At 44.6% G+C, this 60,948-nt stretch overlaps 1 protein-coding gene, 1 long non-coding RNA gene and 1 pseudogene across 2 annotated transcripts; 1 reads left to right on the forward strand and 2 right to left on the reverse strand.

The window, feature by feature from the left end:
* Positions 1-24,815: 24,815 nt before the first annotated feature.
* Positions 24,816-39,973, reverse strand: LOC140216209 (uncharacterized). The gene is made up of 2 exons (XR_011892899.1): positions 38,770-39,973; positions 24,816-25,938 (listed from the first exon to the last, which is right to left on the reverse strand). It is a non-coding gene; the product is annotated as an uncharacterized lncRNA (long non-coding RNA).
* Positions 39,974-40,144: 171 nt separating this feature from the next.
* On the forward strand, positions 40,145-54,340 carry LOC126540063 (uncharacterized). The gene has a single exon (XM_055075858.1). The coding sequence runs from the start codon at positions 40,469-40,471 to the stop codon at positions 41,660-41,662; it is 1,194 nt and encodes a 397-aa protein (XP_054931833.1). The 5' UTR covers positions 40,145-40,468; the 3' UTR covers positions 41,663-54,340.
* LOC126540193 (uncharacterized) lies at positions 46,428-51,560 on the reverse strand (annotated as a pseudogene).
* Positions 54,341-60,948: the final 6,608 nt, after the last annotated feature.

Raw genomic sequence — 60,948 nt, forward strand, 5'->3', positions numbered from 1 at the left:
CAAAATACAGGGGTGCACTTTGGCTGCAGAACCAAATTTGCCTCATAGCTCTTAATCTCTCCCAAAGTCGAAGAGCATACCCGAGGGTACTTGGAACGCAGCTTCAATGCCCTGTCTTAAACGCTCAAAGCGAAAAGGGCTTTCCAGCTAAGCTGTAACCTGTCAAGCCAACTTCTATCTAGAAGAATAGTCAGATTGCGCTCACCGTCACTAACAACAACAACCGGTAAAACGGCACACTGACCTTTATAGCGAGCAGTGACATGACACTGACCCATAACCTGCATTTCGTTTTCCCTGTGTAAGTTTTTAGCACCACTTTCGTTGGTTCACACTTGGCATGCGACAACTTGATGTAGTACACGCTTTCCGGCACTACCGTCACGGCCACACCCGTGTCAACCTACATTGGCAGGTCATGGCCTTCGACGTTCACAGACACAACATAACTTTTTTTGGAAGGCATAGCGTCACAACAGTACAACGTATGCTCGTCTTCTGATGACTCGGATACCAGGTGCGCGTTTAGGTCCTCCCGGCTTGCCTGGCACATCTTTTGAAGATGACCTACTTTCGAGCATCGTCTGCATTTGTAAGTCTTGTACCAACAGTTTTCTGACGCATGGTCTTTGCCACAGCGGCTACACTTCTGCTTTTTCCTTTTTCCTTGCGCTGAGTCTTTCGTCTTATTGTCACGCCTTTCGTCCGTTCTGACGGCGTTGACTGCCTCATTCCGACTTCTTCGTTGCAACAGTGTAGCCTGCTGTGTGGCTAGTTCCCTATCTAACGTACTCTTACAGGCGCCTGAAACGTTAGGCTTTCCGTGGTGAACAGAGCTCTTTGTGTTTCTTCATTGAGAATGCCTGCTACCAGCCTGTCTCGCAAGGCATTCTGCAGAAAGCCTCCAAGTTGCATTTTCGAGCTAGGTGTTTCAACTCGAGTATAAAATCTACACTTTCGTGCTCCAGTAGAACTCGGCGATTAAACGTGCACCTTTCAGGAATGATTGACGTTTCCGGACTGTAGTGGTTCTTGAGCAGAACCTTGACTTCTGAGAAAGTCTTTTCTCCAGGAAACGCTGGAACTGCCAGGTTCTTGAGGACTTCATCCCCTCTGCGCCTAGTACTGTTAACAAAACTGACAGCTTCTTTTCTTCTTTGATATCATTGGCACTGACGAAATGTTCAAATCGTTCCAAGTAGGAATCAAAGTTCTGGACCTTGGGGTCGTACTCATCGATTCTGCCAAGACGCGACATCGCTTCAGTTCCCAAAGGTAATGCAGTTATTATCACGTCGTTGCCTTGCTTGGTGCGTAAGATGGTTGTCCGCTGCTTGCCCCTGGCATCCAGCTACTTGCAGTCCAAAGTGGCTTCCGATGTGCGGCGTCCTATCTTGCCCAGACACGCTTGGCAGGCCAGTCCCGACGGATCCCACCCTCGTCGCTAATGTGATAACTACGACGAGCAACAACGAAGGTCCAGCAGAAAATAAGCTGTTTATTTCACAGAGGATCGTGTTCTTATAGCCTACTGCTAGCGTGCCACACGCAGCTTATCAGGAGCGCGGAATTACTATCACAACATCGGCTCGCTAGGCGCTCGCACTATCATAGAAACCAACTTGTACAGGCCAGGCCAGTAATACTGGAGTCGAAGGTAGGTGCAAGTCTTTAAAACGCCACCGTGTGTACATTGGGGATCAGAACGTTGAAGATTGCCCTCAGCCTCCCAACTCCGCCAGTGCGGAACTCATCCTCGAGCTAGAATTGCACAACACGCTCGAGGAGATCACCGAAACACAACGCATATCTCAGCTGGAAAGAGTCATAAAGACCGGCACGGGCTCATACATCCTCGACCGACTGGGCATCACGTATCACAACCAACATGAACACAAAGCTCAAATAATCCGAGAAACCATACACGTTGCAGCCATCAGCCGGAACGTCCACCCGGACTTCAACAAAACGTCGCAGATTAGCAAGAGCCAAAGCCATCCCCCGATCGTGCGGCAGGGAAACAGACGCGCGCTTCGTCGATGCTGAGGAACACCCCGAAGGCCGACGCTTCACTGTAACAGTAACAGACGCCAACTACAAAATCCACAACGCGTGTAGCGTCGAAGTCCAACATCCAGAGGAAGCCGAAGAGGTAGCCGTCGCCTTGGCCATCTCGAATCTGGACTGCAACACCGTCCTGAGCGACTCCCAGGCGGCGGTGAGAAACTTTGCCAAAGGACGCATTTCGCCCAAAGTTATCAGCATCCTCAAGAGAAGACGCATCCTCAAGGACCACCCGAGTCTAATCGTATGGTTCCCCGCCCACGTCAACGGGTGACCAGGCAACCCCGAACCTCAACGAGGTAGCCCACAGCAGAGCGCAAGAGCTGACGGACTACGCCCACCCGGCCTCTCGGGCAGACCCCCGTGCCGAACGAGACAGACTGACCAGATACGACGACTTCACAAACATGTACCAACAAGCTAAAAGAAGATTCCCACCACCATACACAGACATAAACAGGACACAAGCAGTGGCCCTACGCCAACTACAAACAAATACCTTCCTGAACCCGTTTCACCACAAACGGATATTCCCTGAAGTACACAACGAAGAAACATGTAAGATATGCAACCAGGACACAGCTACACTCAAGCACGTGCTATGGGGATGTAACGCCCAACGCAAAAACGAGTTAAACTCCGAAGCCCTATCGCTGAGGTGAGCCGCCGCTCCGCGCAGCCCGACCCCGGCGACCAACTCTGGGCCATCCAGCAGGCCCGCGAGGTGGCGCTGAGACAAGATAACGGCTGAACACCTGATACTTGCTTGTAAACAACTTCACCCTGCAGTTGAATGTAACGGGGAACTATTCAAAGCTTTGGGTTTTAAAGACAGTGAAAGTAAAATACACTTTCAACAGGTAGAAATAACTAAAGGGAGGATATCTGATTGGTGGATAATATCAACGCAAAAGTAAAGGAGTAAATACATATGTATGCATGCATATAGTACCATTCAGGGCTAGGTGGCGCGCGCCGCCGCCGCCCGATTCAAAGGGTTGAGCCTCATCCATCCATCCATCCATCCGTCGTGGGAGACCTGAGCCCGGGTCTCCAAACACCTACAGGTCAATTGAATGAAATTATTACCAACCAACCAATGTGGCATTACCTTTGTTTGAACCCTGAAGTTATTCAGCTAGCAAACAAGACAAATACCATTATAAACCACAAGAACTGACATATCACACATCCTTAGCCATATATGATTTATGTGAATCCTTATGTTTACCTACCGTATTATCTTACATAGCGGCTACATTCTGATGGCAGCAGAATGCAAAATGCTCTTGTTCACATTAAAGATTACCAGGTAGTAAAAGTTATTCTAGAATCCTCCACTACAGCATGCCTCATAATTAGATTGTTGTTCGACATGTAAAGCCACAGAACGCCATTCTAATTCTCCTTATTTACTGCTACTTTGAACCATAATATTGTGCACTACCTAACAAACAATACTTCGACAATGCAATATGATTGACTGGTGAAAATTAGAATGTCACACCATGACACATTTCTAGTAAACCTCTTCGCCCCTTTGATGTGTGTATTATGTCTAAAGCCATATAACAATTATTATTCATAGGATAATCTCACTCGAGATAAAAGGTTTTTCATCTGCAGGAAAAAGCACTAAACTCTAGGAGGCATCTCAGTTTCTAGTGTTTCGATAACTCCCTCTCAAAATTTAAAGTGCTGTCAACTTTATGTTTACTCTGGTATGGTTGCTTAGTCATTGTTGCGTTCTGCTAATGGCTATAACGTCACAGGTATGACTCAAGGACACAATTAATACCAATTTATACAACATGCAAAACAACAAAGACACCTGGTGAAAGACAAATCAACTGCTCGTAAAAATTATTGTGAAGGCTTTCACACTACTGCACACCTCACAACCCAAGGGTCTGCGTTCAAGAGTACCGTCAGTTACCAAGAGTAGCATGTTGCATTCATACATCCTGGATTATTCATACATCCTGGATACATCCTGGATTAGGGCGCCCCTTATAGCCTAAACAAAGCGACTTCGTTGGTCTTCTCTACCCTTCACTGAAGCTTTTTGTGTTTGTCAGTGAACTTCAAGACATTTTCACTGGCTGTTTTAGCAAGAGTGGGTTACATCGAGACAGCATTATGGGTTTGTTGGCAGTAATCAATAGGAGCAACATTGGTGGTGTTGGTTGTGATGAACATTGGAAGATATTAACCGCGAAGTTGGTCGGCTTTTACCTCGTCACACGAATCCATTTCTACGTCAAGGGTATTGTGATGAAAAACGAAGAAATGCACGGCAGCACCTGAAGTCGCTTATAGACAGCGGCAGTGTCATAAATTCATAAATGTATGCTGCCATTCTTGTTCCTATTCCAACACACTGTGTTAATTTTTGAATGAATGTGCAAATAAGCAGTTTTTGAACAATGTGAATAAATGACATGTGCTTTTGTTCCCACGTCTGATTACCGCAAGGTGGAACAAATGAAAAAAAAAAGATGTGTGCACCAGAGTGTTGTATTTCATCAATGCCACCCGTAAACCCAAGGTAGAGTGAGCTCCCAAAGCATTCTAGTAGCGTATTGGCAAAAGTAATAATGTATTCAAAACTATTCTATCTTGGCGCGTCTGCGACAAGTTGTCACATCTGGGCAGCGGTACGAGCAAATTAGCAGCGGGTAAAAGCTGGAAGAGAAAAAGTGATCATGCAATCGATGCCTACTCAGTATACATGGAAGTGAGCTGCAGTTTTTAATATTTGGACATGTAAATTTAAAGCGATGCTAATTTTTCGATGGAATAGTGTTTTACACGCCAGCCCGGCTAGTTGCCGTGCACGGAACTGCTGAAATAAAGGGGTGGTACAGTGTGCATGTATTCATTCAGCCATATTGGAAAAGAATGGGTGTAAGGAAATATGATAGAATGTGATAGGTGTACGGCAATGACCACCCATACATACGTGACGCCCCTCCGAGCATGCTCACAAGAAGGAAGCGGCGCCGGTGAATATAACAGCTCCATTTGCATATATATAGCACTGAAGTAATCAGCCAAGCTGTTTTAAATACACTTCAGGCACGTCCCCTTAACGAGCGCCTCCGTACGGATGCGCTTTTCTTACGAACAGCTAACAACTATAGCTAAAGTACAGTGAAATCGTTAAACCAACGCACCCCGTATTCGTTCCTAGCTTCGTACTTGTACACAGGATGGGTCAAAATATTTTCATTCTGTGCGGGTGTATGGATGCTTTTTATTTCCGTCCGAAGTACCGGAGAGCGAGTTTCTGTTAAGAAACCCCGTTCAGTACAATGCTGCGCCGCTGTAGGTTGCAGTGCGGCCGGCGGCACTTGGATGGATGGATGGATGGAAGGTAGGAGCGTCCCCTTTGAAACGGGGTGGTGGCAGTTGCCACCATGCTCAGCTTTTTTTTTTTTGTTTAACTGTGTTGTCTGTTATTAAAATTCGCCATTTTCTTTAAATACGTCTTCCTACACATTTAACCTTATGTCACTTCTCTGCTTTTGAGCCACCAATCCTCCAATCGCTTTTTGCTAATTTTCACTGCATATTTATTTACATGACTATTGTTATCTCTGAACCCTAGGGCCTCAGGAAGCGTGACTGTGCCCGCATCGACATCGGGACGGATACCATCACATTTTAGTGTGAGGTGTTCTATTGTTTCTACAGATTTACCGCCCGCAGTACATGTGTCTTCTTCTTCGTTAAATTTCTTTTTATAGCTGCGCGTTATAAGACATCCTGACCTGGCTTCAAAGAGTAGGGCACTGCTTCCTGAGTTATCATAAAACGCTTCCTTCCTGATCTGCTGTTTCCAGTATCGACATAGTTCGACACTATGCTTCTTTTCCATTGAATTTATCCAATTTTTACCTTCCGCGTTTTTAACCTGTCGCTTAATGCTCTTTTTCCGTCCTCGTGTGTGGCATACTTACTGGTTAGCTTCCTATATAGTTATTTTCCGCCATTTTGAGTCAACACTCTTTCTGTATAGGTATTTAAATACGTTAGCTGCCCACATGTTATCGTCCAATTTCCTCAGGCGTTTTTCGTATGTGATTTTACTCTAAGCTTCCCGTGCTTCGAACGATCACCAGCCCATATCCCCCTGTACTGCTTCGTTTGTGGTTTTCCCGTGGGCACCTAGTGCTAATCTTCCAACATCTCTCTGATTTACTTCTAGTCTCGACTGAACTTCTGCCCTTCAGCACAGGACCGCATTCCCGAAAGTAAGCCCCGGCACCATTACTCCCTTCCAAATACTTCTCAGTACCTCACACCTGTTGTACCCCCACAATGCCCTATGTTTCATTATCCCGACATCTCTTCACCCTTTTGCTATGAGAGACTGTTCGTGCTTTTCAGTGTACCTCTGCCCTTTTTTTATGCATACCCCGAGATATTTGTATTCGGCCACTTGGGGTATTTCGTGGCCTTGTATTGTAAGCTCCTGATCAGTTGTATCGTTGAAAAACATCCCACCGGACTTAGCTGCTCTAAAACTGAAACCTAGACTGTCTCCTTCATCTCCACAGTAATTAACCAGAGTTTGCAAATCTTCCTGGCTATCTGCTAACAGTACAATATCGTCCGCATACATTAAACTCGGTAGTCGTTGCTCAACAACCTGTCCGCCTAATCTGTACGACAGATTATACCCTAGATTGCTTCCTTGTAGACTTCTTTCCATACTTATCATATAAAGCATGAACAGCAGCGGTGATAGAGGACAACCTTGCCTTAATCCTTTGTGTACCTCGACACTTGTCGTACTCTTAATTCCTTCCCATGTTATTTCAACATTATTTTCTCGATATATTTCCTGTAGAATATCAATTACCTATTAAACTATTTCTATTTTCTAAATAATCTATTTTCCGCCTTAGCTATTTCTATGCACTGGGTAAGCACGAACAGGCTATCATCTAAGCGCCTGCCACTTCTGAACCCGTTCTGAAGTTCTCCGAGTATTCTATTACTTTCTACCCATGACTGCATTTTTAATTTCACCGCCTGCACTGCCAGGCTATATATAAGTGATGTTATCGTAATTGGTCGGAAGGATCTTATGTTCGTCTTATCGCCTTTCCCTTTATAAATCAAATTCATTTTACTCTGTTCCCAGCTGTGCGGAATTTGAATATTTGTTATGACTGCCTCCAATGCTTTTATCAGCGTTTCCTTGCTTCTTGGGCCAAGTTCATTTATTAACATGATTGGAATTTCGTCTATCCCTGCGGACGTGCATTTTGGAACATTTGCTTCCGCCTTTTTCAGTTAAGATTGGTCAGTTCTAAGATGTTTTCTATAGTGCTATCCTGTGTTGCTCCCTCATTTGGGGCGATTGCCCTATCATCTTTCCTAAATGACTCAGCTATAACTGAACCAATGTAGTTCACAGCGTCATCTCCCTCTAAACAATTTCCCTCAGCATCGTGAATCTGTTCCTGCTTTCTGTGATTCACTTTACCCAGCCAGCTTATATGGTTCCTGAATTTTCTTGACCCCCCTTTAGTTGCATCGCGAACTTCAGCCACCCAACGATCAGAGGACTTCTTTATTTTAGCCTGGAAGAGGACCTGCACTTGTTGTTTCTTTTGCCGATAAGTTTCCCGTTTTTGGCCTATTTCCTCTTCAGATAACTGCGCCCTCTTTGCTTCTCTGTGTTCCCGTGATGCTAACCTTCTTTATTCGAGGGCCCCCCTAATTTCCTTATTCCACCAACTTCGTGGCTTCCTATTTCCTCTCCAGCGGTTTACTCCTTTTACTTCTTTAATTTTATACTAATGAGCAGTTCTAACTGATTATAATCCCCCTTTTCCATGGGATGTTTCTCTATTGCTTCCTCTATGCCGGCCGCTATTTGCGCTATTTGTCATTTAATTTTGCGTACTATTTTTTACTTCCCTGCATTTCTCTTTTAAGCAGGGCTCCCAACTGTAGACTAATACGCTTATGATCACTTCCGAGGCTGTACTTCCCCTCTTCGTCTATTTCTATTATTGCGAGCTTGCTATACATCCCCTGCGACATTAAGCAGTAGTCAATGGTCGTTTGCCTGTTACTGGATTCCCACGTGATTTGTCCCTCACACTTAATTTCTCTATTTACTATAACTAGGTTGTGTCGCTCACAGAAGCCTAGCATCAACTTCCCGTTAAAATCTGTGTGTCCATCCAGATCCCTCGATGTGGCCATTCTTGTCACCCCGCAGACAGATATCGGCACCTTCTCCAAACTGCTTTATATCATCATTGAGACACTTCACTAGATCCTTGTTCTCTTGCCTGCATTTGTCCCCTGTCCCTAAATACGCGTAAACTACTCCTAGCCATCTCTTTTTACCGGCAATTGTACCTGATACTCAAACATGTTCTTTGCAAGTTGACTTTATTCTTTGCCAATTTGTTCCTTGATGCATCAGCATACCTACTCATCCTCCCTTCCTCTCCGTTGTTGTTCTGTTGCTCCCTTCCCAGACGTAGCCTTCAATAAACGGTGGGTCTTCTAGATCCCTGAGGTGTGTTTCGCATAGCGCTTATACACCTACTTCTTCGTCCTTTAACTGCTGTTCTATTTCTAACCACTTCGCTCTCTTTCTACCGCCTTGCATGTTTATGTACCAGATCCTGGTGTTAAATTTCTTTTTTGTAGTTTTCTTCCTCGACCTCCTAGTGGCCATTTTTTTGGCGTCAGCCTCTATTGTTGCACTTTCTACATTGTTTCTACCTACCCCTACGCCCTGAGCCGCAGCGGACCCCCTAAAAAGGCTACTGCCCGGCCTACCAGGCACCAGCCGATCTCGGCTCCTAGCCTTCCATTAAAGTGGATGCCATCTCGTGTAAAGCCTCCGCCAAAGCCTGCTCTATGCACTTCTCAGTTTATGTCTGCCACTTCAAAGCCTTTCTCCTGCCTTAGCTTTCTTATCTCTCGATTAACAGCCACAACGTTCTTGGAAATTTCTCCGTTCCGTCCTTGCACCTCCGGCACTGTGCATATCACGATCTGGACTTGCTGTGCTATCGCCCTTAAATCGTCAACTCCCTCCGCTAATCTTTCCACTACTTTTGCGGCTTCCCCATTCAGGGCATCATTTAGCCCCGCCGCTACCACTACCAAATTGCACTCTGCAACATTCTTAGAAAGCTCGCTTTTTGTTTCTCTCAGTACTGTGTCCATTGTCCTGCCTGGGAACGCCCCGACTGCTACCCGCTTATCACCCTTTGCACGCTCCATTATAGCTCTTTTGCACCTCCTCATATTTGAGTCACCACCAATAAGTCAAGAATGGTCGACGCCAGCGCTGCCGCATCGTTCCAAGCTGAAAGGCCCGCTCCCAGAGAGCCGCTTGCGCCACTAGAAGGCTTCTTCACTCTAGCCATGCTTCGCGCGCCTTCTCCTAGAGCACCGCAAGTCGACGACACGACGTGCCATCATGACGCAGAGCCAGTGAAGGCGGAGCTTAACCCCGATCACTCGGCGAACGAGTTGAGGAGAAAATGCATGACTATAGAGGAGGGCAACTTGTAATCGTCCGTAGCTCTCTTAATATGACACGCTTCACACAAATTGTGCTGCGAATGATTAACTTTAGCTGTACCCTACACGTCGACAAAATTTGTCCGGACCGTTTCAGGAGCCCTTTAACGCCTGATTCACCTCCGCCACGGGTCGGGCCGGCATTGCACTATCTTCGGGATCGGTCCACGTAAGGGAGCTTTTGCTCACCACAACGACACAAAAATTTCCTTGGACGGTAGAGACATACAGCTTCGCTGTAAAATAGCAAGTCACCTGGCTAAAATTACAATTGATACGGATCGACAAGAATCGCGGGCACCCCAAAGCAAGTAAACTCATGAAAAGTTGTACTGCACAGACTTTAGCAGAGAAAAACTGGCCGTCCGCCAGTGTCCGCGCCACGGACGCGCGTTCGCTAGCAGATGACAAACTTGACGACAGCAACGTCGAAGCAGCAAGCAGCAGCATAACCCATGCCTGAAATATGTCTACGTAGCGAAAAGGCGTCAATATAAATTTACTATAAGAGCGTACGCGCGCAATCGGTCTCAGCACCCGCAGCGAAATTACGTTGAATATGCCGCGAAGTGCGTTTCGGCCCGATGGTGGATGGATGGATGGATGGATGGATGGATGGATGGATGGATGGATGGATGGATGGATGGATGGATGGATGGATGGATGGATGGATGGATGGATGGATGGATGGATGTTATGAGCCTCCCCTTTGGAACGGGGCGGTGGGTTGCGCCACCAAGCTCTTGCTATTATCAGTGGGCACGGGATAGCGGCAACCATGCAGTCGCCGCTAAACCCTTTTTGCTTCTTCATGCAGTTCATCGTGCTCCTTGGAGTATGGCTGTATCCCTCGACCTGCGCATGTGCGGTTTCACCAGTGCTCATCTATAATGACTCACCGACACCGTTGCCAGTCCTGCTATCTCACGCAAGTCAAGATCTTTGGTGCCAGCAAGTAATCCAGGGCGCCATCTTCATACCTTTGCACACGGATTCACAGCCGCCAGGAGTGACATCTCCAAGGTCGATTCAAATAGGTCGCAAAGCTTCGGGCGAAAAGCGGTTCAGTACAGATTGTCACCGACATCAGCATGGGGGGTTATGGGAGCAACGATTGAAGCGCGACTAGGTTTGAAGGGAACAAACATTGGGAAAGAAAAACGCGTTTTTTAATTCAAACGAGACACAGTTCGATTCAATCAACGAAAATAAAATTCCTAATCAATTTTATATATTCGTGACGAGTTAAGAAAATACAAGTTTAATTTTATTATTATTAATAAATGCGTTTCTTTTCAGCGCCCATCGCTACAGGGGGCGTTGACGCCACTATCACTCGCAGTGCAATGCACGTCTTGAGATGGGCAGAAAGGCGCGCTCGTATCACCTGTTGAAATACGCCCCCCTCACAGTTTGTGCTTTCTTGCTTGTCGAAGTTTGTCTGAATTTGGTGACGCGGGTAGCTTCATTGCTTCTTAATCTGTTCAGTCAAAAGTAGTGAGTTACGACCGCCAGATAATTGTGTAGTTCTTTTCGTGCGACTGCGCTGGCCGACGGGCTTGGCATCCAACAATAGGATCAGCACTCTACACCTAAAGCTTTCGTCGGCCTCCAAAGAAAGTATGTTCTGTGCAGGAATGCGATTTTGACAACCGTACGGCTGGCCTTTTCCTGCATCGCTTTCCACGCTGAAAGCTCGAAACGGCCATCAAGTCGAATGGCGGGGCATTTGAATATATAGCTCCAAAGGAAGAACAACAAAACAAATTTCGCGCCTTCCAAAACAAAATGACGTCACTTCTGCTTTTAACGGACATGGCGTCAGATTATTTTTTCTTCCGCCGGAAGTGTTCCCACCACATACAGATGGCGCTAAGCCCCATGGACCGCCGATGGACCGCCATGTTTTGAACGTATGGGTTCCTTGGAAGCTTCGCTACCAGGTATATTTACCTTGACATCTCCCTTCTGGCTCTACTTAAGCAGCTGCCTTCGTCCGGCCACTTTCAGTGGGCACGGGATAGCGGCAATCATGCAGTCGCCGCTAAACCCTCTTTGCTTCTTCATGCAGTTCATCGTGCTCCTTGGAGTATGGCTGTATCCCTCGACCTGCGCATGTGCGGTTTCACCAGTGCTCATCTATAATGACTCCCGACACCGTTGCCAGTCCTGCTATCTGACGCAAGTCAAGATCTTTGGTGCCAGCAAGTAATCCAGGGCGCCATCTTCATACCTTTGCACACGGATTCACAGCCGCCAGGAGCGACATCTCCCTTCTGGCTCTACTTAAGCAGCTGCCTTCGTCCGGCCACTTTCAGTGGGCACGGGATAGCGGCAACCATGCAGTCGCCGCTAAACCCTTTTTGCTTCTTCATGCAGGTCTGTGAAGCTCCGTCTCTTTACTCTAAACGTACGAGTAACGTCTGTCTGCTGCTTTTCCCGTGCCCAAGTGTATTTTTTGCCTCACTGTGTGAATGTGCGTTTGTTGCAAGGCTACTCATCCTATCTGGTGACGTTGAACTTAATCCGGGACCCGCAACTGACGCGCAGTACAAAGAACTTCTTGCAGCCATTTCTGCCCTTTCAGCAAAAATAGATTCACGACACACAGAGGTAATGAGTGGTCTCGCCGAATTAAAGGAAAAGCAAGCTCAATTAACTAATCAAGTGTCCGATTTAACCACTAGATTAACGACAGTTGAATCGCTTGTTGAATCACTTGAGCTTAACCCATCGTCAGCTGACATACCTGCAGTTGTAGCTCACGCCGTTAAAACTGAAAATGCCTCCCTCCTGACACGTCTCGATGATCTAGAAGATCGCTCCCGCCGGGATAACTTAATATTTTATGGTATTTCTGACACTCCGTCAGAAACATGGGCGCAGTCCGAAAAATTGGTGTGTGAATTTTTATCTCATCCTCTTAAGTTTGAGGTCCCCGAGAATATGGTATGTAGAGCCCATCGACTTGGCTCGTATACTGCTAATAAGACTCGCCCGATTATAATGAAATTTTCTTGCTCAAAACTAAAGGATAAAATTCTGGCACTAAAACCTAATCTGAAATCCACCGGGGTATCTGTGGGCGAAGATTTCTGCCGAGCAACGCGCCAGTCTAGGAAAAAGCTGCTTGATTTTGCTAAGGCATCAGGACAGACATTCTCAATACGGCTAAATAAGTTATTTTTGAACAAGAAGTGCTACGTTTACTGTTCTACCACTGACAATGTAAGCGAAGTCAACATGCCACGTGCAGCACGCTCTTCTGTTCGGTCGCGTCAAGCTATCGAAGGAAATGGTTCGACATAGCTAGCACATGCGCAATCTAATAACACCATATCTGTTTTGTTTTGTTTTTTCACTAACGTGCGAAGTCTACTAAATAAACGTGCTGCGGTGTCCTCACTGATTGATTCATGCGCTGCTGACATAGTATGTCTCACTGAAACATGGCTCTCTGCTCGGATAAAAAATAGCGAAATTTTTGATTGTGAAAAACTGTATTCATGTTATCGCTGCGATCGTGGTGTGCGATCAGGTGGAGGTGTCTTGATTGCAGTTACTGAAACGCTCACTTCAAGCTCAGTTTCCAAAGAAACACCACTTGAACTTGTTTGCATGCGCGTTGTACTCGACAACAGAGATGTTATATTTTGCACATGCTATCGCCCTCCTACTGCTTCGACATCATTTTGCGATGACCTTCACGACGCATTGAACAAATTAGTTGTCAGATACCCTAACGCTCCCCTTTTTCTTCTTGGTGACTTCAACTTTCCCGATATCATTTGGCGTAACGACACGGCAACGTCCCAGTCTTCTCAGAGTACCCAGTTCATAAACACTTGTTTGGATTTCCACTTCACCCAGCTTGTACTGAAACCAACGCGCGTGTCTGCCTCTTCATCTAACATACTAATCTGATTCTCACTACGAACCCTGACACAGTTTCCCCAATTATTTACATAAAAGGCTTAAGTGATCACCTTGCACTCACTTTTCATATCAACACACGGGCTCCTGTTAAGAAAACTACGAAGGTGATCCGCGATTACAGCAAAGCCGACTTGGCTTCCATTCCCGCTGAAGTGGAAAATTTCGCAGCTTCTTACATCGCTAATTGCGATCAGCGCTGTGTTGAAGAAAACTGGTGCATTTCCAAAAATAAATTGTTGTCATTAATCGAACGTTTCGTACCGCAAAGAACAGTCGCTTGCAAGCCACGGTCCCCTTGGTTCAACCCCTTTTTGAAGCGACTACGTAACAAAAAAAGCGGTTGTTTCGTCGCGCAAAAGCTTCATGCAGTGACGTTGCTTGGTCCGCTTACTACCTCACTGAAAGTGACTACAACACAGCCGCCGCTAGTGCGAAACAGCATTTTTATTCTGTTACCCTTCCGTCCATCTTGCAAACTAATCCTCGTAAATTCTGGACCATAGTTAACGGTACTCCAAGCAAAATAATCCAATTAACATACCCAAATGATCAACCTGTTGCTCCTGAAGAATGCTGTAATGTATTTAATGATGTGTTCTCTTCACATGTTACCACAATGCCACGTGGATTACCGCTTGTATCCAATTCTGGTTTTTCGCCCATGGATCCAATCTCTATTGACTGGGTTGGTGTTAGCTGCCTAATTAACAATCAAAAAACGTCCTCCTCTGCCGGCCCAGACTGCCTGAACTCAAAAATTTTGAAGTGTACTAATGTATTTTCTGCTGTTATTTTGTCGCACATTTTCACTCAGTCATTACAGAAGTCTGTTCTTCCACACGACTGGTGCGTGGGAAAGGTGATTCCAGTTCATAAATCAGGTAACACACACTTACCCAGCAATTACAGGCCTATCTCACTAACAAGCATTTCATGTAAAATTCTTGAGCATATAATATATTCACATTTGGCTGAGTTTTTAGAATCAAACTCCTTTTTCAACCCCTGTCAACATGGTTTCCGTAAGTTCTTTTCCTGTGAAACACAGCTCTTAACATTTACTAACGATCTCCTTGCAATTTCTGATCTAGGTACCGACATTGACTGCGTATTTCTTGATTTTGCCAAAGCCTCTGACTCTGTGACCCATGATTTACTTCTGCTTAAGCTGTCTCAACTTAACTTGGACGCTAATGTACTCGAATGGATAAAAAACTTTCTAACAGGACGCAGTTTGTAAACACTAATAACTGTAATTCTCGGTTTTCTAACGTACCAGCAGGTGTTCCTCAAGGGACAGTCCTGGGTCCACTTCTCTTTCTAATCAATATTAACGATCTTCCGAACTGCGTTCTTTCCTCTTCCATAAAGCTTTTCGCGGATGACTGTGTTCTTTACCGTAAAATTACTAATCCTTCAGATTCCCAAGAGCTGCAGGACGACCTTAACCGCGTAATTGAGTGGTGTTCTAATTGGTGCATGCAACTAAATTCAAATAAATGCAAGGCCATGCGTATATCTCGTAACACTGCCACACACACCTACTTTATTAATGGTGCACCTGTGACGTCAGTTAGCTCTTACAAGTATCTCGGCCTTCACATATCAAATAACCTTTCTTGGCACTCGCATATTGACTATGTTACTAAAAACGCTAATAGCATGCTTGGTTACTTACGCCGTAATTTTAGCTCTGCCCCTTCTTCCCTGAAGCTAACTCTTTATAAAACTTTAGTTCGCTCCAAATTGGAGTATGCTTCAGCCATTTGGGATCCGACTCAGTCTTCATTAGTTTCTACTCTTGAAAGTATTCAAAACCGCAGTGCAGGCTTTGTATTATCTAATTATTCTCGCTATGCAAGTATTTCTTCAATGAAACGAACTCTTAACTTACCTGATCTTTCGTCACGCCGCAAATCTTCCCGTCTCTCCCTTTTTCACAAAGTTTTTCACTTGAACCCCCTTTTAAAAGAGACCCTTCTTGCCCCTCCGTCTTATATTTCTGCCCGCACTGACCACAGCCTTAAAATCGGGGTGCCATTGTGCCGTACTAACCGGTACAGTGACTCATTCATCCCCAGGACAAGCACGGACTGGAATCGCCTTCCCGCCTCAATCGCACTCATCACTGACCCTACTAACTTCAAGACCGCCGTTCAGAATGCCTTTTGTTAGTATTTTTTGTTAATACTTTTTTGTTTGTATTTTTTACTGCATTACTTCTTGTTTTGACTCCACTCCTTTCTGTAACGCCTTCGGGCCTTGAAAGTACGTGAAATGAATAAATAAATAAATAAATACTGGCTAATGTCCTACCTAGGTTAAACAATGAAAAAAGAAAAAAAAACACTATGAACTTCCACGCCCAAATTTTCTGATCCCCTATTGCGAACTGTGCTTTGGTACGTCTCCGTCTTTTGTCGTTTCCCTACTTCCTCCAATCGCCTCTTACTAATGTCTATTGAGGACATGTTTGCTTTACCACTGCTCCCGCTGAACCCAAGGGCTGCAAGGACGCCAGTGGTGCCGAAATCGACCGCTGGGTAGACGTCTTCACATTCTAATAAAGCATGCTCCACAGTTTCCCTAGCTTTACCACAGCAAGCACATGCTTCTTCTTCCTTCTTATATCTCCCTTTATAGGTGCGTGTTCTAAGGCATCCCGATCTCGCTTCGAAAAGTAGTAAGCTTCCCTTTGAGTTATCATGAATCGTTTCTGTCCTGATTTCGTTTTTTCCTCTTAAGTAGTTACTCATGGCAGGTTTCTTTTCCATGGCCGCCACCCATGAGATTATTTCAGCCTCGCTGACTTTCCGCTTGACCTTCTTTGTTGCTGTGTTGCCCAACCTGCAGGCCGCATACTTGCTGGCAAGCTTCCTAGTTCTTTTCCTCCACTGTGAATCAATGTTTTTCCTGTACAGATACCTGAACACTCTCCCAGCCCATTTACTTTCTTCCATATTCCTCAGCCGTTCTTCATACTCAATTTTACTGCGAGCTTCCCTCACTTCCAAACTAGTCCAGCCCATATCACCCTGCACAGCTTCATTTGTAGTCTTCCCGTGAGCGCCCAATGCGAGGCGACCCACTAACCTTTGGTTCCCGTCGAGTCCTGATTGTACCCCTGATTTAAAGGAAACAACCGCATTTCCAAAAGTAAGTACTGGAACCATTACACCTTTCCACATACCTCGGAGGACCTCGTACATATTGTATCCCCATAGCGCTCTGTGCTTCACTATGGCTGCATTTCTCTTCCCCTTCACTGTTATTGTTTTTTCCTGTTTCCATATATCTATTGCCTTCGTTTATCCATATACCGGGATGTTTATATTCTGTGGCCCGAGGTATTTCCTGGCCCTGTCTCTCCACTGTCTGTTCCCTGTTTTCATTGAACACTATACCCCCTGATTTTCTAACACTAAATTTCAAACCTAAATTGTTGCCTTCCTGCCCACAGATATTAGCCAGACGTTGCAAATCACTTTGCTTGTTAGCTAGCAACACAATGTCGTCCGCATAAAATAAAGCTGGGAGCTGCTGCTGTAGTACTGTACCCGCCTGTTTATATGAGAGATTAAACCCGATATTACTTCCTTGTAGCGCCCTTTCCATCCTTACCATGTACATCATAAACAGCAGCGGGTTTTAAGGGCACCCCTGCCTCAGTCCCTTGTTGATATGAACTTTCTCCTCGCTCCTCATCCCTTCCCATTCAACGCAAACGGTATTTTATAGGTAAATCTCTCTCAAAAGCTGTAGACAATCGTCCCCTAAGCCTTCCCCTTCCAGAATATCCCACAAAAGGTTGCGGTCTACGTTGTCATAGGCTCCTGTTGTGTCTGAAAAGGCCACATGTGTCACGACTCAGCGTCGATGCGTTAGCTCCTCCTGAGTAGTGGCATAAGGGGGTGGAGTCTGGTGCCTGGCTTTCGCCAATTACCGTCGTGAACGAGACAAAGGCCTGATGAAGTCAAGCAAAGCAGTAATTTAATGTGATTGCTCAGCAACAAAAGAAACTGGCGTTATTAAGTATAGTGGGCATGCATATGTTAGTCGGAAACAGTAAAGTGACAATTCCAAAGAACAGGTGTAAACAAGTTAAACAATTACTATGTGCAATCGCAACGTGAACAATGAACATCAGTTCCAACTAGATTCCTAAACAGTAATCGAGAAGGCAAATATTTAGAGTCCACAGTCCACAGAATCAAAAGCGACATACAGACAACCGGGCGCGCCGGCAGTCCGTCCCAACCGATGCGGCCCGTAAGTGACCCTCGAAGTCGGCGCCTCGACGTCGGCGGCTGGCTTCCACGGCGGCTGGCGGTGTTCGGTGTCGGGGCGTGATGTCGGCAGCTTATTCGCCCGGGAGTTGCTCGGCGTTCGTTTATCGTCCCCGGAGCAGACTGGTGAAGTGTAGGATCGGCGCGTTTTTATAAACCTCTCGAGGCGCCAGCGTTCACCTCGTGTCGTCTAGACATGGATCACACACGCGCACACTGGTCCTCGCCGTAATTCGGGCTCCATTGGCGGTCACCTTCACCGGCAGTCAATTTAATCACACACAAAACAATAGCTGCGGACGAAGACGGCTTCACGTAGGCCGGGCTTGCTTCCACCGTGGTTTAGACTCTGCTTGCGGTCACCTTCACTGGCAAGCAATTTAATAACACAAAAAACAACAGCCACGGATGCACCCAGCCTCACGTAGCCCGGGTGTGTAGCCACCAAGGTTTCAACCCTACCAGCGGTCACCTTCTCCGATGAACAAATTAATCACACACATTACAGCAGTCACGAACACGCGTAGCTCAACGTGCTCTGGATGCACCCAAGATCACGTTCTCCACCGTTTGCGAAACTGTGCTGCACGTAGGCTCGCGGCCCATTCTTTAAGAAGCGATGTTTAATAGGCGTGTATACATAGGATGCGGGGGCGGAGAATTGAAGAAATAACGCGACTTTTGTGACAACATGTAACGGTCTGCTTTCTACTTTTGATATTTCAATACACTGAGTAAGAACAAATAAGTTATCATCTAAACGCCTACCTAATCTGACGCCATTCTGAAGCTCTCCCAAAAATCCATTATTCTCTGCCCATGCTTGAAGCTTTAATTTGATTGCCTGCATTGCAATCTGAATTCTATCTTTCTCCCCCTTACCTTTATAAATTAAATCCATTCTACTTTGTCGCCAACTGTCTAGTATTCGTCTACCTTTTAAATTTTTTTCCACTGCTTTCACCAGAGCTTGCTTACTTTTTGGTCCTAGTTCATTAATCAGCCTAACGGAAACCTCGTCTAGGCCCGTGGCTGTGCGCTTAGGAATTTTCTCTTCCGCTTTCTTCCAGTTGAAATTTGTCAGCACCAGCTTCTTTCCCACTTGGGTCTCTTTCGTGCTCTTTTTTTCTTCAAGTACAACCTCGTCGTTGGCTTGGAAAAGATTCGGCTGTTATTTTTAGGACGTAATTTATTGCCGCTTCTCCTTCCAGTCTGTTCTCATCTTCATCTAGGATATGTTGTTGTATTGTTGTTGACTTCCTGCCTAATAGTTCTATGTGGTCACAAATTTTCTAGGTGCGGCCTTCTTTTTCTCACGTATTTCTGACAACCAACGTTCACTTTCACCTTTTAATTTTGCTTGCACCAGTATTTGAACCATAGAGTATTTCTCCCGGTACATTTAGAATTTACTGCCGACTTCATTCTGCGGCAACTGCGCCTTCTTTGTCTGCTTTTGCTCTCGGGATGCTTTCTGTCATTCGGCGATCGATTCTGGTATCTCCCTGTTCCACCAGCTTCTCGGTTTCTTTCTTCCTTTCCAATGAACATGTTCTTTCTCTTTCCGTATTTCTGTCGTTATTACACTTAGAAACTCACCATATTCCCACTCTTTACTTGGCCATTTGCCAAGTTCTTCCTCGACTCTAGCGAGTATATTTGCTATTCGTTCAGCGTTCAAATTTGGACTGGCCATTCTGCGCTCCTAGCTCTCTTTCGCAACTACATATCCCATTTTCAAAATGATGCGTTTATGGTCACTCCCTATGCTGCTATGCCCTTCCTCATCAATGACCATTTCTCTCAACTTATCATGAATGCCTTCTATCATCAGACAGTAATCAATGGTCGATTGCCGGTTTCCCACTTCCTAAGTGATCTGCCCTTCACACTCAAGACCTGTGTTCACGATAACGAGGCTATGTTGCTCACAAAGGTTTAGCATTGACTTCCCGTTGTTGTCAGTATAGCCATCGACATCCTGTATGTGGGCATTCATGTCACCTAATAGGACAATTTCAGCACCATTCCCGAAACCCTTAATATCAGCGCTTATGCATTCCACCAACTCTTTATTCTTCTCTGTGCAATTATTTCCGGTCCACAAATACGTAACGCCAAGCCAAGTTTTTTTCCCACTGATTGTACCTGACAACCAAAGATGCTCTTGACATTTTGAATTTACCCTTTTCCATTAGGCTCCCTGATGGATGAGCATTCCGACTCCCCTTCCCTTTCTTTCCGTCTTAGTTCTGTTACACCCTTCCCAAACATAATTCTCAATGACTGGCGGCTCTTCTGAGTCTCTAAGGTGCGTTTCTGTAACCGCATACACCCCTATTTGTTCACTATGTAACTGCTCCTCAATCTCTGCCCGCTTTTCCTTTCTTCTGCCGCCCTGCATGTTTATGTAGCCTAATTCATGGCGAGTTCTCTTTCTTGCTTTCCTCCTTTTTCTGTTATCAACGGCTATGCTCTTCTGAGGTTCCCGATCCAGTTCGCTCGCAGTTCGTTCGAACTGGTTGCGATGCAGTTCGCTCGCAGCGCCCTCGCACAATTTTTCCACACGAGGCGCCTCAGTGGGAGAGAGTCGTTCGGCGTGTGCCACTATTGTACATTCTAGTCTAGTGGTTTCTTGCCTTGTGGTTTCGGACCTGAACATCGCCCCCGAGGGCTCCCTGATTGCTGCGCATGCGTGAGCTGAGAGAAGGTGAGAAAGGAGAACAACTCTTTTTCGCAGGATGTGACGTCACATTGTTGCTTGTTTTTACTTTTTTGAAAGAGCTACTCTCGAACGTAGATTAGCCATTGCCGTCGTGTCGGCTGCAAGACGTTCTGCGCGCGCTTGGCGCGCTTTTGTGCGTGTCGAAAGCGTATAACGTGCGCGATATTCGCGCGAGCGCAGTTTGACTTGAGCAATCGTGGGCTTGGACTCCGTGACATTTGCTTTCGTCATATGCGAGTTAGGGGCTTGCCTACAGGTAAACCGCCGCTGTACTTAGGTGAATACCTTGTTTTTCGTGGTCCTGAAATAAATAGCGCGTCGCTGCGATGGCGACTTCAATCGAGTGCGGTAATTGCTGCGCATTACGGGCGATTTAATTGCACAATACGTGCTGCATTATCGGTGCAGATAGAGAAAACTTATCCTGTGAGCCTTACTTCCGTCAGTCAGTCGGTTAGATGTTTCGCTCTTATCCAGTGCACGTTTCTTGATATCCACTAACGATCTGCTTCAAATATCGACGAAGTGTCTATTGATCGTGCAGATATTTTCTTTTTTTTTTATTCACACAACTGGCGATGGGCAGCAGCGTACGGCCGTGAGTTTTCCTTTCGAGCAAACCTTTTCAAATTGAAGTTTTCGCTCATGTTCGCGAGATATCAAATTTAATTAAGTGTTGCACCCGCTGCTGTATTTTTCGATTCCATGTGATCTAGATTTAAGCTGCCTCAGGTTGTATTAACGCGCGCAGAGGCTTTTAGAAAAATAGTTGTCACCTGAGAAATCAATGCAGTGTGCCAGTTCTTTTGGAATAGTGCTATTTCTGAAATTGATTATATTTCCCCTAGTCATGCTGAACTACTTACTGGTCAGATGCTTGAACTTCCGAAGAAGTATTTGCAACGTTTCCCTTCCAACTCGGCATTGTAACCGACGCTTCTCGGAAGTATGAGTGGTATTTGCCGCTGCAACACTGCCATGAGTTCAAGTTCAAATTGTGCCCACCGACTGTCTATCCGTGTGGCACTAGAAAGTAAAGAACTCATTTCTCAATTGTCGCAACATTTCTTTTTCATTCCATCTTCAAGAAATTTGTTTACTTCTTTTCCTGGTCATTGTGGACTTGCACACATTGAAGTTTTGGATAGTTTGGCAAAAGCATTGCATAGTGGGCCTGTAGGTTTTTTTTTTTTGTATTTAGCGCATTGCCCTTCTGACTGGACAAATTAAGTAACTGCATTACAAATATTTCACTTCCTTGGAATGTCTGTTCCATGTGCCTCATAACAGTACACGGTTGAATTTGGCACATGCACCTTCATATATTACCAAGTGTAGGTTTGTATTGCAATGGAAATAAGAACATGAGTGCTTCTTCAATTGTCTTCATCACATTGCTGATGCCTTCAATGTGTGAAAATGGCTTGTAACAATATTGCTGTTTCATGTGAGGATATGGAATAGAATAACTTTCTTCTTTTATGCTGAAGGTATTCACCCCTTTTCCCTGTTGGGCTTCAAATCTTGTAGAAAATGGTGTGAGCAGCCTGGGGTGTGCCTGAAGAGCAATGCTAGTTTGTGCATGATCATATTGTTGCTGCTGGGAAGATGACATCTTAGGCACATTTTTTTCATACAATTAACACAAATGTTTCCATCTTTCCCCTTGTGGCTCAATCGTAGTATACCTGTTCGTTTTTCAGTTACTTTGTTGTTTATTTTTCTTACATATCAGTATTGTGTACTATCAAGTTAGTGGGAATATAAAGCTATTTGATGTATTCATGGGGAATCCTAGCCGATCCCTCGTCATGGGTATGTGCCATATGTCGCAGGCAACAGTCATTCTAGTCTCTCTTCTTGTGGTAAAAGTATCCCAAACCTATTTTGTATGCTTGCAGATGAGTTGAGATTTACACATCAATGCCAGCTCACAAAGCATCTAATACGGCTATCAGCCAGCCACCTCCGCAGATGGAGAATTCTGCAGTTTCCAATCATACTGCTTCTGTTGTCCTTGGCAGAGATGTTGATTGTACACAGAGGGAATATATTGTAGGACAACAAAAATAACTTGTCATGACAAGGCCCATATATGGTAGAAATTATAGTAGACCATGGCCAGCATTAGCGCAAGCCCTGCGGTATCTAAAAAATGAGTAAAGTGCTGGTTTTCATATGCTATAGCTGCTGTGTGCATTAAACTCAAAACTCCCTTCTTGGCAACATCACCCAGGAATGCCCACTCCAAACACTCTGTCACATGCACTTTGACAGCATCTGCTTTGATCTACCTAATTGCATATCAGTAAAGATGGGTTTAGTTCACTAAAGACTGACAATGCTGCATTCGAATGGAACCAAACTGTTCTCGAAAAGTTCTTGAAACCAGTCAAGCAGGTTTTTGAGAACCATTAATCTGGCAAAATGACAAAATGAAAGTTATTTGAAATAAGTGATGCAATGCTGATGAGGTATGGGCATGCATTTCAAGGTGCTTGGCCTTCATTATCTCTAATAATAGTGAACCTGCCAAATTGGCAAAGATATTGAATGAATTCTTCACTAGGCCCAACTATTTTGTTGCTGCCCTATATTGTCTCTATAGGAAGAGTGCACAACAAAAATCTTGTGGCTTCCTGTTATCATAACACCCTATAACTTCCTTAGATGTAGGGCCATTTGATATTCACCAATAAATACTTACACTGGATTTAGATGATGCCTTTAAAGATGTGTCCCTCATGCTTACATGTAAAGGAGCACTGACATTAAACTTTTGGACTGAATTTTTTTATATTAATCTGGTTCCAAATGGCAGCTTTTATGACCACACCATGCCACTGAAAGCTGCATGTGCTTTGAGCGATTCTTAAGGTGTGCTAAGACTTGCTTCACTAAATAAATTTTATGACTCTTCTCAAACATCTAAATTAAAATTAATTTAATTCTAGTGTTCTATAAGTCACAACCACGATACGATTACGAGGCATGCCATAGTTGCGGACTCCGGCTTAACTTTAATCGCCTGAGGTTTTTAACATGCACCCACTCCACAGTGTGCACCAAGACAGAAAGACCAATGTTGTGCTGCATAGTGGTCCTAACATGCTCAGTTTTCAATGACCTAATAATGGCATGGCTTACTCATGAACAACTGCAGCATGCATCATTTGTTTGTGACCTACCATGCAATGTTGTCACCAGATTGTGGGGCCACACTGCCTTTGGCACATGTTTAAATGTTTGCGTTAAGGATATATTTGTTGTGCATAGAAGGAAGTTGAAGTTTTGTAGTGTAGTTAACTGAATGACAGCTACACACGCATAAGAAAAAAATTGTGCCAGGACTACTTAAAGTCTGCAGTGTTTGAGTTTGACCAATTCTTGCGATTTTACACATTTTGGATGACTGCAGGTCATTCATTAGTTATACCAGCTTTCGTACTTTTTAGACATGCTGTTTGCCCCAGTTTTATACAGTGATCATAGATAGCCACACGACACCATGTTGGTAGAAGAATTCAGAATTTTAGTAAAATGGGGTTGCTCCATGTTGAGGTGCACCAGCATGTCATAGTATATGGAAGCCAGAAGCAGCAGCATTTTAAGGTATTGTGCCGCACCATGTAAAGTCAAATTATTGTGCCCCCCTCCACTCTCGCTGGCAAAACCTGCTGGTGAAGCTTTGTGAGGGGGCTTTCGAGGTACGCTGCACTCTTCCCAAAACAGCGTCAGAGGCGGCCATCTATTTTGCCTACAGGACGAAAAGTCCCTGGCCAGGAGTGCATCAAACATACGGAAATAGCTGTCAATTGTGCTGCTGAACTTCTAGAGATTTATAGTTTTGACCTCAGGTTGCAGAACACAGCAATGCTATAGCAAGCAGTGTGGTGAAAGCTGTTTCAGGGCTCTACCACGGCATAGCCAGCACTGCTTGCACATACTATACACAAGCATGAGGTTTTAGCAGCAATACTTAACAGTAAATTGTATTTGTACAACTTCAGTCTGTCTTTAACACTGCCAGGCTTTAAAATACATGAGAAGAGGTCACTGTCTTTCATTTGATGTGTTTATACAAAATAAGTGTGTGCATGGAAGGTGTTAAGGCTCCTTTGTCAAGCCAAAATGCTTCCTGGCATGATAAAGTGAAGCCTTGTGCATTTCAGTCTGCAGTTGCTCACTGCACTTTCAAAAGCGCAATCAGCACAGAGAGCACAGGAAAACACACAAGCAATAGTTCAGCAATTTATTTGAAAGAAATGCAACTTTATTTTACAGAAAGACCACATTCCAAAAAAGCAACCACATGCTATGCAGACAATACAGCCAACTTATGTTAATTGTACAGATGTTAACATGCCCTGCCTTTATATGTGGAAATGTTTCAAGTCTCAAAGTGTGCCCCTACTTTGTACCTTGTCCTTGGAACAATGGATGATTCAAACAAATGCTAAATTTAGCACCATTGCCACACTGATCAAAGAAAACCACGTATTAAAATGGCAACTTCTTGGAGAACAGAAAAGGGTGTATAGTAAGCTTCCAATAATCTGACTCCGGTTAATTTAATTTTTTCAGTTAATTCGATCCTGGCCGACGCCCATGCATTTCTATGGGATTAAACATTCATTATTTTGATCCTAAAACTGGCATTCGCCGGATAATGCGAACTTGACCAGACCCCAATAATGACCCCTTTTAGTGGCAGTGTATGTCTCAGTAGAGCTTAGGGGACAGTGAATGCGTTAAACAAATGCCATCTCCTCTCTGAAATGCCTATTTTTGACCCACCCGAGAAAGATTTTCAAGCAGTAACGGTAGCTGACAATGTCCGATTGTGGTACTTATCTGATTCTAACGAACACTTTTTGTTTTCGAAGGACATTGAGACAAAAATTGCCTAGCTGTGCAATCGATTACGAAACTAAAACCGTGGTTGTAGCATTCATATGCTTTACCGCATATCATGGCTGTAATACGGCGAAGCTGGCTTTAGAAAATCAGCTGCCATTCTAAAAAATCAGGTACGCATAGGTTTCTACTTTGGTTTGGAGTCAAGTCATTTCTACTTTAGTTTTATACTGTGGACAATTAGAAATAAGATGCACGTTTGTTTCAGAGGCGTGTTACTCAAGCACATATTGCCAAATGAATCAACGGTGCTTCAGCAGGTTTTTGCATCTTAATTCGACCCGTCAGTCTCGTGAGGGTAGAATTAATTGAAGTTGACTGTATAAATTGCATGATGAAGCACCAAGAAAGTTACCTTGCTCAGGTAGTGAAAAAGCATGGAAAAAGTGCTTCACACAACATCCACCGATGTTCTGTTGTAGATGCAAAAGCTGCCTCCCTTATCTGGAACAGAATAAATTCCTTTCGAAGGCAAAATCATAAACAGAAAGAGAAGTCATCAAGGCATTCCACATCTATCTTATTCAGTCTTTACAGTATTGCTACATCACCATTTGCTTAGCCTCCTATGCCAAAAAAGGTTGTCAAAAATAAAATGACCTGATTCCCGTGTTTTTCACCATCCAAGCAGTGTTTACTGTCAATTATTACTGCTTTCTGTAACCTCACCTGTAAATACTGTATGTTAACCTGTATGTTTACACTGAGCTATATGATAAGCTTAGTGAAAGTTAAAGCTATGCTTCCCCTCTCTTGGGATCCAGTCCATAACCCTTAATGACCATCGGTTATCTTCCCTCCTCATTACATGCCCTACCCATGCCCATTTTTCTTGATTTCAAGTAAGATATCATTAACTCGCGTTTGTTCCCTCACCCAATCTGCTCTCATCTTATCCCCTAAATGTTACACCCATCATTCTTCTTTCCATAGCTCGATGTGTCGTCCTCAGTTTAAGTAGAACCCTTTTTGTAAGCCTCCAGGTTTCTGCCCTGTAGGTGAGTACTGGTAAGACACACCAGTTATACACTTTTCTCTTGACGGATAATGGCAACCTGGTGTTCATGATCTGAGAATGCCTGCCAAACGCACCCCAGCCCATTCTTATTCTTCTGATTATTTCGGTCTCATGATCTGGATCCGCGGTCACTGCCTGCCCTAAGTAGATGTATTCCCTTACCACTACCTATCGTAAACAGCTGTTCTCTTCCGAGACTGTTAAAAATTACTTTAGTTTTCTGCAGATTAATTTTCAGACCTACCATTCTGCTTTGCCTCTCCGGGTCAGTGAGCATGCATTGCAATTGGTCCCCTGAGTTACTAAGCAAGGCAATATCATCAGCGAATCGCAAATTACTAAGGTATTCTCCATTAACTCTTATCCCCAATTCTTCCCAATCCAGGTCTCTGAATACCTCCTGTAAATATGCTGTGAATAGCATCGGAGAGTTCGTATCTTCCTGCCTGACCCCCTTCTTTATTGGGATTTTGTTGCTTTCTTTATGAAGGACTACGGTGGCTGTACAGCCGCTGTAGATATCTTTCAGTATTTGTACATATGGCTCTTCTACACCCCGATTCCATAATGCCTGCATGACTGCTGAGGTTTTGACTGAATCAAACACTTTCTTGTAATCAATAAAAGCTATGTATAAGGGTTGGTATTAAAATTAGATCTTTCGTCTCCTGCGATAGCTTACTGGTATCCTGTCTAACGAAGTTACAACCAACTTCTATTGCACACTCCTTAATAATGCCCATAAGATTTTCGTTCATTGCTTCAACACTAAGGTTCTCTTCAAGAGTTAAAGCCGCATACCTCTTCTGTAGCTTGATCCGAAATTCCTCTATTTTCCCTCTTACTGCTAACTCATTGATCGGCTTCTAATGTACAGTGCTCACGGAATGAAACGCGTCAATTTAGGGCTAAGTAATGTGCACACTTTCGTTTCAACCGATTGCAGTTCGTGTCACATCGACGTAATTCTGGCGCATACACTTACATCGGAGTCCTGGTCACCTTTGGTGATCAAATTCCTAGCGACATGACATGCTGCTCTCGCGTACTTTGCACATATGTAGGGTTCTACTAAATGCTCCGTGTCCCATTTCATTCCGTGAGCACTGTACCAGTTTTTTCTATTCCCTCCTCAAGTCTAGGCTAATTCGAGATCTTACCATCCTATGGTCACTGCAGCGCACCTTGCCGAGCACGTACACATCTTGTATGATGCCAGGGTTAGCACAGGGTATGAGGTCTATTTCATTTCTAGTCTCGCCATTAGGGCTCCTCCACGTCCGCTTTCAGTCATGCCACTTGCAGAAGAAGGTATTCATTGTCCGCAAATTATTCAGTTCTGCAAACTACTAATAACTCTCCCCTACTATTCCTAGAACCTTTGCCATATTCCCCCACTGACTTTTCTCCAACCTGCTTCTTGCCTACCCTGGCATTGAAGTCGTCCCTCAGTATAGTGTATTTTGTTTTGACTTTACCTATCACCAATTCCACATCTTCATAGAAGCTTTCGACTTCCTGGTTATCATGACTAGATGTAGGGGCGTAGACCTGTACAACCTTCATTTTGTACCTCTTATTAAGTTTCACAACAAGATCTGCCACCCTGTCGTTAATGCTATAGAATTCCTGTATGTTACCAGCTATATTCTTATTAATCAGGAATCCGACTCCTAGTTCTCGTCTCTCCGTCAAGCCCCGGTAGCACAGGACATGCCTGCTTTTTAGCACTGTATATGCTTCATTTGTCCTCCTAACCTCAGTGAGCTCTATTATATACCATTTAATGCCCACTAATTCCTCCAATAGCACTGTTAGACTCTCCTCACTAGAAAACGTTCTAGCGTTACACATTGCCAAGTTCAGATTCCAATGGCGGCCTGTCTGGATCCAGAGATTCTTAGCACCCTCTGCTGCGTCACAGGTCTGACCGCCGCAATGGTCAGTTGCTTTGTAGCTGCTGGGGACTGAGGGCTGGGGTTTGATTGTTCTATTCATATAGAAGGTTGTGGCCAAGTACTGCACCAAGGTGGCCAATCCTGCTCTGGTGAGGGAGTGCATTACTGGTTCTGGTCCCCAGGGTCAGGCCACCAGGCCTGTTTATACAGCTGTATCAACATGTGGATTTTTTTTTTTATCCAGTGGAAAATTGCGTGGCACCGGGATTTGAACCACAGTCCTTTTGCAGGTGAGGCAGATGCTCTACCTCTACGCTATCGCTGCATCAGGGCGCAAGTAGTAAGTAATTATACAGAAACCGTTTTATTTAGTGTAATTGGAGGATTGGAGTAGATTAGTTTGACCACTCGAGGAGTGGGAATGGTTCAACTGTCAGAACTCCGACGAATTAAAAGGACTGGAATCACATAAATCACAACTCTGAAGGAATGAAGTGGCAATAGAATGGAGCGCCCCCACTCTGCAATTCTGCACCATGCCGATATATCCTGTTCTTGGGCAACGCCAGCGCAGCTCTAGAACCACAAAGACGATCGCACTACCAGGGCGAAACACATCGAAGGCCCGTCAGCTGCTGCATGAGCACATGCTGCCAACGAGCAATCCTGCACAACATATATATATATATATATATATATATATCTATATACACACACGCAGTGCACAGACTGGTACCCTAGGTAGGGGCTAGGACTCGGAAAAACTATAGTGTTCTCCACAAATGTGACGAGTACCAGGCCACCGAACTCTTTGCCCTGTGCACATTGCTGTCTATCTTCATGAGCCTAGATCCTGATGCAACCACTGGTGCCACGCTGCTATTTTCAAAGGCCACCACTAGGTGAAGCGCCAGGGACCGCCCAGGCCAGGGGACATCGGCTTGGTCCGATACACAAATGACAGTAAACTTCAAATTGACAGGACTACAAATTGGATTAGTAAATTGTTAACTAACCGGTAGCAATTTGTAACTACTAATTAACTTTCTTCTCCGCGATCGCTAGTAAGATCTGGTGTGCCACAAAGCTCTGTATTGGGACCAATATTATTCCACCACGAACATGGCTCCACACAATAGTTTTGTTTGAAAACATATGTGAGTGCATATGCTTTTATCGGACAGTGAGAATAATTAAGAGTCAGTAAGCAATGTCAAATACATGCAATCTGGCTTACAAAACAAAAGAAACTGGTCACTATTTAGTAGTAGTTTTCCTTTGAGTGAAACAACTTCACCCTTGAAAAGTTCCTCTTCTACAAAGGTTTATATAGTGAAATATAGAAATGTTTGGATGTATTTGAGTTATCACCTGGCCCAAGGAACTTATAGTGGCAGCCTGTCTCGATCTCGCAATTCCTGGCACTCCCCAATATACAGCATGCCTGACTGCTGCAGCGGTCAAGTGCTCTGCAGCTGTAGGAAACTGAGGGATAAGGGTTGATTGCACAATTTATGGCATTTCCAAATTTTTAACTTAGTAACATCTCTATACTATGTCGACACTCTGCCACTAGACCATTGCTGTGCTGCAGTCATCATAATATTAATTACTCATCGTATACACAAGCTATACAACTGTTTAGGCAAAATTTTAAACTGCGCGAGGAAGACAGGACGTGAACTGAAACATAGACGCGCACAAAGCACAGGCTTTCAACTGGTTTTATTTCGTGAACACAAAGAATATATGCGGTACTTCAATATAGCAAAACAAGGAGCAATTGCAAATAATTTGTGCACGAGGCATTGACGAAAAATATCAAGGCCATGTATGCATTAGGAGTGCAGGAGAATCTTAATGTGCTCATCTAAGACTTTAATTCATTCCTTGAGAATCTCCCCTTGCAGTGCAGGAGCTGCGACAGCAAAAGCTGCATGCCTTATGAGGAACAGAATAAATTCCTTTCGAAGGCAAACTCAAGAACAGAAAGAGAAGTCATCAAGGCATTCCACATCGCTAAAAGGTGTGACAACTAAGTTAGCTCACCTTCTTGATCCCTATCACGGAAAGAAATAGAATTCTTAGATGGGCACGTTGGGACTCTACTGCGCTCTTAATGCACAGCTGGCCTTGCCATTTTTCGTCACTGCCTCGTGCACAATTTCTTTGCGAGTGTTCTTTGTTTTGCCATTTTGAAGAACCTTATAAACTCTCTGCCTTCACCAAACAAAGCCAGTCGGAAGTCTACACTTTGTGCATGCATCTATGTTTTTGTTCATGTCCTGTCTTCCTCGCAGAGTTTAAAATTTTGCTGAAGCTACGAGCTGACTAGCCCAAAATATGCCTTACTTCAGTGTACAGCTGGGCTTTTTGGTTAAGCTACACAATGCCAGCTCAAGTGACCACCGTGTGTGTCTGCTCTTCCGTGTTCTCATGATGTGGCTCAGCCTTGAGTGCATGTGTAGTTTCAATACTGGCTACTATATTTTAACGACTAATATAATTTCTATCTTCAACTTCCAGCCTGACAGAGTACCTCATACTACATTCTGAACATTGCTGCAGTCTAGCAGGATTTCTGTCTATTGCACTGGCCTCTACTACCAAATCCCTGAGAAATAAAAAAAAAATTATGTAGGTTCCAAGCACAGTGGGGATTTATGTTACAGGAGGCATACTGCAGGTAAATGGCTACATAGTGTTGGTTCGGGTTCTTCCAAACATTGCAGCGTTGACCAATGTGTTTGTGTATGGTGAGTGATTGCATATATGACACAAGCTTTGTGACGAGAGTACGAATGCAAAGGCATGGTTTCTTTGCCTCTTTCCTAACACTTTGTGGCGGCTGCTGTTTTGACGAGTGGAAAACTTGGCTTATGCAGTATGCGCAAATGGGTTTGAGATTTTTAAGACCAATTTCCTTGAGGTAAAGTTTAGCATGGAGCCAGTTTTGTCACAAGGAAGTTCTTCCTACTCATACATGCCTGTTTTGTTTTTTGCTTCTTTGTTCATTTAGTTTCAGGTCCACCTAAATTATTTTCGTCATGACATTCGTCACATATAATATGGTAGCATCAATCTTTGTATTAATCATTCGAGTATTGAAATCTAAAAGTTTGCAGCAGTGTAAAAGGACAGGAGGACAAGGGAAGAGAGGAGAAGTATCATGTTTTAACATTAGTGGGTTGCAGTGTAACAGAAATAGGCAAGCACTAATTGAGCGACAAGACCACCGGACACAGGAAAAGCAGATTTAGCTGAAACACAGCAGCCTATAAGGAAGAGACGGAACATTAATTCTTTGTGATGCTTAGTCTGCATCACTCTTTTAAGTACCATCGGAGATCATGAACATGCCAGAGGCGAAGCATACTGTTATGGGGATGTTGGGAGTATAGAAAGACTGTATTTACAATATATGTACAAGATGAGGCAGAGTAGTTAAGATGGCTGACCACCAACAGCACGCAGAAGCCAGCGTCCTACGGTCTTCTTCCTCTCTTTTTTCACCCTTCCGTAACAGGACCCCCAGGCGGTGAAGCGCCGTCTAGGCTCATGGTAGGCAAAGAATCGAGAGCGAAGTATGACTTCCACCGCGAAACATGCACGACGTTAACAGGCGTTACACTTGAGGATGCATCAAACTGAAGCGGTGAAATCACGTAATTTACGTCTTTAACTTGACTTAGGACTTCATAAGGCCCTGTGTAGCGAGAGAGAAGCTTCTGGGAGAGGCCAACCCGACGACATGGTGACCAAAGGAGCATCCAAGCACCTGGTGCGAACTTGAAATCGCGATGGCATCGGTCATAACTCTTTTGGTATATGCTGCGGGGCTAATAAACGAGATCGCGCGACTTGACATGCCCTGTGAGCGCGATCAATGACTTCATGAGAAGGGTCAGTTGCAACACGTGGCACAGAAGGGATGATGGTGTCAAAGGGCAAAGTGGGGCTGCAACCATACAAAAGATGAAAGGGTGAATATCCTGTAGTGTCACGTCGGGACAAGTTATACACAAACGGCACGTAGGCCAGCGTGGTGTCCCAGTCGCGGTGATCGTTAGAGACCTACATCGACAGCATCTCTGTGATTGTTCGGTTGAGACATTCCATAAGACCGTTTGTTTGTGGGTGGTAGGCGATGGACAGCTTGTGCTCAGTGGCACAAGAGTGGACGAGGTCGTCGACAACTAGAGACAAGAATGAGCAGCTGCGGTCTGTAATAACTGTCGAGGTGCACCATGGTGGAGAATGACGTCGTGGAGGAGAAAATTGACGTCTGTTGCACAACTAGTCAGCAACGCCTTTGTTATCGCATAGCATGTCATGTAATCAGTAGCGACGGCAATCGACTTGTTAGCTCTAGTCGTCGTCGGAAAAGTGCCAAGTAAGTCAAGGCCTAAGCGAGAGATTGGTTCACAGGGAACTTCAACTGGATGGAGTCATCCGACAGATGGTAGGGGAGGTTTCTTCCGGCACTGACACAGTTCGCAAGTTGCGACATAGCAGTGCACAAAGCAGGAGAGACCTGGCCAGAAGAACCGGTGTTGTACGTGATCGTATGTACGCAAAACTCCAAGGTGTCCCACCGTCGGTGCATCGTGAAGTTGTTCAAGAGCAACGGATTGCAGATGACGAGGAAGGCCAAGGAGCAACTCGGGGCCATCAGCGTTCATATTGCGGTGGTAGAGGATGCCGTTGTACGGCAAGAACATGCGGCGTTGCCATAAGTGCTGCCGGAGTGATTGCACTCCAGCAATGATGGACTGTAACGACTCGTCGCGTTGTTGTTCGGTGCGCATGTCAGTCATGTCAGTGAAAGCCATCACACAGGTCACCGGATCATGCACAGAAGGATCAAGTGGATCCATGGGGTGATGAGAGGCAGTTAGTGTCCTTGTGGAGGCATCCAGTCTTTTAATTGACAATAAATGAAAATTCCTGGAGCCACAAAGCCCAGTGACCAAGCCGTCCTGTCGGGTCCCGGAGGGAAGACAGCCGGCAGAGTGCGTGGTGGTCTGTAACGACCGAAAATGTACGGCCGTACAAATATGGCCGGAACTTGACGACAGCCCAAACTAAAGCGAAGCACTCGCACTCGGTGATGGGGTAATTTCTCTCGGCAGGTGACAGCAGGTGGCTGGCGTAAGCTATCACGCACTCCGTACCATTCTGTTGTTGATCGAGAACAGCACCGATGCCATGGCCGCTTGCGCCAGTGTGGACTTCGGTCGGTGCAGATGGATCAAAGTGGGCAAGTATGGGAGGGGTGGTCAGAAACCTGATGAGAGTGGCAAACGCATGAGCCTGCTCCGGGCCCCATGAGAATGGCATGTACTTCTTTTTGATCTGTCAAAGGCCGAGCAATGTTGGCAAGGTTTTTGTTGAAACAATGAAAGTAAGAACACAGGCCGAAAAAGCAGCGCATGTCAGAAGCAGAATGTGGCACAGGGAAACTGCGTATGGCACGAACTTTTTCTGAATCTGGTTAGACACTGGATGCATCAATGAGGTGCCCCAACACGGTAATCTGACAGCGCCCAAATTAACACTTCGTGGAGTTGGAGGCCGGTTTTTCAGAAGACCGCAATAATGGCAGTGAGTCGGGTAAGGCGGCTGCCGAACGTGGTAGAAAAAACAGCTTCGTCAAGGTAACAAAGACAGGTGGTCCATTTGTAGCATCGCAGAGGAGAGTCCATCACAAGTTCAAATGTCGCAGGAGCATTGCATGGGCAAAAGGGCATGACTTTGAATTGATATAAGCCATCTGGTGTGATGAAGGCTGTCTTCTCCAACCATTTCATCAACCGAAATCTGCCAGTAGCTGGATCGAAGATCGATGTATGATAAGTATTTAGCTCTGTGCAAGCAGTCCAAGGCATCATCGATGCATGGTAGTGGGTAGACGTATTTTCGCGTGATCTCATTTAAGTGGCAATAATCGACGAGGTGCAGCGGTGGCGTAGAGGTAGAACGCACGCCTCGCGTGCAAGAGGTCCGTGGTTCGAATCCCGGTGCCGCGCAATTTTCCACCGGATTAAAAAAAATCCGCGTGTTGATAAAATTGCATAAACAGGCCTGGAGTGTGGCCTGATCCCGGTGACCAGAACCGGTAACACACTCCCTCACCAGAGCAGGATTGGCCACCCTGGTGCAGTACTTGGCCACAACCTCCTATATGAACGCAGGAAATAATCAGAAGAATAAGAATGGGCTGGGGTGCGTTTGGCAGGCATTCTCAGATCATGAACAGCAGGTTGCCATTATCCCTCAAGAGAAAAGTTTATAACAGCTGTGTCTTACCAGTACTCACGTACGGGGCAGAAACCTGGAGGCTTACGAAAAGAGTTCTACTCAAATTGAGGACGACGCAACGAGCTATGGAAAGAAGGATGATAGGTGTAACGTTAAGGGGTAAGAAAAGAGCAGATTGGGTGAGGGAACAAACGTGAGTTAATGATATCTTAATTGAAATCAAGAAAAAGAAATGGGCATGGGCAGGACACTTAATGAGGAGGGAAGATAACCGATGGTCATTCAGAGTTACGGAATGGATTCCAAGGGAAGGAAAGCGTAGCAAAGGGCGGCAGAAAGTAAGGTGGGCGGATGAGATTAAGAAGTTTGCAGGGACAACATGGCCACAATTAGTACATGACCGGGGTTGTTGGAGAAGTATGGGAGAGGCCTTTGCCCTGCAGTGGGCGTAACCAGGCTGATGATGATGATGAATCGACGAAAACATGCCAGGCACCATCTTTCTTTTTTCACACGGACGACAGGCGAAGGGCTGGCTGATGACCCCTTTGCGGAGCGTTTTGCCCACCTCTGATTGGATGACTCGACGTTCAGCATGCGATGCACGATAGGGACGCTGACAAATAGGATTTGTGTCTCCAGCGTTTATATGGTAGTGAACAACAGATGTTCAGCCTAAAGGCCTGTTGCCAAAATCAAAGATTCCACTGTACGTTTCAAGCAGGAGACGTATGTCCCTGGCCTGTGCAGAGGTGAGGTTAAGTGCAGTCATTTTCGTGAAGTTGTCCGTTAAGGAACCAGAGCTGGGAGCTGCGATTGGCACTAATAAACCACTCTCAGAATTCAGACTCACAATATCAAATTCAGAACCACTAGAAACGCTGTCCAAGAACATGCTGACCGGAATCACTTGAGGGCACAGGCTGAAATTCAGAAGCGGTAAAACGATGTCATTATTAGTAACCGTGACTGGTTCAAAGCACATCGATGATAGGGCGAAGCACATATTCATCATCAGGAACCTGTGGCTGGGCGGTCAAAGTGACGTAAGTAACTGCTTCGGGTGACAGACGCACATCACGAAGCGAGCACAAGTGCGGTGGGGCGGTGCTCGGAGCATCGGCGAGTTGAGGCAGTTGTAACTGAAGAACGCCGGCCGTGCAGTCGAGGAGAGCAGAATGAGTGGATAAAAAGTCAAGTCCAAGGATAACGTTGTGAGGGAAGATGTTGCTCACAGAAAAGAGAACAGAAGTAGGGCGGCCAGCTATACTTGCAGTACACATTCCAAGAACCAGCATTCCACCGTCAGCCATGTGAAGCACTTGGGTAGCTGCTCGGGTGAGGACCTTCTTTAAACGACTACGCAGGCTAGCACTCATCACAGGTATGTGGGCTCCACTGTCGATGAGTGCTTGGACAGCTACGCTGTGTATTTTAACGCTAATTACACTTCTCCTTGCGTGCATAGACAGAGGATTTGCTGCAGCATTAGGCAATGCAGCAGCACCTCCGAGGGCTGCATTTCTTAGCTTTACGAACGGGTGCAGCCAAACGCAACAGGGGATGAAAGGCGACGTGGCTGTGGCGAACGGGAAGATGGGCGACGTGTTTGCGGTGAACGAGACTGGTGTCCATGCGGTGATGGTGAGCGACTGTACCACATGTTCCTAGCAGAGTTGGCGCTGTTAGATTCGGTGGTGGGCGAAACATTGCGGGCATTTTCATCAAAATGGCTCAGGTTGGTTGGCATGCGAAGTGTTAAGGGCCATGAGTTGTGACAGTATCAGGCGACATGACCAATGCGGCGGCAGGTGAAACATATCGGCCGGTCGTCCGCAGTTCTCTACTCAGTCGGGTTGCGATAACGCGAAGAGAAGCGTCGGGGTGGAGCAAAAATAGTAGAAGGGTGTTTGTTAGCTCTGGGATTGGCAACAGCACAGACAGAACGTAAGCCAATGTTTTCCAGTTCCTGGTGAATGATGGCTTGTAAGAAGGGGACTGAAAATGTTGTAGCATCAGGGATAGGCGAACAGAAATGCAGGCGCCATCGCATCCAGTTCACGTCAACGATTCGCACCACATCCTCCGATGGCAACGCATGCTGCTCTGTGGGTTGATCTTCACACGTCGGCGTTGCAGCAGTAGTGGGAAGTCTGGCGAATGGTTGCAAGACGCATCGGGTTTTGGCGTGCTGGAATTGTCGGCACTTTTTAAAGATAACATCAACTGTAGAGCAGCTTTAGCACATGAACAGATTAAAGGCATCGTCAGCAATGCCCTTAAGCACATGCACGACCTTCTCAGCTTCTGTCATGTCGTGATCGGGTTTGCTTTACGACAAAGTGCCAGCATGTCCTGGATGTACAAGAGATAGGACTCCGTGGGGGATTGGGCACAGGAGGCGTGTTCATGTTTTGCGTCAATTTTAAGGCCAGCTGGTTTGCCAAACAACTCTGTCAACTTCTCTTTGCATTGGTCCCAGCTGGTTAGCCCCTCTTGGTGGTTTTCATACCACACCTTTGCCGTGCCTCTTAGGTAGAACAACAGGTTAACTAGCACACGCGTGGGGTCCCATCTGTTGATTCCACTCACACGTTCGTACATAGCCACCCACTTTTCAACATCGGTGCCATTGGTCCCACAAAAAGTTCCAGGATCCTTGGGTTGCACAACCACAACCTTGGCTATACCCGATGACAAGGTACAGCAAGATGCTACTTTATCCCCAGATGTCACCTTTTATGACATTTCAAGGCAGCGAGACTGAGACTGCACTGTATTCAGTGGCACTGACAACCATGATGTAGAGGATTGACTTTCCCCCTAGGTACAACACATCAGCAGAATAAGAACAAGGAAATGCCCCACACAGGTGAATGGCACTAAACTGGACGCACTACCTGCTGTATGCAAGAGAGAATGAGGTAGAATGAGCTTCCCGTTACTCCTGAGCACCTACCTACAACTGTTTTTATGGGCACAGCATTGAAGCTGCAATTGAGGTAATGCCTAACACCACATGAAATACAAAGCACAATACGTCAACACAGAAACCAAAACAACTGCACACACTTCTCACCGAAATAGACACAACACCTGCTTTATGTTGAATCTGAGCTGAAATGGGTGAATCCCAAACTCTGTGTCACATAACATCTGAAAGAATTAGCTGCTACGAGAAGACCAGTGAGATTAATCTGGCGCGCTATGCATGCATCTTTAGCCTAATGGGTAAAGAATTGGGCTGCTGCACTAAGGACCCAGATTAATGACCCACCATCAGGCACATTTACTATTATTGAGCCTATCTGACTGGATGTACGAAGAAGCCAGGAGACAGCTCATGATAATGCTTTCCATAAGAGACAACGAAGCTGAACCCACGTTTTCTGCCTTGTGCTTGCAATGCTCTACCAAGTGAGCTTCAACGGCAGTTGTCCCAATGTCAATTTTCTTGGATAGCTGCGCATATGTACTAAGCATAGCCCTGGGAGTGCTAGGCAGCAGCACTCACAGTTATGATGGCAAATGTGTAGTATCCTTTAAAACACCCACATTACAAAGCACATGATCTTAGAAGCTGGCAACTGGCTAATAAACACTCGTTTTCTACCATGAGGCCCCAAGGCAGCCGAAATCAAAACATTTGTATCTCATGAGCGAGGAAAATCAGGGGAATCATGCAGCTCAATTTTTTGTTTATAACAAGCATGTGATGGCAACAGACAATGAAGCAACAGTGACTATATAGAAAAATGGGTTAGAGCTGACGACAATCATTGGCAGCTCACACCATAATGCTTTCTCTACAATTACTGTCTCAAGACATCTGGCAGCAAATCCTCTGGATTCTTCTTCTACTATGTCTTTTGCAACTGAAATTTTAAATGTGTGTAATACGTCATGGCAACTTAGAACACTTAAATGGTTAAGCATCTCCATACCTTAAATTTGTGGACCAGCTTTGTCACCTTTCTAGAACAATAACTCTCTGGTGTCATGCATCACTCAAACCACTACTAATTATATCTACCTTTAGATGAGCAGTACCTGCATTAGACGCAGCAGCATACCCTTTTAGCAAATGGATATACATACCACGCTCAGACTGAGCAAACCAACAGCAACCAGTACTTGTGTCCATTTGTCTTCAACGAGGCAGAGACAGGCCAGGTCTCGATAAACACAACAAATATAAGGTGCAGGCAGAGGAAATAAGCAGAAGCTGTAAAGACAGCAGCAAAGTGAAACAAATTAGACAAGGTTGCACACAGTCAGCGATCTGGGCCGAGGACAATTCACAACGTTACCGCCACAATTAGAAGCAAATGCTCCTCATGCAACAAGAAAAAACACGTTTTAGCTGTAAACAGCACGACTGCGCGGAGTTGGTTGATATTCTAAAAACAGCACAGACAACAATTAAAGCAGACACATTACTTGTGTCATCTGTCTTGCTGCTTTTACAATATCGGTCACGGTTGCAAAGCTACGCACATGATCTATGAACGAAAGCAACGGACGTGCATATAAAGCTTGGTGAGCCGATTCATACTAATATATGTTTAATTTTGAAAGTTCCAGCTCGTAAAAGCGATAGTAGCAGCAGCAGTAAAGTAGGTTCGTTTACCAGCTCGCTCACGACGTACGCATTGTATGATTTAATTCCACGGCTCGCAAAGGAGCTACTAAGAAGCTTTAAGTGAAGGAAATACGCTTTAATTATCTCACTGCAACGAATGAAAGCCTCTGACGCCCATACCGCGGTCAGCAGTGAGAAAGGTAATTAAATGCAGCCATGCGCTGCATGGATAAATAAGAAGGGCATAGCGTAGTCATCCTATAGAGATGGAGAAAAATATACTTAAGAACGCGATAAACATCACTGGACGACATCCACGCTAGTTGAGTGCATGCATTTCTGGCGCGTGGAAGATGTCGCTGTTTTTTTTTTTTCGTTTTTTACATCGGTGCAACGCGTAGGAATTGCAGTGTTGAAGGCACGAACGAATAAATTATCCTGCGATCACTGCGGGACCTGCGACAACCGTTTCGTGTTCCTTCGAATTTCGAGATCACATCGACCACAGCTCCAATGCGCAACCGGTTTTTTACGTGTCAGCAAGGGAACGGGTAATCGCACGACACTTGCCGTTGCTCCAAGTACGTCGCGGTAGCACCAGCAGCTGGGCAACAAATGTCATCAAGCCCTGGCCCACTGCAGTGTCCGCAACTTGAAGCTTCTAAGAATTCGCCAAAAACAAAAAGCGGACCACATCCATACGTACGAGCGCGAACGAGACGCGAGCCATGCCGTCTGAGTTCGAGAGTAGTTATTTCATAAAAGCAAAAACAAACAATAATGTGACGTCACATCCGGTAAAGTAACTTGTTCTCCTTTCTCACCTTCTCTCAGTTAACGCATGCGCAGCGACCACGGAGCCCTCGGGGGCGATGTTGAGGTGTGGTACGGTTGGTTCGGTTATTATTTTGTCTGAGTTCCTGTTGCTGTTGTTTGCGGAGCGGAGCGCCGGTCGCGCATTCGAGCTGCTCCCGTGCGCGCATAGCTTTCGTTCGTTGTGTCTGCGTGGTTTCGTATTGAATGACGATTGGAACACCTTCAATGCTGTTTCCCACGCCGAATGGGAGTTCGCAAGCCGACGCCAGAGCTTACGTGGGGTATACCGTCTACCAGCCACAGACGCGTCACATTTGCCGGCGTGCGGTGGTCTGCTAAGCCTTGCCTCGTTTACTACGAGGATTGGCTCGTCCGGTGGTGCGGCAGTACATTGGCAAAATGTATCCCGTCCGCGCGCTCTTCGTCGCCATGACAACGACGGCCGCGTTTGCCAGTGCGGCAGTGCGAATGTGTCCCGGAGATGCCGTGTTCCGACCTGCGCCGTTCGGCGGCGAGGAATTCGCACTTGGAAAAGTGACGCGCGAACCTTACGGCGCGTTTAACGTGAGCGGCTCGTGGTCATACCTCGTGCCTCGTGCAGCGCGCGACGTGAACGTAACATTTCGCTGGTGGCTTCCAGGAAGTGACGAGCTCGCACCGCTCGTTCTACCTGCCGGCTACGACGGTAACTTGCCGGGAGAGCGGCTCGGCGACGCGAATCTTACAGTTGTGTGCCACGGTCTGCCACCGAGGTTGGCGGCCGGTGCCCACGCGCTGGTGTCCGCGCTTCGGCGGCACAGACCGTCGGACGCGCTTCTCGAAGTCGTGTGGAACGCAGATTGTGATAGCAGCGCCGACGGCAGCCGCGCCGCTGACATCTACTACTGCCCGGCGCATGCCGCGCCGGCCGACAGCGCCCAGTACCAGCAAGCGGCCGGTGACAGTCGCCTGGTCGCGCGTGCCGTGGCGCGAACACTCAGCGGGCTGGTCAACGACCACGGATACGAGCTCGCGCGGATACACCTGCTCGGATTCGGCGTGGGCGCGCACGTCGTCGGATTCGTCGCGGACGAGTTGCGCTACTTCGACGACTCCGACAAGCTGGGCCGGCTCACGCTGCTCGATCCGACGGCGCCGCTGTTCGTCGCGAAGCTGGGTTTGGCGCACCTCAGCGGCCCCGGCAGAGCCGCCGTGTCTGAGGCCGTCCACACGAGCAGTGCCGCGCGCTGCGGTTACGGCATCGTCGAGAGGCTGGCCGACCTCGACGTGTACGTGAATGGAGGGGAGCGGCAGCCGCGGTGCCGTTCTAGCGCGATGTGCTCGCACGTCGTCGCGCTCGTGTATTACGCGCGTACCATGGAACGCTGCGCGACCGACACGGAGCTGCTCCCGGGATATTGGACGCCCGGCAAGCGAGGCGTGGTCCAAGTGCCCTTGGCAGACGTGAGTTGCGTGGTAAGCCAACATGCGGGGCCCTCGGAAGACCGCGTGCAGAGTTCGGGTGCTTCGCCAGCTACGCGCAAACCGTGTGCTTTCGCGTGGGGCCTTGTAGCAGTCGCGTACCTGGTGGCTGCAGGCCGCTGGCGATGCTAAGTTGACCGCAAGACTACGCGCGGTTTACTATCTGATTGACGAACGTGGGTAGCGACACATCAGTGCGTGCCCCTCGCATGTGATAGTTAAAGCGAAAGCAGCTTGTCCCCAGCACGACCTACTGTATGGGGACCACGACCTACTGTATACTGTATACAGTAAGTCGTGGTCCCCAGTCGGCAAATCCGGATAACGTTGGTCGAGTGTTGATTGGGTTTTTTACCCTGTTCCCGGTTTGTACTGGTTTTGTTCGTGCGACAGTATGTTCACTCATGCCTGGTACTCTCATGGTTCACTATATTTAATGCGGTGTTTAGCGTCACTGTCATTAGGACTGTGTTACCCGCAGATATTTAACCTGCATTTTCTGGCACTATTTTGTGTCCACATTTATATATGTTACGGCATGGCGTGTGTTCCTGATCCTCGTTTTTCATTGTGTAAGAGTTTTATGTTATATATGTATTTATTGTGAAATGTAGTAGTTGGTAATGCTGTCTGTTGTAAATTACTTTGCTTGTGGCTTTAGCATATTGGTAGAAGCCAAGCACTGGGGGCTCACAAGCAGCCGTGCTGAGTTTGGTATTGCTAACACCATGGTTTTATTTTCTTGGCTGCCCGGCCTAGTTGATTTTCTTTTTTTCTCAGTGGAAGGACTGCATCAGACCTGAAAGTGCTGCCAGTAAGAAACGTTATATTTTGCCTCCTGCCATGCCATGTGCATTCAAGCATCACTAGCATCTCTGTAATTTACGCAGTGTTTGGTTAAAATGCTTGTCTTCTAGTTATCGTCTCTTGAAACAGCCTTATCAAACACAAAGATTAAGCAATATTATTACTACTTGTCAAACTGTTCCATGATGATGTATGCTTGTAGTCTACTATGGCTACATGGGGCATAGGTAGACAGCTTCGGTAGGATGACATAGTTACTAACTTGAACTACATGCCTACCAATGTCAAAAACATTCCATTGGTCTTGCTTTTCAAAGGACCAGCAAACTTGCATCAAGCTTTATCGTACTTCCCTTACTTTGAGTAGGATCTCTACATTAATGTGTCGGTAGTGAAAGCTGTTGTGGGCAGAAGGTATAAACCGATGTAGAGCAGCCAAACGCAAGGCTTGCAACACAAGATGGAGTAGTGGCCAGGCTCATTGCTTGTAGTCAGTTTAGTCATTTATATCGTTTTAGTTTCGGCAGCACTACTCTTCATCAGCATATTTTTATGTCCACTGCAGGGTGAAGGCCTCTCCCAGCAATCTCCAATTACACCTGTCTTGCGCTAGCTGATTCCAACTTGCCCCTGCAGATTTCCCAATTTCATCATACCACCTAATCTTTCTGTCATCCTCGACTGCGCTTTCCTTCCCTTGCCACTCATTCTGTAACTTTAATGGTCTGCCAGTTACCTATGTGCCCTACACACTACATAGCCTGCTGTGCTCCATTTTTTTCTCTTGATATGTAGAATATCAACTATCTCTATTTGCCCTATGATCCACACCGCTCTCTTCCTTTCTCTCACTTAAAATTACACCTAAGACCTAATATCTTTCGTTACATCGCTCTTTTCACGGTGTTTAACTTTGTCTCTAGCGTCCTTGTTGACTTCGAAGTTTCTACCCCATATGTTAGCACCAGTAGTATGCAATGACATTGCAGTTTTCTTTTCAGTGGGAGTGGTAGACTCCCAGTAAGGATTTGATAATGCTTGCCATATGCACTCCAACCAATTTTTTTTCTTCTGTAAATTTTCTTCTCATGATTATGGTCCCTTGTGAGTAATTGACCTAGAGAAAACTACTCCTGCACAGATTCTAGAGGCTGGCTGGAGTTCATGAATTACTGTTCCCTTGCCAGGCTATTGAACATTAATTTTGTCTTCTGCATATTAATCTTCAACCCCAATCTTGCACTTTCTCGGTTAATGTCCTCAATCATTTGTTGCAATTCATCCTCAGTGTTGCTGAACAGGACAATGTCACCTACAAACTGTAGGTTGTTGACATATCAGCTGTTGGTCCTCACTCCTAAGCCTTCCCATTTTATTAGCTTGAATACTTATCAGCATGAAGTGAATAGCATTCTAGAAATTGTCTCCTTGCCTGACCTCTTTCCTAATAGGTAATTTTCTACTTTTCTTGTGAAGAAACAAGGTGGCTGGAGAATCTTTGTAGATGTTTTCGAAGTTATTCAAATATGCCTCCTGTACTCCTTGATTACGCCGTGTGTCCATGACTGCTGGTGTCTCTACTGAATCAAATGCCTTTTCATTATCTATGAAAGCCATACAGAGAGGTTGATTGTGCTCTGCAGATTTCTCAATTACCTGATTGATGACACAGACGTGTTCATCTTAATTGTTGCTGAAAAAGTGGCCATGTCAAGGGAAGTATAGGAAGCGAGTGTTCAGGTGATCAGGAAGTAGATCAGTTTAGTCAAACAGAAGTGGCTGTAGTGCTAGCACATACCAACTACAGCTGTAGTAAATGCCTTTCCAGTAAATGTTGTAACGATAATGGACAAAGTGGTGGCCCCATTTATTTGGTAGTTCATGGGACATTTTCTTTGGTACACAGCTGTTCTGCTAGATATCCTTGCAAACTTGCGTTCAAATTAAGTCTGAGTCCTGGCTACCAATTAGCTTAATTTTTAGGATATTGTCACGCTTTGTCTCCTCTCTTATTGCATCACGCACTCTGATACCAGCAGCACACCCACTTAGGTGCACTGGTCTGTGATGTGTTGTACCACTGACTCCTGTTTGTATGATTTAACCTGGCTTCTGCATCGTGTCTGAAGCCACACTGCCTTTGGCATGACTTTGAACTGGGTGTAGAAAAAAAAGTGAGGAAATTAATTATTAACTGCAGACTCGCTGAATTCTGGCTTAATGCCACAATTACTGGAAAAACAGCTATCCATTTGAAAGGAAATTAGAAAATTTTCATGTATGTGCTCCTTTAAGATTCATGCAAGTAGAACTAAAAAAAAAATAAGGCACTAGATGCTTACAACTTGTGTATATTTTGCCATGCTACACACATTCGTGGCTACTAAATATTGTGGTTCTCTACATTTTTACTCCGATCTTGTAGCATGACAGAGATGACTGTTCACTTCATGGACTTTTCAGCATAGGTTCAACTTTAACAGTGCCATTCAGTCCTTTTACTCTAACATACACTGTTCTTAATTTCAGAATGCCGTTGCTAAAATTTTTTATATGTGCTTAAACTTCGTTAGGTTTTCATACCTGAAAAAGAAATTGAGGGGCCCTGAGAGAAAAGGGCGTTACAGGAAGTGTAGTTAGAAGTCGGTGCTCTTGTGTCTCATGTACTTGTTTGTGTACTAACTGTTGTTGTTAGATCTCTTGTTTTTCCACACTGTAAAGACACTTGCCCCGGAATTTGCCATGCACGCACAACACTCACTCATTTTGCTCAGACTCTTGAGATTTGAATCAGTGAAACGCAGCACGCACCATAAGATGCATTTCCTTGAACTATGTAATTTTGTTTCCATCACTGTGCCTATCTGCTCCATGTAGGCTTTCCTCATACCACTTTGCTTATCAGGTCACAATGAAAAGCAGCTGGAATTACAGCCAAATGGTTTACAACAAAGTACTTGGGGATCTCAATAATCTTTTGTTGTACAAGTCACTTCGGTATTAAGATCACGCACCATACCACTTGCAGTAAAGCATCCTAGGCACATTCAGAACAAGAAAACTTTAATACGAATTCAAGAGATACTTAGTGAAACAAGTCGCTAATTTTCTTTTGTGCACTTTGTCTAACCGTATGTTCGATGGCAGTTCACCTTAGGGTGTCTCGATTCACGGCATGCCCTTTGGCAAAACCAGGGAGAAATGCAAAGTACAACTGCAAAGAGTTTAATGGTGCTATAATGGCTCCCTTGTCGTCATAATTCATGGTTTTTCTGCAGGTTTGAAATTGAAGATATTTGGTTCAAACCACTGCTGGGCCTTTTCTTCCTGGCCTGCTAGCTCATGGAAACATTTTTACGAAGAGCAAGCAAAGATTGCTGAACTTAACACTGTTTTGCTGCTGCCTTCACCTCTGTTCCTCTGTTTTCTGTTCATGGCATGTCGTCACTCATATCAGTATCGAGCAGATCAACACGTCATTTTCATCTGTGACATATCTGTCAGCAATCGAGAGTGGGGGGTAGTGGTGTTTCATTGTAGTGGTATTGACTGTAGAGGCATTCATAATGCCTACAATCAATAGGAATTAAGCCAGAACGTGTGGAATCCTTCGTTATTAAGGTTATTTTGTTGCAGAGGCACTCTTCGTAGAGTGTTTCTATGACATTATAAATACTTGACTAAAACTTGAAGCAATGCAAAGATGAAGACAACAAACGAAAACACACAACAGGACGAGTGCTGTTGTAAACCATTTGACTGTAACTTGTGCTGCTATGTGTTTCTGTTTGTTGTCTTCGTCTTCTTCGCGCTGCTTCAATTTTTACTCAAGATGAACCAACCCACCCAAATCAAGTTGTTGCTACTGTAAACATCTTTCCTTTTCACCTCTTCAGGAGTCTTGACAACCTCGGCTTGTCAGGAAGTAATTGTCACTTTCTGGCTTATGACAGGCCCATCCTCTAGTGGTCGATATTCTGTCATCATCTTTTATTGAACGAGACTTCTGACACTATTTGCGTGCATATTTCTGGGTTTTAGCCATGTTTTTAAAGTACCTCACATCAGAGAAGTGAGCCATTATGGTAGATTTCTCTTTTTTTTATTTTTTAATGTGAGTCCTTAAAGGGGTTGAGCATCCTACCTGCTGTGGCTAGCAGATCTGCCTGGGGGCATTGCTCATCATGTCATACTGTGTCAACTAAAAGTGTTTTCCGAAATTCTTTTAAAAGGAGGGGCCCTGAAATGAATGCAGTGATATTGCTTGAGGTCGCACAATTCTCCTAGTGAAAATCCTTACATGCAGATCGTGTAGTACAGCGTGCTGTACTCCAAAGCATGAAGATTAAGAAAATTTTAGTCAAACCACCATTCTGTATTGTTACTAGTCAGCTATAATAAATGACAGTGTGCTGCTTACGAAAATTCAACCCTGACTTACAAGTTTTGGCTGAACATTTCAGCAAGCATGCACCTAGCAGTTTGCATTGAGCTGGCGGAAGAATCCTATAGATGTCCTATAGGGTTACGTTGGGGTCACTGAACAGTCCGTTTTCATTGAAACTGCTGCCGATTTCATTCACAGTCGGTTAACATGCATACATGCCTGCAAGAGTAACTGCTGCAGAAGAAATGCATGCGCCAATCTTTTGATGCGTTAATTTGATGCCTTGCTGATGACTAAGTAGAGCATTTATGTACTTGTCCTGCTTGGAATTCCTTGCACGTTGTTTTCAGAAGTTGCAGGCTTTGTGTTAACTTTTATAGCCGGTGCATATATTTTCATGGAGCAGAAGTACTGTTACGGCCATCTCATTTTAAACGTTCATGCATGCCACATGTGTAACCATTGCAACTACTGTTAGTGTGTAAGCTTCACAGTGCTGTATATAGCGCCCAATAGCACCCATCTAGAACTTTCAGGTGTCAGTAGAATTAATTTTCTGTTTTTGCAGCAGAAAAAAATAACAAATTTAAAGCTTTTGAACTTTCAAAATGATGCCTAGAACTGAACTAGTTAAGGCAGCCCTTTTGGACTATGTATGCAGTTTGTGAAGGGATAGTTAATTTCATCCAGAGATCTCATTTCGTTTCTGTACGTGGTCTAGAACCTTGGACATGAGATTTTAATTTTTCCAAACAGTAGTTATGAGCTAGAAATTGAGCCGGTCATGTTTTTCAGTCATCAGGCTTTTTGGGTGTGGCAGGGCATAACATTTAAAAAACTACATATTCGTATAGCGCTCGGGTTAAGAAGAACGCTCATGCAGCTTGGAGCCAAGCATTCAGACAGTTACTCCATGAGAACTTTGTGCTTGTGAACAGTTAATTTCATTAAGTTCTCCTACATTGGAAAATGTCCAGAATGGCTAAGGTTAATTTTGTGCTGAAATTAATGGTATCCAAAGTTAATATTCTGGAGCACATATCCATGCTTGCTAACTGATCATTTCTTGCATGTCCTGTATGTTGCATGCTGTCTGTAGTGGTCCTACAGACAGTAGGCATCTCTGCTGCTTCGTGCAAGCTATAGGGCAGGCAAAACCTTGTGCTTTATTCTCGGATGTTCATTTTTGGAGATAGTTTGTCACAGGATTATACATTACAAGCGTGAGAGACATCATTGTGTATGAGTGACAGCATTCTTTGCACAATGGCAAGAATGCTAGTCGTGAAATCCTGTGAAGGTGAGAGTACACCTGAAAATGAGAATACCATCCCTGAACTGGCATCAGCAGCTGTGTGCTTTAGAAGCATTGGTAAACAGCACAGGCTCTTGGCATTGTTAGTGTGATAGCGCAGCCACCTGAAGAAAACAATTTGTTCACATAGGCTGTAGGCATTACCCAGGAGTTTCAAGTTGTTTCAGTGCTTTCCAGGTGTGTGGCTCATAGCTGCAGTTAGTGAAGCATGTTGAAAACATATTAAGGTAATCAAAGGAGGAAAACGAAGACTTAAGGTCCTTTTCCTGTCCCTTTTTGCCAGCCTTGACTGCATTCTGCGACCTCATATGTTGTGCACTGACAGACAGTTAGGGTAACTCAAGCCCAGGTGTGAACTTTCAGCTTCGGCGAGGTCTGGATCGCATGAATATCATTATAGCAAAAGGTAGCTACTCCAATATGGGTCTAGGTTGTGGTTTGGGCTAATGTCATCATGGAGGTGCATCCAGCACACAGATGCACAGGAGGAACAGAACACACACAGCACTTACTTCCATCTTTTCATTTCTAGTGATCTGCGGATATTTATACGTCTCGCACAGTATGCCACAGAACAAGCATCCAGTAAAAAAAATAACCATTTAGTAAAAAGAGTAAAGGTACTTTCTAGGCTTGCATTACTGCGTTATAGAATTCAGCAAGGATAAGAATTTTCAGGCAAGTAGCAACTGCCTGAAAAGTCGCAGTTCATTATATGCTTGTAGTACTTGCCCACTCCTGACAGAAAAGCTAAATTTAGTCGCTATTTCGAATTTCTTTTATTGTTCTTTTTTCAAATAAATTCCAGGGCAGTTGACAGATTTATTTTACAGTTGCTGTGTGCGACACATCTTTGTTCAAGTCACAATACAGTTGACGCATCTGAATGCATTCCTTCTTTTGAGAATACTGTGAACAGCAACAATGTTGGTGATGTCATGGCATTTGTACAGTGGCAGTGTAAAAGGGAATACTTGATTAGTATTCAAACAGTTTCACCAGGTAACCTTTAAAAAAACGTGCTTAATCTGTGCCAAGGCTTTCGTGTCAAAACTTGGGTTGCACTCGGTACTAAAATACTAATTTTGTGCTCCCTTCAATAATGATTGTAGTGTACATCTATAACTCGAGATACATAAAGTGATAAAGTGTTAGAGAGGTGCAAGATTGATTACAAATGAGAACATGAAAACACTGCCGCGGACCTTGGAATGTAAATATAATTCTACAGGTTAAACTACCAAGGCCTCGTGGAAGTCCTGCTATTGTTGATGTCTTCAATCTCCGTTAGAGCTTCTTTTCAGAATGACGTGACTGTGATTGTGCATTTAATCCATGTCACATTACCACTGTTCACTCATATCTAAAGTCACTGTGTTCTGTAGCAATGTTTTAGTGTCCTTGTTTTTGCAATTGCTGTGTGTTGAGTAAAGAACTTTATTTTTTTTGTTTACTAAGAAAGCCACCTGGGCATTTGTCCACATTTTAAATGTGTGAATCCAGTTCCTGATAGGTTTAGTGTAAGCACAACATTTTCTCCACTGCATGCCTTTCAGTTTTGAAAACCTTGTTGATTACTTGCAGTGTGCCTATAGTGTACTGTTGCACCAGGTATGTATTTGCTGGGTTGAGTCTATTGATGCACGTGTTTTAGTAAGCTAGTCTTCCTCAGCTGTCTACTAATTGACTGAGTTTGTTGTTCTATTCTTTGTTGTGCACATTCTTTGTTTTCCATTTTGTAGAGGTGTTTTTTGAAGCCGCAATGTGAAACGTGCTTCAGCTTGTGCACAATTGTTGCATTTACCACATCTTGCCCCTTTCTCTGTGAGCTGGACAGGCACAACTCCCAACAAACTTTGCCTCCCCCCCCCCCCAAAAAAGAAGGCCTGTTTTCGTTCTAGCCATCAGCAATGTACTCATCAGATGGCATTGTTGTCAGGGTAAAAAATGCTTGTTGAAAGAAGAAAAGAAAATGATATGTATACATATATATATATTAATTTTCATGGCTTGCTTTTTCACCATTGGTTATCTATGTTTATAAGCGTTGACCTCAATACTGCAAATCCTGTCCGCACATTTTACGATATGCATTTACTTTTTCAAGAAAAGGTGGTGTTATGCTTGAATAATTTACATAAATGTATGTTACTGAAAGATAATGTGACCATATTCTATAGACCCCGAAGTGGGACGGGGAGGGAGGGGGTTAGGTAGGTAGGAATGAGACCATTTAGATGTCGTACATTTTTATTTCAAATATGCAAGTGCTATTTTCGTTTTCTTGAACCAACCCATGCAAAAACGTTCTCCTTCTTTAATACTTCTGATACTTCTGACTGGAATGTTTCTTCTTCAGCAAATCTTCCTTTCTGCAAAGATGCCCAAAGTATTGCTTGCACGTCATGCATACATTCACCTTCAGCACAAGCATGGCTTTTAGTGTGGCCACTTTAAGCTGTGCCTTCTCTGCAGTCCATATCTTGTTCATGAGAGAAAACACCCTCTCTACCGGTGCATTTGTACCTGGCAGGCACATGCAATACTCCAGCAGTGTCCTTAGGAAAGAGCTTTAGGACCCTCTCAACAGCTGGCATCAACTCCAACCACCTGGTCTTGTTATAGCCCAGAAGCAGCTGGTATTCCACTGATACAATAGCACAAAGCTCTTTGAAAGACTCCACTCCGACCGTGTAAATGTAAAACTACGAGTAGATTTTCACAATCACAGCCGCAATATTCAATGGTAGGCAGTCGCCAGCAGTCTGAATGGTGTTGTGTACAATGTGCACAGCGCAGCCAATTCCAAAGATCTTGTGATCCATAGAATCTTGCAACCTGAAGAAAACGTTTTTCTTCACGTTTCGCGCAGTACCACCAAAGTTGCATTTAGCTTGTCAGCACTGAAAGCAACCAGCTTTGATGTGACTTGGTTGGCTTCGAGTGCGTCCATGATATACTGGCTCATCATGGCTGAAGTCTCACCTGGCAAGGTGTCAATCTCAAAGAGCTTCGTCTGCTCTCCTGTTGTAGTGGTGAAGTTGTAGTGGCAGCACCTTCAAATCCTTGTGGTTGGACGCATCACAGAAAACTGAGGCAAATTTAGCCTCCTGCAGGTCAGTCATTAATTCTTCCTCTGCAGATGGGGCAAGCACGTTCAGAGCAATTGCTTCTGTCTGTGCGAGCACTGCAAAATTCTTTGTTGAGCAATTTCTGCGCAAGCTTTAAAGTACAGCCCATTGATCAGAAGCTCTGGTTGTGAGCGATCGTGTGAGCTCCTTTTCCTCAGCACATTCCTGTCTGAAGAACCAGGTTGCTGCGCTGGAATTAGCAGCAGCTGACATGCCCTGCTTGTGCTTGACAGAGCCAATGTGTTTTGCTATGTCCGAACGCCCGCCGTGAGCGACAGAAAAGCCTGCCCCACATGCATCACAGCGCATATCCCACTCCGACTTACTCTTCATGATGATCGCATACTCTCTTCCCAGCTGCTCAGTAAATTTGCACTTGCGTTTCGGCATTGTGGCTGGCAACACGACAAAACTTCAAGCCTAAAACCCAAAAACAAAGCTACCATGAAGCGCCGTCGACAAAGGCGGTCAAAAGGTTTGACTCTGATTATGGCTGCGGCTCGCTTGAAAATGCAAGCCTTCGAGCCATAAGCAGCACGGAAGCAAGCCTTGTCCAGCCTATCCATGCCTATCCAGCCAGCTGTGCAAGCAGACGCGAGTTTGAGGAGGCCACGGACAGCTGGTGCTGCCACACTATGATGGATAAAGCCGCTGGCTTTAGTGATGGACACAAAAGTTCTTTTTAGGACGTTTTGAATACGTATGATTTTGAAAACAGAAAAAGGAGAAAAATAAACTTGCTTGTGTTGCTCGTACCAACCATGTTTCAAAGGAGATGATCCTGAGAGCTATTTATCAACTAAAGCTTCATTTGGGAATGAAAAGCGGGATAAAATGCCATCCCAGCACCTCGGTGGGACGCCGGGACCATGGCTGCAAAAGCGGGACTGTCTCGCCTAAATGGGCACGTCTGGTCACTTTACTGAAAGATGCTTCAAAAGTTGGATTTAGACTCTCGCAACATTCAACTGAGTCAAGTACAGTGCTGCATTTAGTCACACAATTTCTCAGGGAGATTTTGCAGCGAAGTTATTAGCCTCATGATCATTCATGGCCACTTCTACTTCTGTTGTCCGTGTGTTTATAGCGCAGTAAACCCCCCTTATTTACAAGATGTAAATTGTGAGGCCCAATTTGTGAAGCGGACGGCTATACAAGGTTATTCTCATTGATTACTGCACACATGACATAGTTTACGGTGTCATCTGACAAGACTGTGTGTAGTTTTATCTCGTTTTTTATCCCCTGTGCCTGCATCTTGTTTTGTAGCTACCGCACAGAGATATTTGAAAAGACAGTGTGTCGCATTGAGTGCTTACGTCAATATTCAGCTGCATCCTAGTAATTCCGCAGCAGAGGTGCATCATCACTGACTTGCCTTCTCCTGATGTGTGTGCACTTCTGTGCGTATGTGATCGATGTATTCACTCACTGACCTTTCCATCTGCAGGCTTGTGTCCACGACATAAGGCTAAGTGACCACTGCACCCCTTTCGAGGCACTGAGTGGACTGCCTGTGAATGTGTCTGGGTGTGTTTTTGTAGCTACTCACTCTTAAAGGAACACTGAAAAAGGACTACTATGTTCTGCTGTGGTACGGGAAGTCAGGCATGCAAACCAAGAGACAAATAACATGAGAAGGACAACACAAATGGTCATTCTACCTCGGTGTGCATTTGCGCATGCCTGTCTTTCTGTACCACGAGTTTGTACTGATAGGCAAGGGTAAAACGGACACAGACTAAAAATATTAAAAGAAAAGAAACCGAGACATCTCAGCGCCCATACTGGGGCCTTGTTCACAATCTTGTGAACAAGGCGCCCGTGCGAGAATTCTGAACAAGGCTCCCATATAGGAGCCGAAACGTCTTGGTTTCTTTTCTTTTAATGTTTTTGTTTGGCGTCCGATTCACCCTTGACTATGAGCAATCCTGCCAAGACAAGTTTTTGTCGAACTCTTGATTTTAGTTTGTACTCACTTTCTTGACCTTCATTCATTATAAGTTAAAGCTGTATTGTTAAATTACGCTTCTAGGACACCAAAATTGACAAGTCATACCATACGAAAAAACTTGGTCAACCTGAAAAGATGCATGAATGAAAGAGGCAATGTGGTGGTGATGGAACCTTGAAGTTCGAGCACCAGCTGGCTGAGATGTTGTGGATTTTGGCAGTATCTTCCCCAATCTCGGTGACGGTTCTTTAATAAGAAAAAAAAGACATATTGCATCCTAGAGAACCAAGGACTCAACCTTGGCTTTCTTTAACTTTTTCACGGTAGAAGAGCGGCCTAAGACGTGCAAAATGACCTTGAAATGCATGAGGTCGCTCGCCTCTGACACACCGGCACTGTAGTTAAGCACAAAAGTCAAAAAGGGAAGCCTTGGCCTTTATTTTCTCCAATAATGACCTAATGACTTGCACTAGAGATTCGATATAATACTGTGGCAGGGTGTGTTTTTATGACAGAGAAAGCAAGGCACACAAATAAGCAAACGGGAGCACTTCTAACAACTCGTGTTTATTGAAACATTTCGTGTTCATATATATATATATGTATACATCATCATACAATGATGTCGTGCCTCTTGTCTAACATGCTGACAAGTAAAAGGCAAATTTCTTTTTCCATCAACAAAAAGATTGTGTGCTGACGCACTTGGACCTTTCACTACTTATGGCATTCGCCTCTCTAATTTCGTGCGTGCATTAAGGTAGCTGATTGCGTAGCAGTTTGAAAACAATGGTGCGAAATTGCAGTCATTGCGGTGTACCGACAAGTGCCCGTCTGTAATGTGCAACATTTTGTTTGTGTTCTCTTAGCCAGTCATTTACAAAGCGGCCCGTCTGGCTGATGTAGTTGTTTAGCAACTACCGCACAGTGTTATTTGAAACAGTGTTCGTATTGTGAACATTCAGCTGCAATCTAGTAATGCTGCAGCAAAGGCGCATCATCAATGACTTGCCTTCCCCTGTTGTTGTGTGTATCCAGTGATCGATGTTCCAGTTCCATCTGTGGGCTTGTATTCGCAACGTATGGCTAAGTGACTGCTGCACCTATTTCAAGGCATTGAGTGCACTGCCGGCAAATGTGTCTGGGTGTGTTTTTGTAGTGGGCTCATTCTTAAAGGAACACGGAATGTTTAAATAAACCTCACTTGTTGGAACCACTCCCGTTTCTTTATCTGTGTGCCTTACTCTGTCCTGTCTTAAAAGGGCACCCCGCCTCAGTATGCATTTCCAAGATGCCCAGGAAGCAGCACTCTTGAAAGAAGACTTTTCATTCATCTAAATTAACTTACAGTAGATTCTTCTGGTTCCTATTGTTCTCCCACTCAATCTGTAAAACTATAGTGACCCCTTGACATTAGAGCCAGAAAAAGCATGCCCGAATGGAACTTGAGCTTCTCCCACATCAATTGGAGCATCCACATGACCTTAATTCTGTAAGATCACCATGGCACTCCCAGCTTGCAGGTGAGAGGACCTCTGCACATTGAATGACCCAGGCGAATGTGTTTTGAGTGCTCGACTTCAACTGACCCATTGTATACCACACCGCAAGAGCGCTCTAGAGGGTTTGAAAGCAACTTAGTCGAGTGTACCAGAACCGTTGGTCCTTGCTGCCCTTTATTTACTCGCAAGTTTTCAGCCCCCCAATTTTGTGCACATCTCTTCAATGGCTGTGCTCGCCACGGCAGGGGTTCATACTTTGCACATGCGCTTGAGACTAAAGTTTCATTCATAGCTTACATGCTGGATTTTATGCTGCCCTCTTTGTTGTGGCATGACCAAGTGAAGTGTCTTTTTTTTTTTGTTGTTGTTGGGGCATGTTGGTACATGATTTTATAGTGTCTAGGGACCCTAAGGGAGAGATAAGCACTGTTAGTAAATTACACTTCTACAATACCAGTAAAAGCAACACTTACTACGAGACTATTCTATGAGCCGGAAAAGACTCAAATATGAAAGAATGGTTCGTGTTACGCCACCTCAAAGTTCCCACACCATCTCGCTGCAATATTGTGCAGTATTCTGGCGGTGTCTGCTTGGGCCTAGTTAAATGTTTATTGTTTAAGGTTGCTTACGTTGTATTCTTGAATAAAAGGCTCAATTCAACGAATTTTGAGAACCCTTAGAATGCCACGTTGGCCCAAACAGGAGAAAACACTTTGCAATTTATAACATCACACCGACATACTGGCACTGTTGATTTCGGAAGGAAATAGAAAAAGTGGGAGTTCTGCCCTCATTTTCTCTCCTGGTACTGAACGTTAAAAAGTTTTGAAAGAATGCTTTATCATCCTTGACTGATTTAGTATTTCTCTTTTAGTGTGCTTACTAGCTCAGAACATTAAATCTCTTATGTGCTAAGTTCATGAGAAAGGTCATGCTCCATGTTTTACCATCCTAGGTTAGTGTACCGCGTATTATGAGGATCAACATATGGGCTGAAAATTGGAGGATAAGAATGAAAACCGAGAAGACATTAAGGACTTGCGAAATGTGCAATGTGACACAAATAGTGGGTCTAATGTTAAGATGGAAAGCTGGCAATATGGATTGGAAAGCAAAGAGGTCTAGTTGATGTTTTAGTAGAGATTAACAAGAAGTGGTATGAGGCAGGTAACGTAATGGATAGAGCAGATAACTAATGATCTGTTGGAATAATAGTGTAAGCAACAAGGGAACGGGAATGCAAAACCAAGAACAGGAGATTAGGTAGTATGGTAAGACTAGAAAATTTGAAGACCTAGGATGGAATTGGCTAGCATGACAAGTTGACAATTAGAGCCCAATCTGTCTTGCTTGGCGACTCTTTCACAACATCATCTTTCACTCCTTTGGTGCAAAAAGAAACATAGAATTTTTGCAGAGAAACAAGTTTGACTTTCCTGAATTATCTGACCAAGGTACAGTGTCGACAATGCCAGTCTGACGTCAGATTTCGTAGCGTTTTAACATCAAGTGGGCGCCTTTTGTGCGGGAGAAGGTCGAAGTTGTCATGTTGAATTGTTGCTAACTTTTGGATTCAGTGTAGTTATCGCATGTTGATGAACAAAGAACTCTATGGTACTTCAATGGCCATGGCATTGTGCAGCTGAAAAATTAGTGGCTTTGATGCCTGGCTGCTGCCGCATTCGGATTGAGGCTGAATGCGAAAATGCTCATATACTGCACATTGAGTGCACATAAAGGACCCCAGGTGGTCCAAATAATCCAGAGCCCTCCATTGCAGCATCCCTCATAGCCCAACATGCAATTTCGGGACATTAAAACATCAAATAATTTTTTTTAAGCAGATGACCCCTGTTAAAACACTGCCAAAGCCTACAATGTCAAGGGGAGCTGGCACAGCAATCTGAAGGGCAGTGCCAGCGGTTTTTCGCTTTTGTCTTTTCCAGCTTTCCAACTTTCTGTTTACATCGAGGCTGACCTGCGCACAATTCTAGAAAAGTGATATAGCCATCTAGCTTAGTTTATCATCTCCCCTTAGTGTCCTGGTGTGTTTGATACACCTGACAAAATTGACGTTATTGGCGTTAAAGGAGCACTGACGCAAAACTTTTGTCTTTATCTTTTTTGGATTGTCAGATAGTTGCAGACGCCCAAATCATGGTATGAGGCCTCAATTCCTAGAGCACAGAGAAGTTGTAAAATATACTATCTGGTAATCCAATAAATTTAAAATGAGCAGAATTGAGCACACCTTTTTGGTATGGCGTGTTGACAATGACTCCTCTGCGCACTGCAAAAAAAGAAGAAAGGGCCACGGATATAGCCTGTGCCATTATGCCTCTACTGGCTGTTTTCACTTTTTGTCACACTCCTCTCCCACAAAGTCTTTAATGTGCTGCCGCTGTGCGATCTTGTTGTTTGTGCCTTTTGTGCTGAAGTTATGTTCAGTGCTCATATTCAAGTTCTACAAAGTTTTAAAGATCGCCTGTGGCAGATAGCATAATGCTGGTTGTTGAGCTGTATTATCCAGAGGTGGACATTACTACCACGAGAAATTGGAAAACATATTTGACTTATTATAAGAATTTACGAATTCAGCTCCGAATTACTTTTTGGCATATATTGCAATTTACTAATTGTAGTCGATGATATTGTGAGACACATCCACTTAAATACTTCCCAAAATGTGCGATGAAATATGTGGGCATTTCGGTTACTTTTGTACTTCAGTGCATAAAAGAGCTCTTTGTGAAAGACGTGGACCAACAGTGCATGTTTAGCGTGAGAGATTCGACAATTGCAGCTTGCTGTATAACCAGTTTGTGCTAAAGTGTGGAACAAGAGATGCATAGCAGAGATGTGTCAACATGGGCATAGACCAAAGGACAGGCCAGGTGTGGTAAAAAAGACTGGAATGGTCACAATAAAAGCTGTATTTTAGTAGATACAACTTCCTCATATTTCTCACCTCTGAAGTAGTTCCCTTTACTAGCAAAACACAGCTCCCAACATCACTTCCAAAATGGAACGCTTCTTTAGAAATAAGGCACAACTCTATTTTTCATGATCTCATCAAATGTGTTGAAACTGCATTCTTTCGAGGTTGACTTCAACTTGGGAAATGTGATAATTTCATTGGGGCCATATCTGGAGTGTGGGGTGGCTGTTGTAAAGTGGTCGGTTTGTTTTTTGCCCGAAAATTGTGCTTAAGAAGTAACGAATGAGCTAGTGCATTGTCATGGTGCACAACCCAGCCCTGGTTCGACTACAGCTGAGGCCTCTTGTAGCATACAGCTTTTCTCAAGCGCTTCAGAACTGTTACATAGAACTTGTTTGTTGTCTGTCCACATAGAACACATTCGTAGTGAATTACACTTTGCCAGCCAAAGAAAAAAACTAGCGTCACCTTGTAGTTTTTACTCATCTGAGCTTTCTTTGGTTGGGGCGATGCTTGTCCTAGCTACTGTGGTGTCTGATCCTTTGTTTTGATGCTACACCTCTACACCCTGTCATGTTTCAGCTCTTGTTATGATAGTTTTCAAAAACCCTTCATCAGTGCTGGCATGATCAGGCAATTCGTGACTTCTTAACATAGTTTGCTTTCCAGTCCTCTGTTAACACATAAAGCACAGACTTTGCAACAGTGTGATGCATTTTACCAGAATTGCTTGTCACAATCGGCAATCTATCTGATGGCCAAACAGCAGTTTTGGAAAGCCAAATCATAAACTTTATTGGTATGAACATCGTCTGTTGACATGGAAGTTGTCCAATTCGGGGATCTTTGTCAGTCTGTGTTTTTCCATTTTGAAATGACAGTGCCACTCAAAACATTGGGATTGGCTCGTAGATTCATCCCAGAAGGCTTGCTAAAGCATTTCCCATGTTTCAGTCACAGTTTTCCCAAATTTGAGGCAGAATTTCACATACGCATGTTATTCATCGGACCCTGTAGTTTCACCGACTCAAAAAATCACAAACTAGTCTCGGCACCTACAGATTTTAGTGGCTGTAGCTTACTTACTGGCAGTGACAGAATGACACAGGCGTTAGTTCACCGAAAGCTGCTGCTAGTCAGCACCAGTTGCATTCTGTTTATTGGTTTCAGTGCTCTGCAATCATTAACATTCTTTGATCGTACTTCATAGGTTCTGGGCAGAAGCACTAGTGGCAACGTCCCATGATGCTGCGTTCAGCCATGATGGATTACAAACATAATTGTGTCATGTGACTCTTATGGTAACAACATTTCTGGTGACACACATGTGCCAGCACAGAAGTAAGGCATAGTTCCACATTGCAGTAACAGTTGTGCATCTTCTGGTTAAGCACAATGCTGCAAAATGCCACTCCAAGCACTGCTGCTTCCATCTCTGTGTTCTAGCATTGATCTTTGCTACTGGTAAAGAAGTCCACTAACTTTGCTTGTACTAGACATGTCCTTGTGAGTAATGAAAGTACCAGTTTTGATTTACATCCTATGTTTTCAGCTACGCAATACATTGTTGTTATGAACAGCCGTAGCTGATAGCATCATGATGTAAATTGCAGCAGCCTGTCCTTTGCCATTACACTGCAGAAGCACACACTCTTAGTAGAAGAAGTGTTAGGCTCAGATCCAACCTCTACCCTTACGGCACCTGGTGCACCCCAATGTACAATAATTTCTGGGGGTGCCTTGCACTAAATTCAGCTCCTGTCATTAATTGCTGCTTACACTTGGTGCCCTTCTGGTTGCTGAAAACACACCACCACAGATAGTAATAGCTTAGTACATGATGCATTCCATAAGTTGTACAAATCTGTAACATTTATAATCTTTTTCAATATTGATGCTGTTCCGCTTGCTTAGCTAAGGTGCAAAATGGATCCACTTGCACTAAAGCTGTGATATTGTAGTTGAATCCTTTGTTTGACAAATGCTTTGAGTGCTGCACTGCCATATCTTGTGTGCTGCCTTGACAGTATTGACAGGCATGGGAAATTCTTGAATGCATCCTCTGACTGTTTTCTGCCCTGATGTTTTTTTTTTTCATGTTAAGCTGATGAGAATGACCACACCTTTTAGCTTTGTATTCATCTTCGTTGCTATGATGTTTGTCATGTATTTATTGTTAAATTTGTGCATCCTCTTACATTTACGCATACTTCTTATGCATGGTCATTTTCTGCTGTTGCATTCATAGTCAACAAAGAAAGGTGACTTCATACAGCTAAGAGAAACGTGAATTTTGATATCTCATGAATGTGTTAACCAGAATCTGAAAAGTGCAGCCAACGGGGATTAGGATCTGTACCAAAACATGCTTGGCTCTCAAGCCGTGTGTTTGTATTAGTGGCATGCTTAGCATATCCAGAAATTCACGACCATACTAACCTTATTTTGCTTGCTGTTTACTAAAGCATGTGTTTGTGTAAGATGCGGATATGTTCATGAACAGCACAGTGTGAGCGTGCACATTATTCCACAAGAGATGTGCCTGGTAAAGTTTGAATATTCAACATGCAACTACACACACTCATCAGTTTTCTACTGGCAGGAAACATGGCCTTTTACTGTGCTGATTACTAGGGTCAACATTGCCTCATCGGCATTGAGATGAGCTCAAATCACTGCATACGTCACACATTTTATACATTGCAACTTCTCACTTTTGTTACTAGGGCCAGCAAACATGAACAAATGCAGCAGTACAGCTACCCATAGAGAGTAAGTTGCCATCATCATGTAGCATTCCACAATGTCTTGATTTGGAATGCCTGACTTTACTGCTGACCACCTTAGTCTTATGAATACATTGGTTACTAAAGATGTTATCTGTTCTTAAACTGCTAAATGTTGACGAGGTTCAAATTATATTTCGCAAACTTAATAATATGCCCATGAGAAAAAAAATTTTATGTTTGTACATTACTTTCTGACATGCTCTTCTACAGTAGTTGATGCAGCACAATACTAATGCAATCTATTTATAATGCCTTGCCAGTGAGATTTAGTGCACATTCAGGCATCCGTTGTTCTCATTTACAGCCCTTTACAATGAATGCAGTGTGCAACCATGTGTTTGTACATTCCACTCCATAGGGATGTGCATACTCAAAAACTCTATTCTGAAGAGGCTGGGTGGCAGCCAAAGCAGTTCATCCCTTATGTTTTGCATTGTGCCAGTGGTTGATTCACATAAATCTTCTTTTAGAATATTTTTGTGAACCATTGGTAGCAGATGACCTGTGCTCAGGTGGAATGTATGGCTCGAAGAAATGTGCTGGGAATGACTTGGACGAACACATTATCAAAGCACAAATCTCCGCACATTTT

Source organism: Dermacentor andersoni, chromosome 2 (assembly GCF_023375885.2).
Source record: "Dermacentor andersoni chromosome 2, qqDerAnde1_hic_scaffold, whole genome shotgun sequence".
NCBI classification, from domain to species: Eukaryota; Metazoa; Arthropoda; class Arachnida; order Ixodida; family Ixodidae; genus Dermacentor; species Dermacentor andersoni.

Bases quoted from the DNA above. Each gene is read 5' to 3' on its own strand.
- LOC126540063 (XM_055075858.1), top strand. From the start codon at position 40,469: ATGTATCCCGTCCGCGCGCTCTTCGTCGCCATGACAACGACGGCCGCG.